The following is a 72,089-nucleotide window of genomic DNA, read 5'->3' as shown; positions in this document are numbered from 1 at the left end:
CTCCCTACAAAAATAGCACTGAATGTTGCAACATCCAAATTGTCAAAATTATTCAATTGTGGTTCAAAAATAAATTGTGGCTACCCAACTCAACAGTCTTAGTCAGTAGCTGAGTACATAGGCAAGGAAGACATCAGGTTTGATCATAACCTCTATCAAGTTAGCTGATAGTGGGCAGGGATAAGGAATGAGGTTCACTGTCCTTGGGTTAGGGAGGAGAGAAAATAAGTAACTATTGCTCCTGATCACTATCCAAATAGATCCATCAGGCAAGGACTGAGTTGAGCTCAGCTATAATACCAATGCATAACTCGCCAACATTCATGGTCTATATTCACAGATTAACAATGGTCACTTAGGTGGAGATCCTAAGGGCAACCATCACCTGTACCCACCATAAAAGTCAATAATTTCAGAAGATGAGGGGAGAAAACTGTCAAGGAAAATAAAGCCAAACGGTGTTCCTGGAAAAGCCTATGTTTTGTCATAAAAATGTGTTGCATCTGTACTCCTGATTTCATTCTATGTATGCCATTTTAGAATATACCCACATTTATAATTACTAGTTAAACATCCTGTAACATTGCTCACAATGAACCAGAAGACAATACTGTGTTAGCCCTGCCTCACTCAATTATCCCCACTATCAGCTGAGTCAGAGATCCTCCTACTCCAGTAGGGCACCTCTAACTTGCTCCCTCCCCTTTCAACAGGCTCTCTTGCTCCATCCCTACAATAGGTTATTCTGACTAATAGCTGCAGTACTTCATCTGCCCCATCCACCACCTTAAACTTTCACTTGCTACACCACTGGTTCACATTGGCAGCAGTGTGTGCCGTCTACAAGATGCAATGCAGCAACTTACAAGGCTCCTCCTGAGGCAGCACCTTCCAAACTCACAACCTCTACCACCTAGAAGGACAAGGACAGCAGACGCATGGGAACACCATCACCTGCAAGCTCCCCAAGTCACACACCATCCTGACTTGGAACTATATTGCCATTCCTTCACTGCCGCTGGGTCAAAATCCTGGAACTTCTTTCCTAACAGCTCTGTAAGTGTACCTACATCAGATGAACGGCAGTGGTTCAAGGAGGAGGCTCACCACCACCTTCTCAAGGGCAATTAGGGATGGGCAGCAAATGCTGGTCTTGCCAGTGACACTCACATCCCATGAACGAGTAAAAAAGTGGCACATACTCCACAAACTTAACTGTTGTGGTTGATAAGGGCTCTCAACAATTCAGCCTTTGCAGTTTCAATCACTTCCACTAGCCTGTGCTACCTCAGATACTGCGCTACCTTTTCCTGTTGCTTCTCTGGAATTAGCTTGTCCCCTCCATTAAAATACTATCAGATTGAACACCAATAATGGTGCTGCACGCAGATCCCATTGCAATATTCTACAGCTCCACTGCCAAAAAGTCCACGACATAATCAAAGCATCCACAATCCTGCCAATAATCAGCAACCCATCTGGATTAACCTTCTCTAGGGAGGCCAGTATGCACACAGACAGCAATGGGAAGTGATAAACTGCAAACTATTTCAAAGGCTGATATGGGGCACAGACTGCTACTGCGTCTAAGCCCAAATGATCCCAACCACCTTAACTTTTTTTCTTCACAAAGGTTGCGCCAAGAGCAAGATAGAAAGTGATTTCTTTAAAAACGGTTTTAAAAAAAGCTCAAAAATGATTCAAGGGTGGATTAATTTTTTTTTTTTAGGGAACACAAGTCAACAACAGCATAACCACACTCTAATCCCTTTCCCCTCTCCATCTCAGGAAGGAGCACTCTATAACCTAGATAAGATCAACAATTCCACCGTATGACGCAGAAGGGATGCAAATCCATATCCCAGTGGAGTTTCAATTTGCAGTGCCTACCCCCCACAAATCAACTTGTTCAACTTTTTTCCTCAGTTCTTAAAACTTCTAATTCACACATTATGACCTCAACTGGTTTTCTTAAATCATTCCCATTTTTCTCCCTCTTCCTCCACCCACAGCTTGCCAGTTCACCAGCTTTTGTAGCCCAACTTAATACAATCCTAAAGATTTCTCTATTTCATATGCTTTCAATTTTCTTACTCATACTTGAAACGGAACACACTAAAAACTCCCCAGCAAACTATTCCGTATATTCATCTATTATTAGCAACACTCCAATCCATGTGAAAGATCATGACTTAATAGAAGGCTTGCTGTAAACTGCCATAGACTCAGACTCATTACAGCACAGGAGGAGGCCATTTGGGCCCATCAGTCCATGCTGGCTCTCTGTAGAGCAATCCAATCAGTCCCATTCCCCCACTCTATCCCGTCGCCTTGAAGGTTTATTTTCCTCAAGTGCCCATCCAATTTCCTTTAGTGCCATTATTTTCTTCATTACTGTTATTTTGCTTACGTGAACTTTGGTGAATCCCCGACCCTAATTCATACTAGTTTCCTCTGGCACACTGACCTCTTAGAACCATAGAAAAATTACAGCATAGGAGGCCATTCAGCCCATCATGTCTGCGCCAGCTGTAAAACCTAACCGCCCAATCTAATCCCACCTTCTAGCATAAAAGCAAAATACTGCGGATGCTGGAAATCTGAAATAAAAACAAGAAATGCTGGAAATACTCAGCAGGTCTGGCAGCATCTGTGGAGAGAGAAGCAAAGTTAACGTTTCAGATCAGTGACCCTTCTTTAGAAGGAAGGTCACTGTCCTGAAACGTTAACTCTGCTTCTCTCTCCACAGATGCTGCTAGACCTGCAGAGTATTTGCAGCATTTATTGCTTTTATCCTACCTTCTAGCACCTGGTCCATAGCCTTGTTGGTTACAGCACTTCAGGCTCATGTCCAGGTACCTTTTAAATGAGTTGAGGGTTTCTGCCTCCACCACCGTTCCTGGCAGTGAATTCCAGACACCCACCACCCTCTGGGTGAAAAGGTTTTTCCTCATGTCCCCTCTAATCCTTCTACCAATCACCTTAAATCAAATAATTGACCTCTCTGCTAGGGGAAACAGGTCTTTCCTGTCTTCTCTATCTAGGCCCCCTCATAATTTTGTATACCTCAATTAAGTCACCCCTCAGCCTTCTCTGTTCCAAGGAAAACAACCCTAGCTGATCCAATCTTTGCTCATAGCTGCAACTTTCAAGCCCTGGGAACATTCTTGTAAATCTCCTCTGTACCCTCTCCAGAGCAATTATGTCCTTCCTGTAATGTGGTGACCAGAACTATATGCTTCCCCCATTGCAAATAGTAATGCAAAGAAATTATTCAACATGTCCAGCATTTCTTTGACATTATCGTCCATCCCCCAGTACCTTCAATTTCCCATCACTGCCCATCCACTCTGTACCATGACTCATTCAACATCAGCCATCACTCCAGTATCAATTCTCTCTTCAGCGCCCATCACTTCAGTGTCAATTCCTCTATCAACACCCATCCACCCACCTCCGCCCCCGAATACCTTCAACTTTCCCAACACTGCCCATCCCTCCAGTACTTTTAAGCTCCCATTGAAACCCACTCTTCTAATACCTGACATTCCCATCAAAACTCATCCCACTATCCTGAAACGCCCACTAAAACACCTAAATCTCTCATTGAAACCATGCCCCTAATGCCCTAACACTACCACCAAAATCGGTCACAAATATACCGTCAGCATTACTTGGATGGGAAAAGGCAGCCTAGAAGGGCGTATGTGATTCCAGTCATCACCCACTTCAAATAAGGCAGAGATGCATATGCCCTCTGTTTAAACCTAGATTTTTTTTGCATGTGTTTCTCTAACTCATGCAATTAATCCTGCAAGGAACTTCAAAGCTAATGTAATGTTGCGCATGTCATGAACTATGTCAATCCCAACTTCCAAGTAATTTTTAGCTGAGCCCTCAAAGTTTACCTTATGTTGGATAAACTCATGAGCTGCACTTCACACTTTCCATTTACTTACATGACCTTTTAATTATACAGCTCTGAAACACTAGGAATCCTGGTCAGTTAATCTTAAAACATTCTTCAAACACCAGACCATGCACTGTACTATATTTAAGGAGAGATTTAAATACTATGACACTGTAATGGGAACAAAGTGAAGTTCTTTACAGTATGTCTCGACAACTTCCTCCAACCTAAGACCACTTTCAGTAAAATCTAAACTGAAAACATAATGAACATGCCCCATGAAGGTTAGCAAAACTTACAATGCAGCACCTATACATCTGCACCATTTTCCCAGTGGACCTTTTGAATGAAAATACTGCTTCACATCCTGATTTTGTTGCACCTTACCATCACAAAACTAAAGCTCATTAGTCATCAGAGGTTGGTTGGGGGATGGTAGAAAGATCTAGCAGACAATGCTCACTACTAACCATGATAATGATGCATTTTTAAATCCCCAAATAATGAAATATGCTTTGGTCTGCTGCATGGACTTAATCTAGGTTTCTACAGATGGCCTGTTGATATAAATCTGTGATTGCCAGATGATCTATTATCGTATTAATTTCCCAAAGCATCCTTGAAGTTTGTTTACAACTACATTCATGACTTGAAATTAGCTGATCATCCCTCCCAGAATTTAGACCAAATTAGCAACTTTCACTGACAAATTAGTCTGTTAGCAGCCACATTAAATGGGGTCAAAGCATCCATCACTGACAGAGAAAATTTACATAGCATGGCACCTGACCTTCAATTTGAGGAGTTCTTATTCAGTCCTGTGTTAAATCCAGTCATGCAACCTTTTCCTTTGACCATACATGCCAGATGCAATTGTTTCCTCAGGTAGTGTCTTTGCTTCCATATTAGAAATGGTAGCGGTTTTCCCCATGGCTGCCAGCGTAACAGTAAATACCTTCATCATTGGTTTTTCTACATAAAATAGAAGCTCCTTTTCCACTCACCATGATGTAGCTAAGTATATACCACAGGGTTTTGTTGGCATTTTCCATTTGATCCCACATGCAATCATATTGTTTATGCGGCATTGTGATGTACTGCTGATTCTGTACAGCCTTTGATTTGCAGTCATCCGAAAAGCACCAGCTGATGGCTGTACAGCATTATATGGCAAAACCATTGGGCCTCAAAAAACAGAACCCCATTCTTGGCTCACCTTGAACACAAATATCTTAATTCTTTAGGTATGCTATGCTTTTGCTAACTGCAAAGCCATTTCCACATTCTGTAGAATTATAGAATGACCAACACAGAAACAGGCCATTCACTCCAACTGGTCTGTGCCAGTGATTATGCTTCACATTAATCTCCTCCTGTCCCATATAATCCCATAAAGATAATGCTCTATTCCTTTCTCCCCACGTGCTTATCTAGCTTCTCCTCAAATGCATCTATATAATTTGGCACAACTACTCTTCGTGGTAGCAAGTTTCACATTCTAAGCATTTTCTCCAGGTAAAGACGTTTCTCCTGAATTCACTACTGGATTTATTAGTGACTATTATTTCTATCCACTAGTCTTGGATTTCCCCTCCCCATCCCACCACCAGAAACATGTTAACTATGCCTACTTAACCAAACACTTTCATAATCTTAAACAGCCTCAATCAGTTTCACGCTCATCTTTTTTCCAGACTACTTGAGCAAACTGTTTAATTTCATTCTCAATTTCTAGGAACACTTCATATTTGTGCATTTGAAATGCTTTCCTTTGCAAAGAGGCATCAACTAGTTTGTTTCCTCCATTTTCTACAAAAATTACAACTTGCACGGTGATACTGTTGCTTTCCTTTTCTTCCCACAATAGTACTTCCAATAATGTTAAACATTCCATGATGCCTGCTTTAATATTCGCAAGTAATTGCCATATTGTTGTGTGGCCTAAAATTTTACTCTTTATTCACATCAGCATCACTACTAAGGTATTCTAGCATGTTAAGTCTTGAGGGGCTTTTGAAGTTATCAAAAGGGAAATCTCTGGTTATAGGTTATACCGCATTTTTAAAAAATTTAAACTTTCAGCTCAAAAGACCTCAAGAGTGTATGTACAAGTGCGTCAAATGCACTGAATGTTTAAATAGCACTGTTCTGCCAGCACAATAGGAATTTTATAGTTATGTTGTATTTATCTTACAGTGCTGTTTAGAGCAATCCAGACTTCTATACAGTGAAAGAAGGCACTGCTACTTATAGAACCTCCAGAAGCATTGTTTCCATTAGCACTTCAAGGGGTGCCCTGCCCATGTAAACATTGCTGCCAGAGGAAAGGTGGCAATGGACTGAACCCATCTGCAAAGGTCAGCAATAAAAGTTGTTTACAAGCCTGTACAGACCTTGCCAACCATTGTGGAAGGCATAGCAAAGGGGAGGAAAGAACTACAAACTAGGATTGAAAAACTTTGGGCAGGTTGCATTATTGCTCATGATTGCAATAATGCTGAAACTGCATGTCAGGACTTCAGAAATAGCTTGCAAACAATCATTACCTAAACTCATACATAAGGTTGCCATCTTTTGCCAGGTCAAAAACTGAACAGCAGGCGAAATAGATAAAAAGCAGCGTGCAGCTACATGGCTTGAGTTCTGGTGTTTGCTTTGCTAATGAAAATTAAATGAAAGCTTTTAACACTTGTACATGACAAAATAAAAACAATGGGAAAAATCTGTTAAAAACATGATTTTTTTTTTTAGTTTTCTTTAGACATTTCTTGGCCCTTTTCTAAAATTGGAAAGACAAGTTTACTCACACATGAACACCACCCCCTGCTGGTTCTTACAGCACAGACTTGTCATTGCGCATGGCAACATAAGCTTGGTACACTACCAGACAATTAGATTAGAGATACAGCACTGAAACAGGCCCTTCGGCCCACCGAGTCTGTGCCGAACATCAACCACCCATTTATACTAATCCTACACTAATCCCATATTCCTACCAAACATCCCCACCTGTCCCTATATTTCCCTACCACCTACCTATACTAGTGACAATTTATAATGGCCAATTTACCTATCAACCTGCAAGTCTTTTGGCTTGTGGGAGGAAACCGGAGCACCCGGAGAAAACCCACGCAGACACAGGGAGAACTTGCAAACTCCACACAGGCAGCACCCGGAATCGTAAAATCTTGCTTCGAAGAAAACTGATTTATCATAGCAAAACCATATTTTGATTCCAATTAGTTAGGTTACAAATTTATTTTCTGAAAATACAATCTGAAGGGAATTTGTTCAGCATGACAAGCACGTTGCTGTGCAAGTTACCATTATATAGATACAAGTCTTCATAACAAATAGAATCAGTGACAATCAACTTAAATACCTTTTATTCATGTACCTTATTAAAAAAATGCTAATTATATTTAGCAGCTAGGAAAAAATAAATGGAAATGTAATAAAATGTTAATATATAAAGATTTGTACTTACTGTAGACTGTGGAGGTCCTTTTCCACTGCTGCGTCCTCTGGAACAACATTATTACATTCACATTAGGATCAAAAGCATTAGTGAGGCAATATAAGAATGATCTAAAATGTCTTTAAACCAGAACTGTGAATGAAGTTCAAACATGACCGATGACAATATCATATCGCATCACTTTCACTACTATAAAAAATATTTTACTCCAGGAAAAGAACTGTGCGCATGCAATTATAATAAATAAATAACGCCACTCTATGCCCAGCTTATGACCAAAATGTTTTCATAAACCTGGAGTCACGAACAAGATGATAGTCACAGCAGCTGATCAATTTCATTCAAGCCAATTTTATTAGTTAACTTGAATAGAGTTGAAGATTGTTTTTGCTCTGCAACATCCAGGTAGGAACTAAACAAGCTTGGTCCAACCATCTTAGAATATACTTGCATTCGGTTACTTTTTTTTAAAATTATTCATTTGCACAATGCCAGTGTTGGTGGCATTGCCAGCATATATTGTCCATCCACAGTCACCCCAAGGATGATGATAGTGGGTTGCTTTTTTGAACCACTGCAGTCCATGCGGTTAAGATATTTGCACAATGCTGTTAGGGAGGGAGTTCCAAGATTTTGACCCAGCGACAATGAAGAAATGGCAATATTTGTCCAGGGCTGGACAGTGAGAGACCTGGAAAGGAAATTGGAGATGATGGTGTTCCTGGGTGTTTGTTGTGATAAAAACTGCAGGTTTGGGACATGCTGAAGAAACTTTCGGGACTTGGGAAGTACAACCTATAGATAACAAATACTGCAGCCATGGTATGTCGTGGTAGAGGCGTCTGGTGGGTAGGATGCCAATCAAGCAGACTACTTTGCCCTTAAGCTTAAAGTACTTTTGTAGCTGTACCCATCCAGACAAGTGGAGTGACTTGTGCTTTGTAGAAGTTGGAGAGACTTTGTGCAGTCAGGAGGTAAGCCACTCACTGCAGAATACCCAGCCTTTGATCTAGCCTACAGTCACATCAATTATGTGATTGACCCAGTTGAGTTTTGGTACTGATGACAATCCCCCAACTCCCGCCCCACCCACAGGATGTTGTTGATGGGAGATTCTACAATGGTAATACATTGAATGTCATGGGGAGATGATTTGGCTCTCTCTTTTTGGAGATGGCCACTTCTTGGCACTTATATTACATGAATGTTGCCCAGGTCTGGCTCATCTGAGTATAGACTGCTTCATTATCTAAGGAATTGCGAATATGGCTGAACACAGTATAACCATCATCAAACAACCCCACCAGTGCCCTGGGAAGGTTATTGATAAAGCAGCTGAAGATAGTTGGGCCCAGGACCATGACGAACTCCTGCAGCAACATCCTACAGCTGAGATGATTTTTTTTTATTCATTCATGGATGTGGGCATTGCTGGCAAGGCCAGCATTTATTGCCCATACCCAATTGTACAAGGTGGTGGTGGGGAGCCGCCTTCTTGAACCACTGCAATTCACGTAGCGGAAGTACACCTACAGGGCTGTTAGGGAGGGGAGTCCCAGGATTTTGATCTAGCGACAGTGAGAGAACAGCGATATAGTTCGAAGTCAGGATGGTGTGTGACCTGGAGGGAAACTTGCAGGTGGTGGTGCTCCCATGCATCTGCTGCCCTTGTCCTTCTAGGTGGTAGAGGTTGCAGGTTTGGAAGATGCCATCAAAAAAGGCATGGCGAGTTGCTGCAGTGCATGAGTGGTGGAGGGAGTGAATGTTTAAGGTGGTGGATGGGGTGCCAATCAAGTGGGTTGCTTTGTCCTGGATGGTGTCAGACTTCTTGAGTGTTGTTGCAGCTGCACTCATCCAGGCATGTGGAGAGTATTCCATCACTTTCCCGACTACTTGCCTTGTAGATGGTGGACAGGCTTTGGGCAGTCAGCAGGTGAGTTACTTGCCGCAGAATTCCTAGCCTCTCACCTGCTCTCGTGGCCACAGTATTTACATGGTTGGTCAATGGGAACCCCAAGGATTTGATGGTGGGGGGATTCAGCAATGGTAATGCTGCGGAACATTAAGGGAAGATAATTACATTCTCTCTTATTGGAGATGGTCATTGCCTGGCACCTGTGTAGCATGAATGTTACTTGCCACTTTTATTAGCCCAAGGCTGAATGTTGTCCAGATATTACTACACGAAGGCACGGACTGCTTCAGTATCCGAGTCGGCGCAAATGGTACTGAACACTGCAATCATAGTGAACATCCCTACTTCTAAACTTATGTTGGAAGGAAGGTCATTGATGAAGCAGCTAAAGATGGTTGGCATAGGACACTACCCTGAGGCACTCCTGCAGCAATGCCCAGGGGCTGAGATAATTGGCCTCTAACAATCACGACCATCTTCCATTGTGCTAGGTATGACGCCAACCAGTGGCAATCTTCCCCTTTTCCCCTCACCAGATGCTTGGACTCCTTGATACCACACAGAGTCAAATGTTGCCTTGATGTCAAGGGCAGTCACTCTCCTCAGGAATTCAGCTCTTTTGTCCATGTTTGGACCAAGGTTGTAATGAGGTCTGGAGTCGCGTGGCCCTGGTGGAGCTCAAACTGAGCATCCGTGAGCAGGTTATTGCTGAGTAAGTGCTGCTTGAAAGCACTGTCAATGACACCTTCCATCAGTTTGCTGATGGTTTAGAGTAGACTGATGGGGCGGTAATTGGCCGGATTGGATTTGTCCTGCTTTTTTGCGAACAGAATATACTTGGGCAATTTTCCACATTATCAGGTAGATGCTCGTGTTGTAGTTGCACTGGAACAGCTCGTTTTAACATTTATAATTGCTCATAATTTCATATATGTGCATTATTTAGGCAATCAAAAATCAGATAAACATTACATTTTGGGATTTTTTTGAGCATTCATCAACAAATGGTAGAAAAAATTTATAGTTAAAAGTTGGGTTTTTAAAGCAAAGTGTATTCACTCAATTTTTTTAAAAGCAGAGGGTGAGGCATGAGCAAGAGGGAGAAGAAAGGAGGGAGGGAGAGGGGGAAGGAAGGAGACTTGGATTCATATAGCACCTTTCACAAGCACAGGATGTCCCAAAGCACTTTATAGCCAATGAAGTACTTTTGAAGTGTAGTCACTATTGTCATGTAGGAAACACAGCCAACCAATTTGCACACAGCAAAACTCCCACAAACAGTAATGTGATAATGACCAGATAATCTGTTTTTGTGTTGACTGAGGGCTAAGTATTGGCCAGGACACCAGGGATAGCTCCCTGCTGTTCTTTGAAATAGTACCATGGAATTTTTTTTTTTTTTTAACATCCACCTGAAGGGGCAGACAGGGCCTCAGTTTAATATCTCAGCTGAATGATAGCATGTCAGACAGTGCGGCACTGAGTGTCAGCCTAGATTTTTGTGCTCTATCCAGTTCAAGTCACAGGAAGTTCTACTATTACACCTGGGTTATGGTACTATAAGACGTAGCCTAAAACACCTATACAGGACAATGAAGCAGCTGAGTGACAAATCCAACAAATGGGAAAACACTGATGGTGGGAGACAGTATATAAGATAGGCTAGCATCCGTGGTACCATCTGTTATCTGAATCTTTATTTGTCACTCAGATTGTGTTACTGGGGTTTTGCTCATTTTAGTCTGTTGGCTTCGAAGTGTTCTAAAACACTTAAATAACAAAGTAGATACACCTGAATCCCCCACCAACATCCTGGGGGTTACCACTGACCAGAAACTGAACTGGACCAGCCACATAAATACTGTGGCTACAAGAGCAGGTCAGAGGCTGGGAATTCTGCAGCTAGTAACCCATTTCCTAACTCCCCAAAGCCTGTCCACCATCTACAAGGCACTAGTCAGGAGCGTAATAAATACTCTCCACTTGCCTGGATGAGTGCAGCTCCAACAACACTCAAGAAGCTCAACGCCATTTAGGACAAAGCAGCCCGCTTGATTGGCAACCATCCATCACCTTCAACATTCACTCCCTCCAGCACCGACAGTGGCATCAGTGTGTACCATCTACAAGATGCACTGCAGCAACTCACTACACCTCCTTCGACAGCACCTTCCAAATCTGTAACTTTTTTCACCTAGAAGGACAAGGGCAGATGTGTGGGAGCACCATATCTGCAAGTTCCCCTCCAAGCCACACACCATCCTGACTTGCAAATAGATCACCGTTCCTTCAGTGTCCCTGGATCAAAATCCTGGAACTCCCTCCCTAACAGCACTGTGGGTGTATCCACACCAGATGGACTGCAGCGGTTCAAGAAGGCAGCTCACCACCACCTTATCAAGGGCAATTAGGGATGGACAACAAATGCTGGCCTTGTCAGCAATGCCCACAAACCATGAAATGAAATAGCAGCTTTATTAAGGGAACAACAGCAATGATATACAAGAAGTTCTTCTCCCTCAAGCTGGGGACTGTAGAAATATGAAGTAATAATTTTCATACCATTGAAATATGATGTATTAACACAAATCACTGTTAGATGGCCTTGACCTCATTAGCTGTTAAACAGCCTTAACTCTGTTAACTATCAACTTGTATAATTGTATGCTTTAACAGTAGATTAGAGGAAGGTTAGGCACACAATGGTCTGTGTTACATAATGGCTGGTTGAAGCTAAACAGGCTGTGTGATAAGCTTCAGTTGGTCTAAGAGTATGCATGCACAACAGTCATAAGGAAAAGGGTATGAATGACAGAACACCACCAGAATAAAACACAGCAGACCTGAACAAGACCTACCACACTGTGCTGCTGTCCAGAGACTTGGATCGGCTAATACCAACCTTGATTCTGTTAATTGTTGCTTTAATACTGTGTGCATGATTGAATCTGCTAATGTTGCAATAAAGCCTCGTTATACCCAATTAGGAATGCCAAGCCAAATCACTGACAGACTGACCTAAGGCCGAGCAGCCCTGACAGTGGGGCCCTGTACAGTGTACAGATATGAGGTAGAACATCAGAAGCAATCCAAAATAAATTTACTATGGAGTTCGTAGAAGATGTTGTTTTAAAGATTTTGATCGTTTTTCTGTCAATATATAGGCAAATGACCAGCTTGTTCCAAGCAACTGATGTGCAATATTAAATCTTTCAGAAGGGAAATCAGCAAACACTTTTCACACAAAGGGCAGTGGATGCTGCATCAATTGTGTCTTAACAAAATCTATCAATCTCAGTCTTAAGTCTGGGTATCTAGGAACATGAGTCTAAAGGCAGTTGGTAAATCGGGTTGAGGTACAGAACAGCTTTGATCTAACCGAAAGGTGTACCCCTGTACAGAGGAACAGCAAGATAGGAAAACATTCAAGACCTACATTGGCTGCCTATTATATACCTACATTCCCTTTGAAGTTAAGGTGGTATAAAAGACAAACAAAAGCAGCATATTCACAATTAATCAAAACTGCGAACGTAGATCTCAAAGACATAGAATGTAGCCAATAAAAAAATGCACAAAATAGACATTAAGCTAGAAAGCAAGAATTTTTGTTCTAAATTTTATTATTCTTTGGTTAGACCTAACTTGGAATATCATTTCCAATCTTGTCATGCTATTATGATATGGAGGTCCTGGGAAAGTCTCTGAGGAGAGTCATTCGACAGATACCTAAGGCTTAGAAAGTTGGGTCTTTTTATTTTGGAAATGACGAGACTTGATTGTGGTCTTGAAAATAATAAATCAGACTCTGCCCATGTAAATTAACTGTTTTGAGTTAGATGGATTAAGGAAGATTGGGTTACTTGCATGCAGTTACAGAAACATAAAATCAGGTTAGACATTAGAATGTTTTCCTTAATGTAGGGGGTCAACCATCTCTGGAACAAGTTGCCAGCTCGTGCAGGCAGCATAGATTCGCTGCAAGTGTTCAAAAAAGGGGAACAAATTACCAGCTATGACAAATATTGCTGTTTACAAAAGGAAGGTAGGGCATTGCAAATGGTATCTCGTGGTCACAGGTATCCTGGAGCATATTTTTAATCACCTTCAGGGGTCAGAGGGGAACTTTCGAGATTGTTATCCTCCCTGAATTGGCCTAGGTTTCTCCCCCTTCTCTCAGATCATGTAGCGACTCATGGGTGAAGGTAATGGGGCACATGATGCTCAGCTGCATTTTGATGGCATGGGACAGGCTCAAATAGACCACTTGTCATTTTCATATGTTCATAACTTCATCTTATTGACAGACAACCCAACTTGCTTTATGGAGATTCTTTTTCCCTGGTATTATCATGTAAAACAACAAAGCAAGAAAAGTTTCAATTCTGCACACATGCATATATCCTCAAATGTAATTAAGACATCTGAGAAGCAAAAAAAAAATCAAATCTAAAGCTACTCAATCCAAGTAGTTGAGGAAGCTAGACAACCAGCTGTGTATCACGTACCTTCCCTTATACAGAGAATTACAAACAACTCTTAGCAAGTCACAGAAGACAATTGCAAAGTTGTTACCCTGCTAGCAATTTATAAACCTCTAATAAAAATATACAAACAGGTCCATTATGGAAACTACAATTGAAAAATAGTAGATAATTTCCATCATTCTAGGGGGTGATGCATTAAATTTCTGCTCTGCTGTATTTATTTATTTATTTATTTATTTAGAGATACAGCACTGAAACAGGCCCTTCGGCCCACCGAGTCTGTGCCAACCATCAACCACTCATTTATACTAATCCTACACTAATCCCATATTCCTACCACATCACCACCTTCCCTATATTCCCCTACCACCACCTACCTATACTAGGGGCAATTTATAATGGCCAATTTACCTATCAACCTGCAAGTCTTTGGCTGTGGGAGGAAACCGGAGCACCCGGCGAAAACCCACACGGTCACAGGGAGAACTTGCAAACTCCGCACAGACAGTACCCAGGATTGAACCCGGGCCGCTGGAGCTGTGAGGCTGCTGTGCTAACCACTGCGCCACCCAACTAGCAACTTATTTTTCTTGCTGTATATATTTAAATACTAATTCAAAAAAAACACTGCTTATGCAGCACTGTTATCGTTTGGATAGCTGACGTTTTCTTTTGGAAGTTAGGACAGCAAGTCCCAAGAGCTTTAACATATGCAAGTGGTCCCCAAATGTAACAACACTGGCAGCATGTCCCCAACACAGAAAAGTTTGAAAGCTACTGCTGTACTCTAGAGCAATACACAACAGTCAAATGCATATAATGATAAAAGCAGCAGTTGGACACCATTAAAAATAAACCCAAAGTACTGTACAATGAAAATATTCAAATCATTATGAACAGTTGCAAAACGTTTACAAATTTGGAAATCACTTCTTGTATAACAACAGCCTGTTAAATACATACCAGAAATTCAAAACCATTCAACAATTTAACAAATATGTAAGCCAAGAGTTCCCGCTTTGGGCATAAATTGTGCTCAAAATTACGCTAGTTTTCAGAAGCGAGTTATTTGGCTCAAGTTTCTGCTCAAACTCATTTACAGGTCACCCAACATAAAATCTTTCATGAATCAGCGGAATCAAGCAGCATTTTAGAATGTAATTCTTCTGCATTAAAAAATATTCCTTGAGATATTTAAGAGTGGTAACCTGGTGCAGTTTTTAATACAGCTGTTTTATGCAGTTTTTCACAGAAAATAAGCATTTTTGATCAGAAAGTCTAGTCCACCACCTGTCAGTAACCTGATTGTAAACTGAAAATGACTTTAAAAACTATACAGAACCACTTACAGTTGCATTGTAGAGTTTTAGTATATGAAATACTTTTTACTTTTTAAAAAGGTGTTTATTAATGTCCCGGTACCTAAAAAAGCCTTGCTTTAAGAGCCCCCCCCACCACCCCACCCGAAGACCTGCAAGCAGAACAATTAGCGGAAACTCACCCTGGCTATTAAGTTAATCTGGGATTGCTGCCAGCTTCCAACTCAATTTTTTTTAAACTGTATTTGCGCTAGACACAATTTGCGTTTGAAATTCCTCTATCTTTTGCACTGCTTTGGCCAATTTCAGGCGATTTGCGCTGAAAAAAAACCCCAGTGCAACCCAGCTGAAACTCCAGGCCACACTCTTTCTCAGATTGCTATTTAAGAAAAAGATCCCTCAGTCTGCCCACAGTAGCACCATCTGAAACAGCTAATAGATTGTGTTATGTTGCACAGGTTGGGTGGAGAGGAGAATTACTTAGATTGATTTGCACTAACTCAAGTAATCTGAAACTAGTGTCACCAAATGGCTCAAATTTTGCAAATATTGGTTAAAAGCGGAGTTCAATCACTGGGAATAAATTCCCTACAAAATCTAAGACATCGTAAATGTAAGGAGGAATTAAGTTTTACTTTAAAACAAATTCAACATTTTCGTCGCTATTCCTTTCACAGTTTGGGGCTGGAGCTGAAGCAGGGAAGAGGAAGAAACGTGGGAACATCTGCAAGCTACTTCTGAAGTCTGTCATTGGTGAGAGTTGATTTTCAAGCTACACTTGTTACAAATGACAAGTTAATTTGAAGTAAACGGTCAAATTACCTTCTATTGTTTTAACTCCGCAAGCCCTGGTGCTATCCCTCAATCTGTTTACAATAGACATCTGTTTGCTGTTGTGTACATTTCAAAGAATTTATAAAACAGTCAATGCCTATCAAAATTCTGTTCCTACTATTAGTTTGTCATTTTATTCACGCTTGCTTTAATAAAAGTGACTGCTTTTTATTGTCCTTGTAGTAACCATCAACAAATTTGGTCATGTCAGTGACTAATGTTGAAGATAGAAAGAATTCATTTAACATCGTTTTTCTCTTTCAACAAACTGTAGGATGGGCAACACAGATAAATCTTAGTGACTAGAAAGAAGTAATCTGAGGTGAAATGCCAGAATACAATTAAATTCATCAGTAATTGCACAGATCTTGTGACCAATGCTGATACTGAAATGCATCATTTACGGGATTCCCTTCTATAGTTACCTAAAACGTTTATCCCCTGGAGCTGCCCACCTACCATTCTGCAATGAATGCTCAGCACGTTACTGCTGGTCATTCGGGGTTGGGGTGGTAAGGAAAGGAAAAATAAATCACAGGCCTCTCGCATATTCCATATTCACTCTCTCCCAAATGTAAAGTTTCACAGAAGAGCAGAATATCCTCAGAACTAGAAAATTGTTTACCAAAAAGGGATTGAAGGGGGCAAAAAAATAGATACTGGAGAGGTTGTAGAGAAGCCAATCAAATTTAATTCCACATTTTCTGAACAAATCTTAAAGAGTACAGTTAGTTTTTCTGGGCTACAATTCTGAGGACCATCAAGTGCATGACTGGTGTGAGGACTATCCCAAGCCCCTACATTATCTGCTGGGAAGTGCAGCTGCAATTCTTTAGGGCCGCAACTGTACTGCTGAACTCCAGATGAATTTGGCATTCAATGTTTACTGATTATGTGGTGTGAAGCCAAGGTAGCAACACATCCACCGTGGGTCCAGATACTCTGGAAGATACTAGTCAAAACTGGCCACTGTCCACAAAGCATAAAGCAAATACAGGGCCCACTATAATATGATTGCCCATTGGGCAGCCTCAGGTAGAACCGGTGTTCAAGATTCAAGCAAAATGCATAGGACAGAGGAACCAGCTTTTCATTTCCTCCAATGTGTTCCCAGACCTTTTTTCACCCACCATTCCCAACAATTCACCCATGCCTAGCCCCAGAAACATCCTCCATTTCTTACCACTGAAGTGAGCAATGTTTACCCCTCTCAGTATAACTGTGATAAACTTTATAACCATCGCTTTACAAGCAGCAAGGTTTTAAAGAAGAAAAACTTGCATTTATGATAGTGCCTTTAATGACCTCAGGACATCTCAAAGTACTTTACAACCAATGAGTTGTAGTCACTTCTGTGATGTAGGAAATTAATTAATTACCTCTACTCAGGAGGTTGCATACTTCACTAACATTATGCTATACAGGCAACCATGCAGGCAATTCATATAAAATAGTCTATGATTGAAAATTTGAAAAGCGAGTAAAATAGAACTGTACATTTTCAAAACTACAGAAGAAATATAACCTGAGCAGAAGCCCTACAATACAAAAATGTTCACTGCCCTCATTGAAAAAATGAATACAGACTGAAACACTTCCACGTCAAGAGATATTTGGCCAGTGGGCATATTAGAGCAGATTTTACTAGCACGCACTTTTGGCAAGGTACCTCGTCTACTAGTCAGAAAGACCAGGACATCCAGTGTGTATTGGCCACAAGTTCCTAATCTGCCTGGCTAGCAGAAAAAGATCCCCAACTTTAGCACACACATTTATAAAGAACACTCTTCTCTATTCATTTACTATCAAATGCTGATCAACTGGTGGAATCAGTTATGCTTGGATCAGGAATTCTATAAAATGAGTGAATTAAACAGTTACCAACCCGAACAAAAAATGTCCAAGGATTGTATGCCAAAGTGGATTACAACACTGTCCTTTTCACAAGTTTCAGTTCAACTCAAACAAACAGGATTAAAATCTTCTCTTTCCCTGCTGTCTGAAAGAACCAACGTGAAATGAGCTTGCACGCTTTCAATTTAACCTCTAATGAGCAGTCATAGTAACAGGGTTACAGCAATCTGGAAAAAAGTTTTTGGGGCCTAAGCAAAAGGGGTCCACATTGGAAATTAACAAGACACTACTTTTCATCTGGTTGGGCTATATGTGACCAAAGAAACCAGAATGGAAAAATCATTGTGACAGCCTTTTCTCAATGGTAAATAAACTCACTTCTCAGTCAGAAAGTCATGAGTTCAAGCCTACTCCAGAGATTTGACCATATTCTAGACTGACCAGTGCGTTGAACCATTGGAGGTGTCGTCTTTCAGATGAGATGTTAAACTGAAACCCATCTGCTCTCTCAGGTGGATGCAAAACATTCCATGGCAGTATATGAAGATGAGCAGGGAAGCTCTTCCCATGTCCTGCCCAATATTTATGCTTCAAGCAACATCACCGACTATTTGGCTGTTTCTTTTTGACTTTGCTATGCACAAACTGGCTGCCGCATTTGCTTACATTACAACAGGGACTACAATTCAAAAGTATCGTACTTCATTGGCTGTCAAGTGCTTTAGACGTCCTGAGATCGTGAAAATATCCTCAGATTGCGAAAAGCACTATATAATTTTTTTATTCATTTGTGGGATGTGGGCGACGCTGGCTAGGCCAGTGTTCATTGCCCATCCCTAATTGCCCACTGCCCTTGAACTGAATGGCTTGCTAGGCCATTTCAAAGAGAATTTTTTTTCAGTCAACCACATTGCTGTGGATCTGGAGTCACATGTAGGCCAGACCAGGTAAGGATGGCAAATTTCCTTCCCTAAAGGACATTAGTGAACCAGATGGGTTTTACAACAATCGACGATGGTTTCATGGTCACCATTAGACTAGCTTTTTTTAATTCCAGATTTATTAATGGAATTCAAATTCCACCATCTGCCCTGGTGGGATTCAAGCCCATGTCCCCAGAGCATTAGCGTGGGCTCTGGGTTACTAATCATGACATTACCACAATGCCACTGCCTCCCCCAATGCAAGTTCGTTCTTAATCCACTTGTTCCTGGCTAAGCACAAAAATTCCAACACATAAAATCATATAAGTACTGATTTACCAAGTGTTTCTCTGGACAGTGTGTCTAACTTGAATAGTTCCAAACGGCTCACTACAGGGGTTAAGGGCTTAGTTTTCAACCTGAGCCATCTAGGTGATCAGAAGGCACATTAGAAGATCCAGCAAACCACACAGGAGACTTGCAGATTGAGCCTGAATCATAAACTGGTGTCAAATTAGGCACCCATTTACATTACCAATTAATCAATGCTAAACTGTGTACATATAGAAGAACTATTGCACAAAGTTCACCTTGGTTAGGGGACCCATGACTTAAATTCAGACCTGACATCTTGTGAAAGCAGTACCAGAATCCTCCAATAAAATTCTTTGAAGCTGAACTATTTATATTACATCTGGAAAAGTCAGAATGTGTTTTTCAACAGCACAGAGGTAAAGATTTTTGATGAAAGTCTTAAGAAGCAACACTTACACTTGCTTTGACACATATGACTGAAAACCCATTCTCCTTGACATGGTCAGCTCATCACAATCACAAAAGCAATGAATGGACACATTATAATGCTATAAAGACTTAAAATAGTTTTTAAAAAGTCACGTACACACACAAACTGATCAGTATGTTAAAAAGCAAGTACAAATCTAACAATACATTTGCAACTATCTGTTTGGAAGTGGGAAGCACGCCATTCCAGACAACATGGGTAGAATACTATCATAGCTGTAATGGAACAAATTACTTGCAACTTGCACAGCGAAACATTTCAAAGCACTTAATAAATATTTTTGAAGTGCATTGACTTATTTAGGCCAACGTGCCATGTAATGGCAGTCAAAACTTTGGCAAAGTTAATATAAAAACAGGCCAAGCACTCATTTACTAAAAATGAAACCAAAACCAATGTAAACATGATTAAACACCAAATCATCAATTCTATTGCAACATAAGGGATGAAGCTTACACATGAAAAGTTACAGTGAGCCACTTTTGAATTCCCAGTGTTATGATCTTGGTTTTAAGTAAAAGCAGTATGATTGATGTTCAAAATTTTAATTTGTATGTCTTATGAATATTTGTTGCTAATAACTTTACATCATTTAAACCTGAGCAAGTGTATTTGTTTTCATTTTACCTCTTTTTGAGATTGAAGAAAATTAAAAGGTCGCAGAAACTTTGAATATTAACTGCCTGCTGTGTAACCTGTAACGGGTTTCTCTAAAGGAATGCCTGTAAACATCCGCTTTCTGTATTTGTAACCTACATCTCTTTAATATTTTATTTTAAAAGTTGCCTGTGCACAACAAATATTTATGTGCCCTTCGGCAATCTGGGCCCAGTCCACGTTCGCACGTAGGCCGCATCCCCATTGGACATCAGCCCCCTGGAAGATTAGGCCCGGGCGCTAGGCCTCAGTTAAGTACTAAAATAAAAGCAAAACACTGTAGATGCTGGAAATCTGAAACACAAACAAGAAATGCTGGAAATACTCAGCTGGTCTGGCAGCATCTGTGGAGAGAGGAGCAGAGTTAACGTTTCGGCTCAGTGACCCTTCATCGGAACTGGTCATCATTAACTCTGTTAAGTATCTGCGTTTCTCAGTAACGCCGGCCCGGCATATTGAAGGGTAAAGCGGGCCTGCCCGGCGATAACACAAGGCCGCTTCAGAGCCATGGGCTAAAGCTGGACTGAGAGAGGGCGTGTTTATTACCTGCCGCCAGACTGTCTCCCTCCTCCTCCTCCTCCTCCAGCCGCTACTCCACTCGCTCCGATGCCACCGCCAGGCTTTCGGCTGTTGGGCTGCTTCATGGACATGGTGGTGATGCCACTTCGAGTCACTTCAGATCCCTTAAAAACAGGGTTCGGCTCGGCATCCACAGTACGAATTAAACTCGGGGATTCGTTTAGAGAAGATGGATGCGGCCAACTGCTGTCTGGCTCAGTGGATCAGTTAGTTGCCGCCACAGCGCCCGTTGCTATCGCAGAGCTTCGGCCGCCACCACAAAACGGCGGGCGAGAAAGAGAGGGGGGGAAGGGGAGGAGGAGGGGGAGGGGGCAGGGAAACAAGGTCCGGGCCCACCTGCGCGCGCACACCCACCACTGGCGTATTAACACCTCGCCCACTGTGTGACTGAGCCCCCCCTCCCCCCAAAACAAAGTAGACCAGGCTTCAATGAAAACCAGCAATCACCACCCCATCTCCCTCTATCTGGAGGAACGGCGAGGCCGCCGTTTAATTGAATCATTTATGACGCTTTTAAAAATTTTTGTCTTTGCTCTCCCTGCCCTATGCTCCTGACCTTTGACCTCGCCGGCAGGGGCGGAGGTTTATTTTACTTGTCCCGAAGGACGTGGATGAGCTTTCCGGACGTCGATGGTGGGCACTGAGGAAATGGCTTATTACCTGCACCAGATTCCACCCCCCCTCCCCCCCTTTACCCCCCTTCCACCCCCCCCACCCCTGCTCCACCCTCTCAGCTCACCCCCTCACAACCCCGTCCCAGCCCGCCCCCCCCTTGCACCATCTTCACCCCGCACCCCCTTCCCCTGCACCCCCCCCCCACCCCCTCCCTCTACCCCTCCCCCTTGCATCCCCTCCTCCCACCGGCACCATCCTACACCTGTGTAGGGGCCCCAACAACCCCACTGCCTTGTGGGCGTCTCGGGAGAGACCAAGGCTAAGGGAGTAAACCCTAACAGAAAATCCGGAGCGGAACCCCGTAGGCGGTCATGTGTCACCTTTGGCATGTTTCCGGCAGTTCCTGCAGCCATACTGGTGCCAAACGTCGTGTCCTGCACTCCTTTGGACCCCACCAGAAAGGCCGAGAGGGGGGTTTTGACGACTGGGCAACTCTCAACCTCCATAAATTTGCCCAGGCATGCGCCATGGAGAGGTCACTCCATAGTTGCCTCACAGTGACTAAAACAACACGGAAGGCAGCAGTTACGGGTTATATGTCCAGATAAATTGGCGTAGAAACTGGGCGCCACGGGTTGCCTTTGTCGGTGGGAGAGGTCATTGCACCTCACTGGACAGCTACCGCCCGCCTCAAACCGGGCAGCCCCCGGTCAATAAGGTTCTGTCCCGCCACAGTCTGCCTGCTTCAATGGGTGCTTGGAGCTCAGGGTCATTGCCCGAAAGGTGGACTGATACACCGCACCAAACAACATGAAAAAAGGAAAGAAGGTACCAGCCCTTCGCTTTGCAAGCTGGAACGTCAGAACTATGTGTCCTGGCCTGTCGGAAGACCTTACACAAATCAACGATTCTCGGAAGACCGCCATCATTAACAACGAGCTCAGTAGATTCAATGTGGACATTGCAGCACTTCAGGAGACTCGCCTCCCCGCGAGTGGCTCTCTAGCAGAGCAAGACTACACCTTCTTCTGGCAGGGCAGGGATCCTGAAGAACCAAGACAGCATGGAGTGGGCTTCGCCATCAGAAACTCCTTGCTCAGCATGATAGAGCCTCCCTCAAATGGCTCGGAACGCATACTGTCCATCCGACTGCTCACCACCTCTGGTCCAGTACACCTACTCAGCATCTATGCTCCAACACTCTGCTCCGCACCTGAAGCTAAAGACCAGTTCTATGAACAACTCCATAACATCATTAGCAGCATCCCCAACACCGAACACCTATTCCTGCTGGGGGACTTTAATGCCAGGGTTGGGGCCGACCATGACTCATGGCCCTCCTGCCTTGGGCGCTATGGCGTTGGAAGGATGAATGAGAACGGGCAGAGACTGCTTGAGTTGTGTACCTATCATAACCTCTGCATCACCAACTCGTTCTTTCACACTAAACCCTGTCACCAGGTTTCATGGAGGCACCCAAGATCACGTCGTTGGCACCAGCTAGACCTCATTGTCACAAGGCGAGCCGCCTTAAACAGTGTTCAAATCACACGCAGCTTCCACAGTGCGGACTGCGACACCGACCACTCCCTGGTGTGCAGCAAGGTTAGACTCAGACCAAAGAAGTTGCATCATTCCAAGCAGAAGGGCCACCCGCGCATCAACACGAGCAGAATTTCTCACCCACAGCTGTTACAAAAATTTCTAAATTCACTTGTAACAGCCCTTCAAAACACTCCCACAGGGGATGCTGAGACCAAGTGGGCCCACATCAGAGACGCCATCTATGAGTCAGCTTTGACCACCTACGGCAAAAGTGCGAAGAGAAATGCAGACTGGTTTCAATCTCATAATGAAGAGCTGGAACCTGTCATAGCCGCTAAGCGCATTGCACTTTTGAACTACAAGAAAGCCCCCAGCGATTTAACATCCGCAGCACTTAAAGCAGCCAGAAGTACTGCACAAAGAACAGCTAGGCGTTGCGCAAACGACTACTGGCAACACCTATGCAGTCATATTCAGCTGGCCTCAGACACTGGAAACATCAGAGGAATGTATGATGGCATGAAGAGAGCTCTTGGGCCAACCATCAAGAAGATCACCCCCCTCAAATCTAAATCGGGGGACATAATCACTGACCAACGCAAACAGATGGACCGCTGGGTTGAGCACTACCTAGAACTGTACTCCAGGGAGAATGCTGTCACTGAGACTGCCCTCAATGCAGCCCAGCCTCTACCAGTCATGGATGAGCTGGACATACAGCCAACCAAATCGGAACTCAGTGATGCCATTGATTCCCTAGCCAGCGGAAAAGCCCCTGGGAAGGACAGCATTACCCCTGAAATAATCAAGAGTGCCAAGCCTGCTATACTCTCAGCACTACATGAACTGCTATGCCTGTGCTGGGACGAGGGAGCAGTACCCCAGGACATGCGCGATGCCAACATCATCACCCTCTATAAAAACAAAGGTGACCGCGGTGACTGCAACAACTACCGTGGAATCTCCCTGCTCAGCATAGTGGGGAAAGTCTTTGCTCGAGTCGCTCTGAACAGGCTCCAGAAGCTGGCCGAGCGCGTCTACCCTGAGGCACAGTGGGGCTTTCGTGCAGAGAGATCGACTATTGACATGCTGTTCTCCCTTCGTCAGATACAGGAGAAATGCCGTGAACAACAGATGCCCCTCTACATTGCTTTCATTGATCTCACCAAAGCCTTTGACCTCGTCAGCAGACGTGGTCTCTTCAGACTACTAGAAAAGATCGGATGTCCACCAAAGCTACTAAGTATCATCACCTCATTCCATGACAATATGAAAGGCACAATTCAACATGGTGGCTCCTCATCAGAGCCCTTTCCTATCCTGAGTGGTGTGAAACAGGGCTGTGTTCTCGCACCCACACTTTTTGGGATTTTCTTCTCCCTGCTGCTTTCACATGCGTTCAAATCCTCTGAAGAAGGAATTTTCCTCCACACAAGATCAGGGGGCAGGTTGTTCAACCTTGCCCGTCTAAGAGCGAAGTCCAAAGTACGGAAAGTCCTCATCAGAGAACTCCTCTTTGCTGACGATGCTGCTTTAACATCTCACACTGAAGAATGCCTGCAGAGTCTCATCGACAGGTTTGCGTCTGCCTGCAATGAATTTGGCCTAACCATCAGCCTCAAGAAAACGAACATCATGGGGCAGGACGTCAGAAATGCTCCATCCATCAATATTGGCGACCACGCTCTGGAAGTGGTTCAAGAGTTCACCTACCTAGGCTCAACTATCACCAGTAACCTGTCTCTAGATGCAGAAATCAACAAGCGCATGGGTAAGGCTTCCACTGCTATGTCCAGACTGGCCAAGAGAGTGTGGGAAAATGGCGCACTGACACGGAACACAAAAGTCCGAGTGTATCAGGCCTGTGTCCTCAGTACCTTGCTCTACGGCAGCGAGGCCTGGACAACGTATGCCAGCCAAGAGCGACGTCTCAATTCATTCCATCTTCGCTGCCTTCGGAGAATACTTGGCATCAGGTGGCAGGACTATATCTCCAACACAGAAGTCCTTGAAGCGGCCAACACCCCCAGCTTATACACACTACTGAGTCAGCGGCGCTTGAGATGGCTTGGCCATGTGAGCCGCATGGAAGATGGCAGGATCCCCAAAGACACATTGTACAGCGAGCTCGCCACTGGTATCAGACCCACCGGCCGTCCATGTCTCCGTTATAAAGACGTCTGCAAACGTGACATGAAATCGTGTGACATTGATCACAAGTCGTGGGAGTCAGTTGCCAGCATTCGCCAGAGCTGGCGGGCAGCCATAAAGACAGGGCTAAATTGTGGCGAGTCGAAGAGACTTAGTAGTTGGCAGGAAAAAAGACAGAGGCGCAAGGGGAGAGCCAACTGTGCAACAGCCCCAACAAACAAATTTCTCTGCAGCACCTGTGGAAGAGCCTGTCACTCCAGAATTGGCCTTTATAGCCACTCCAGGCGCTGCTTCACAAACCACTGACCACCTCCAGGCGCGTATCCATTGTCTCTCGAGATAAGGAGGCCCAAAAGAAGTGAGTGCGGTAGTGACGCGTGAGGGAATGTGTTTTATTCCGGTTGCTGTGCAGAGCAGTTTGAGGTTTATCGGGGCAAAACAGCAGTATACAAAAACACCTCTGCCTGGTTTATTAATAAAGTTCATTTTTAGCAGGCTGTGGAATTCTCACCACTTTCATTATTGTAAACAACATAACTTCCCAGCCCATTTCTTTCTTAAGAGGTGCAGCTGTTTTCCCCGCTCTCTGAGTGACTTCTAGCTTGTGATTAGACTTTGCGCATAAAAAGACTTGCATTTATTTAGCGCCTTTCACGACCGCAAGGTGAGCCAAAGTACTTTTGAAGTGTAATCACTGCCGTAATATAGGATACACAGCAACGATTTGCACACAGCAAGCTCCACAAACAGCAATGTGATAATCTTTTTGTGGTGCTGATTGAGGGATAAATATTGGCCAGGACACCGGGGATAACTCCCCTCCTCTTCAAAATAGTGCCATGAGATTTTTTACATCTTCTGGAGAAGACAGAAGGAGCCTCGGTTTAACGTCTCATTGAAAGACAGCACCTCCAACAGTGCACCCTAACCCTTAGTACTGCACTGGACTGTCAGCTTTTTGATCTTTGTGCTAAAATCCTACAGTGGGACTTGAACCCACAACCTTCTGAATCAGAGACAACAATGCTACCAACTGCTGAAGTCAAATAGGCAAACTCTGATTTTAATCCCTTTTGCATGTAAACAGACATGGGTGAATTGATAGAAGGAAAAGTATTGAAACAAAAACAGAAAGTCCTGGAAATACTCAGCAGATCAGGTAGCATCTGTGCAGAGAGAAGCACAGTTCACGTTTCAGGTCTGTGACCTTTCATCAGAACTGGCAAAGGTCATAAAAGTATTCGGCTGTAAGCAAATGAAGGGTGGAGGGGAAGAGAACAAAAGGGAAGGTGTGTGATAGGACAGAGGGCAGGAGAAATTAAATAACAAAGATGTCACGGGAGCCAGTTAATGGTTGTGGTGATAGACAAAGCATTAGTCCATAGGGAGTGTTAATGGGAGAATAATGAACAGCTCTGTCCTAAAGCACAACATGAAAAACAGGCACACGGTTAAAAAATAAAATAAAATAATAAAAAACTATTTTTAAAAGGCCAGTCATGCTCTGAAATTGTTGAACTCAATGTTGAGTCCGCAAGGCTGTAGAGTGCCCTACAGTAGGAAGCAGACAAATTTACTTTTGCCGTGGGGAATTCATAATCCCATAACAATTTAAACATAACTAATTTGATTTGAAGGAATTGATAAGCAACTGCTTATATGATTCTAGTGGAAGTATTTTTTTCATAATGTGTATTTCTTATTGCTCAACTGCCTCAAAGAATTACATCACAGAATTGTTACAGTGCAGAAGGAGGCCATTCAGTCCATCGTGTCTGTACGGGCTCTCCGGAAGAGCAATTCACTCAGTTCCATTCCCCTGCCTTCTCCCCGTAACCCTGCACACACTTCCTTCTCAAATTACAGTCTAATTCTCTTTCGAATGCTTCAATTGAATCTGCCTCTATCACACTTTCAGGCAGTACATTCCAGACCTTAACCACTCGCTGCGTGAAAAAGTTTTTCCTCATGTCACTTTTGCTTCTCTTACCAAATATTTTAAATCTGTGCTCTCTCATTCTCAATCCTTTCACGAGTGGGAACAGATTCTCTCTATCTACTCTGTCCAGACCACTCATGATTTTGAATACCTCTATCAAATCACCTCTCAGCCTTCTCTTCTCCAAGGAAAACAGTCCCAACTTCTTCAATCTACCTTCATAACTGAAATTCCTCATCCCTGGAGCCATTCTCGTGAATCTTTTCTGTACTCTCTCCAATGCCCTCACGTCTTTCCTAAAGTGCCGCACGCAGAACTGGACGCAATACTCCAGCTGAGTCCGAACTAGTGTCCTATACAAGTTCAACATAACTTCCTTGCTCTTTACTCTATGTCCCTGTTAATAAAGCCCAAGATACTGTATGCTTTATTAACTGCTCTCTCAACCTGTCCTGCCACCTTCAATGACTCATGCACATATACACCCAGGTCCCTCTGCTCCTGCAACCTCTTTAGAATTGTACCCTTTACTTTATATTGGTCTCTCCTTGTTCTTCCTACCAAAATGAATCATTTCACATTTCTCTGCATTGAACTTCATCTGCCATCTGTCTGCCATTCCACCAAATTATCTATGTCTTTTAGTTTAGAGATACAGCACTGAAACAGGCCCTTCGGCCCACCGAGTCTGTGCCGACCATCAACCACCCATTTATACTAATCCTACACTAATCCCATATTCCTACCACATCCCCACCTGTCCCTATATATTTCCCTACCACCTACCTATACTAGGGGCAATTTATAATGGCCAATTAACCTATCAACCTGCAAGTCTTTGGCATGTGGGAGGAAACCGGAGCACCTTTTGGAGTTCGACACTATCCTCCTCTCAGTTCACAATGCTTCCAAGTTTCGTATCATCCGCAAACTTTAGGAACATAGGAACAGGAGTAGGCCATTCAGCCCATCGAGCCTGTTCTGCCATTCAGTCCAATCATGGCTGATCATCCATTTCAATGTCTTTTTCCCCACACTATCCCCATATCCCTTCATGTCCTTGGTATGTAGAAATCTGTCAATCTCTGCTTTAAACATACTCAATGACTGAGCTTCCATAGCCCTCTGGGGCAGAGAATTCCAAAGATTCAGAACCCTTTGAGTAAAGAAATTTCTCCTCATCATAGTCCTAAGTGGCTTCCCCCCTATTTTGAAATTGTGTCCCCTGGTTCCAGACTCCCCAACCAGGGGAAATATCTTACCTGTATCTACTCTATCACTTTAAGTATTTTGTAGGTTTCAATGAGATCACCTCTCATTTGTCAAAACTCTAGAGAATACAGGCCCAGTTTCCCATTCATAAATCCATGTTGACTATGCCCAGTCAAATTATTATCCAAGTGTCCATTTATCAGATCCTTTCGAATTGATTCTAGCATTTTACCTACTATTGATGTAAGGCTAACAGGTCTGTAGTTCCCTGTTTTCCCTCTCCCGCCCTTCTTAAATAGTGGGGTGACATTTGCTACCTTCCAATCTGCAGGAAACATTCCAGAATCTACAGAATTTTGGAAGATAATTACCAATGCATCCACTATCTCCATAGCTACCTCTTTCAACACTCTGAGATGTGAAATATCAGGTCCCAGGGACTTATCAACCTTCAGTCCCATTAATTTCTCCAATACTAATACTTCTTACTAATACTAATTTCCTTCAATTACTCATTCTCCCTAGTCCCTTGGATCTCTAATTCTGGAAGATTTCTTGTATCTTCCTCAGTGAAAATTAATCATTTAGCTTCTCTGCCATTTCTCTATTGCCCATTATAAATTCTCCTGACTCTGCCTGTAATGAACCCACATTTGTCTTAGCCAAATGTTTCCTTCTTACGTACTTTGAAATTGTGCTCTGTACACCAAGGTCTAGGTCATTAATATATATCAGGAAAAGCAAGGGTCCCAACACTGACCCCTGAGGAACTCCATTACAAACCTTCCTCCAGACCGAAAAACATCCATTAACCACTACTCTTTGTTTCCTGTCACTCAGCCAATTCTGTATCCATGTTGCTACAGTCCTTTTTATTTCATGCGCTATAACCTTACTCAAGTCTGTTGAGTGGCACTGTATTGAATGCCTTTTGAAAGTCCATGTACACCACATCAACTACATTGCCCTCATCAACCCATCTGTTACCTCCTCAAAAAACTCTAGCAAGTTAGTTAAATATGATTTTCCCTTCAGAAATCCATGCTGGCTTTCTTTAATTAATTTGCATTTGTCCATGTGACTATTAATTTTGTCCCAAATTATTCATTCTAGAAGTTTCCCCACCATCGAAGTTAAACTGACTCACCTGTAGTTGCTGGGCTCATCTTTACACCCTTTATTGAACAAGGATGTAACATTTGCAATTCTCCAGCCCTCTGGCACCATCCCGAGTCTAAGGAAGACTGAAAAATTATGGCCAGTGCCTCCGCAATTTCCACCTCACTTCCCTCAGTATTCCTGGATGCAACTGATCCGGTCCTGGTGCTTTATCCACTTTAAGTACGGATAGCCTATCTAATACATCCTTATCAATTTTAAATCCTGCTAGTGTCTGAATTACCTCCTCTTTCACCATTGCCTGGTTGCATCTTCTTCCTTGGTAAAGACAGATGCAAAGTGTTCATTTAATAACTCAGCTATGCCCTCTGCCTCCATCCGTAAATCCCCTTTATGGTCCCTGATTGGCTCCACTCCTCCTTTTACCAACCTTTTACTATTGAAATGTCTATAGAAAACTTTGGGATTCCCTTTAATGTTAGCTGACAGTCTCTTTTCATGCTCTCTATTTGCTTTTCTTTGCTTTTTCACTTCCCCTCTGGATCTTCTATATTCAGCCTGGTTCTCAATAGTATTTTCTACCTGGCATCTGTCATAAGCACACTTTTTCTTCCTTATCTTAATCTCTACCTGTTTTATCATCCAGGAAGCTCGGGATTTGTTTACCCTACCTTTCCCCTTCAAGGAACGTACCTTGACTGTGCCCAAACGATCACTTCTTTTTCCTGCCAACCTTTGACTCCAATTTATTCACCCCAGCTCCATTCTTACCCCATTGAAGTTGGCTTTCCCCAGTCAATTATTCTTACTCTGGATTGTTCTTTGTCTTTTTCCATAGTCAGCCTGAACCTTATGTTACAATTATCACAATACCCGAAATGATCTCCTACTGATACTTGATCCACTTGGCCCACCACATTCCCAAGAACCAGGTCTATCAGTGCCTCCTTTCCCATTGGACTAGAAACATACTGCTGTAGAAAATTTTTCTGAACATACTCTAGGAACTCTTGCCCCTCACTGTCCTTTACACTACTACTACTATCCCAGTCTATGTTTAAATAATTAAAGTCCTTCATTATAACTACCCTCTAGTTTTTTCACCTCTCTATAATTTCCTTGTTCCTCCATGTCCTTCCCACTATTTGGTGGCCGATAGACAGCACCAAGCAATGTAACTGCATCTTTTTTGTTCCTTAGCTCTAGCCAGATTGATTCTATCCTCGACCCCTCTGGAACATCCTTTTTCTCCAGCACTGCAATGTTCTCCTTAATCAGTACCGCCACCCCTCCCCCCATTTTTCCTTTCCTATTTTTCCTGAACACCTTCTTTCCAGGAATATTTAACACCGGTCCTGCGCTTCTTTGAGCCAGGTTTCTGTTATAGCTGCAACAGCATATTTCCACGTGGCAATCTGTGCCTGCACCTCATCAATCTTATTAACCACACTCCATGCATTCACAAACATGCACATTAACCCTGATTTAGACTTTATTACTTTCTCCCTTATTCTGACCCTACCTAATAACTTACTATTCCCTTCTCTAGTACTATCTATCTCTCTCAGTATTCTGTGCACCTTGGTATTCCTCTCTGATATTTCCTCCTGGTTCCCACACCACTGACAAGTTACCAGCTTTGCTTCCCATCCCCCTGCCAATCTAGTTTAAACCCTCCCCAACAACACTAGCAAATCTCCCTGTGAAGATATTAGTCCCAGTCTAAGATGCAACCCATCCAGCTTGTACAGGTCCCATCTGCCCCAGAACCTGACACAATGCCTCAGGAATCTGATGCCTTCCCTCCTACACCAGTTCTCCAGCCACGTGTTCAATTGCTCAATTCTCCTATTTCTATGCTAACTCGCACGTGGGACTGGGAGTAATCCTGAGTTTACTGCTTTTTAATCTCCTTCCTAGTTCCTTAAAATCTGCTTTCAGGACCTCAACCCCTTCCTACCTAGGTCATTGGTGCCAATGTGGACCATGGCCTCTGGCTGTTCACCCTCTCCCAGAAGAATGTCATGTAGCTGCTGTGATATCTTTGACCCTGGCACCAGGGTGGCAATATACCACCCTGGAGTCACGTCTACGGCCGCAGAAACACCTGTCTGTTCCCCTAACAAATCCCTATCATTCCTGTTATTCCACTCTCCTCCCTCCCTTCCTGTGCATCTGAGCCACCTGTGGTGCCACAAACTTGGCTCTGACTGCACTCATCTGAAGAACCATCACCCTCACTAGTATCCAAATGGAAAACCGATTAGAGAGCGAGATCGTCTCAAGGAACTCCTGCACTACCTGCCTGGTTCTCTTAGACTGCCTGGCAGTCATCCATTCCCTATCTGCCTGTAAGCTCCTAACCTGTGGTGTGACCACTTCCCTAAATGTGCTATCCACATAGATCTCTGCCTCATGGATGCACCACAGTGACTCCAGCTGTCACTCGATTTCTGAAACCCAAAGCTCAAGCTTGTGCAGCCGATGACACTTGCTGCAGATGTGTTTGTCTAGGACACAAGGTGTGTCCATGACTTCCCACATGCCACAAGCTGTACATTCCACTCGGCCAAGCTGCTCTGCCATAGCTTAACTTTACAGACTGATAAGTAGCAGAAGTATGTCAATGCATTCGTGTTATGGAACTTTTTTTTCTCCTCTGTTTAAGAACAGTGTGCCTTTAAAACCAAGGGGCACAGTGCGCCAGCAGCCGCACCGGTTTCCTAGGCAACAGCAGGGGAGCGAGAGAGAGAGAGGGTCACATGGTGTATTGTAACTTTTGACTGTGTAAAAAAAACTGGCTAAAACCAGTTTGATCTGGAAACCAGCAAAGCATGCCTACTGATGGAAGGTTCTCAAATAAAAAATGGAAAATGCTGGAAATGCTCAGGATCTCTCTCAGAAGAAAATTTACATTCTTACAGGCTGTGTAAAAGCCCTTGAAAAGAACGTTTGTATTGTCAGAGGTAGCAAATTCTTTTTTTCACTTCCAAACACTAAGAGGTCTTTGCCTCAGAAGTGACTTTGTTCTCGGTTTGTGTTTTCTAGAATTCTCAGTAAAGTTTCTACTGAAAGAGTACCAATTTTAAAATCCAAATAGACCTGTTGCTATACTCCTTATTAAAAGAACTGTGTGACGCTTGCTGCAACCGAAGTGCTTTTAACGCATATCCCTTGGGGTCTGTTCGTCGAATTCGCCTGGAGAATTTGAGTGGCATCTGATTATTCTACTCTGGGACACCTCACCAACTGAGAAAGTAACCCTCAAAGACTTACAACCCAGCTACTTATTTATTCCTAAGAAACATCATTTTTAAATCGGTTAACTGTTGGTTTTTGAATGTATGTGTGTGCATTAGGGTTAAGAAAAATAATAAGTTATGAAGTCTTTAGACATAGGTTTATCTCAATATTGTTTAAGATTTAGTTCATTAGTAAATAGTTAGTTTGTTGTAGTTTAAAGATACCTGGTTTGGTCTGTTTTATTCTGGGGATCACTAAAGTGTTTAATTTGGCTAATTTCCAGTAGGTGGGAAAACTTTAAAATGCTGCAACCTGTGGAGTATTAGGACTGAACTGACAGTGCATTACTCCTGACTCGATCGTAACATTAGGAATTTCTTTGAGGATCCTTCCTTTTAAATTGAAACAAGTCATTTATTTCTATCTACAATGATAACTACTTTAAAAAAAAGTTGACACGAGGAAGTTGAACAACTTCATGAAATGGAGAAAATGTTGTTACACTTGAAATTGATATGCAAGCATATTCAACAGCAACAACTTGAAGACCTTTAGCATAGTAAAATGTCTAAGGCAGTTCACAGGAGTGTTACCAAACAATATTTGACACCGAGCCACATAAAGACATATCAGGACAGATGACCAAAAGCTTGGGCAAAGAGGTAGGTTTTAAAGAGTGTCTTCGAGGAGATGGGGAGACCGAGAGATTTAGGGAGGGAATTCCAGAGCTGAGGGCTTAAACAGTTGAAGGCATGCCGCCAATTCTGGAGCAATTAAAATCAGTAATGCAAAAAAAACCTCAGATTTTGAGGAGCATAGAGATCTGAGGGTTGTAGGGATGGAGGAGCTTACAGAGATAGGGTGGAGCAAGACCCTGGATGGATTTGAACACAAAATGAGAACTTTAAGAACAAAGCCTTGCCAGAATTGGGAGCCAATGTAGGTCAATAAGCAGAGAAGTGATGGGTCAAAGGAACTTGGTACGAGTTAGGATACAGACAGCAGAGTTTTGGATAAGTTCTAGTTTATGAAAGTTGGAACATGAGAGGCCTTCCAGGGGATGATTGGAACAGTCAAGACTAAAGGTAACAGGCACAGATCAGGGTTTCATCAGATCAGCTGAGGGAGGGACAGAGATTGGCAACATTACATTTCCATTCAGCTTTTCGTGATTATAAATTTACTGGCTGAATCCCACTGGAAGGCAAGGCTCCAATCCACTTAATATAACTACTCAATTACATGCCTCAGCCTGGTGAGAATCCGACAGTCTGCCTAATTGTGAACGTGCTTAATACACTTCTTGCCATCCACCAAGTAGCTACATTATGAGGGATGGAACAAAATGAAGATGGGAAATTAAAAGATATGAAAATCTTGAAGGACCTGTGCTTGTTTACTCTCTAGAAATACTGACATATTCTAAACAATTTCCAGATATTCCCTTCCTTATCAAGTTAGCTCATTGTAAAATTTTCCCAGTTATTCTCATGGAACTTGCAAGGGGAAGACTGTTTTAAAGTGGAATGAAGTATGCCCTTCATGGCTAAATGCAATGCTCAGTTAGGGAAGTAAGGCATGCAGACAAGGAGGTCTGTACTGAGTAGCCAGACTATAACTGGTCGTCCTGGACTAAAGATGAAAAAAAAACACAGCCATGGCTTCACTTCTGATTATATCCGCACAGATGCACTTCCAGCAAAAATGTCACTGGATAGCAAAGTGACAGGATTGATGCCATGATGCTTCCACTCAGTTGACTCACCATCGAAAGACTACCTCAAGAAATGGCCAGAGGGAATTTAGTGTTTGTGGAACTGTACTTCAGCAAGTGTTAGGTCCTTTAGGAAGGTGAAAAAAGGAGTTAAGGTGAATGGAGTGGGATGAGAGCAGCAGGGAAGACAACAGAAACAAAAGGTAAATATTTACTGTGGGACAATTTTTATTGTTAAAGCAATCCTATGATAGTTTTTCACAACTAGGGCTGCAACAAAGTCTTCAAACACAGCTCTGGTATGTTCCATTCCAAATAGACAGAAGTTATGTTGTACTGTCTGATTCACACTTATGACAGTATTATTGCTCAGTTTATTGAAATTAGACAGAATGGATCAAATTAGACACACTATGTAAAATTAAGATACAGTGATCCAGCTTGAAGTTTTACCCGAAATGCATCAGTTTGCACTTCAAGATTCAACAGCCCTCAATTTAAAAAGATTGAGTGCGTAAAATGTTATTTACAAAATGGTTATATTAATACCATCAAGAAGTAACATGGCTTGGCTGTAGATAATTTACACCTGTATGTTTTTCTTCAGAGACATTTGTCGCAAAACACCTAGAAAAAAAAACTATTTTAATAAACTGCCTTTTTGTACAGTGTGGCTGTCATGCTAGGCCCCCACCTGCCAAGAATGAGGCACATCAGTTTTGTCATGAACATTGATTTTAAACTGTTTTGAGAGCATGGAAATGACTTGAACAGATTAGCCATGGCTGGAAAAGACATTTGCATATTAACAGACAGTGTTTGGAAGGACAAAGCAGCCATTCCCTGACATTCAACCCACAATGAACTTTTGATCACCAGACGTTAAAGGTGGGGGAGTTCGTATTCCAGGTTGACTGCTAAGATGACCGAATACACAAACGGACATGGTCAAACCAGCTAGTCACATGACTAACCTGCTGGGCAACCTGAGTTTTTTGAATTTGTACAGAGTTTGGGCAGAAAGCTGTTTGCTCCTGGACTGAGATCTCTCTCCTGTCTGCTCCCATCTCTTTCTCACAAGCCTCTGAATCCATTGAAAAGACACATGAACCCCAAGAGAGAAATGTCTCCTACAGCGAACAATGTTTAAGAAGAATACTGGGCCCCAACGAAAAGCAAGATCTACCTGCAATCAAGGACTCTACAGTGACCTCGAAGAACCGTAACAACTCTTCAGATATTCCCTCAAACCTTTCCACTTTATTTTTCTTCTCTTTTCTGTCTCTATTTGCATGTGTCTATGGCATATGCATGCTAACGTGAGGCGCAACGTGTATCCGTAGGCGTTGACCAAATTAGAGTTCAAGTTTAATAAATTTCAACGTTTCTTTTTTAAATCTAAGAAAGCCCGTTTGTGCCGGTTTCCTTGCCTTATAATTGGAAAGCAATGAACAAGGATTCACCAAAGGGAAGCTAAAAACATGGTGTGGTTCAAATTAAACCCTGTTATAGTAAGACCAGGTGAAGGCTGAAAGGGAACCCTGGACCTCTTTCTCACCTAGTCATAACAGTGGTTAAAAATGGTGAATACTTGTGGTCCCCAAGAACAGATAACAGACATTTCTTGCAGGACAAAAATTATCCTTCGATATACCTGCTTGACAATTTACTCAACACCCATCAATCTACAACTGTCCAACATTAGCTATGATTCCGAGTGGCCTACTTCTGCTCCTAATTCATATGTATGTATTCATAATAACAAGATCTACTCAGGAAACAGTAAAAATAAACTTGCATAGTTTTGCAAGATGCTAGTAACTATTAATTAAGGTGTGTTCAAAAATGAATTACATGAATTCAAAAAGGTTCCTGTCTCTTTAAATTAAATTTCATAATATATTAATATCACACCATATTTTCCGTGCCCCAAATTAGAGCCACCATACAATCACATCTGACTCTGGTATTACAAGTGTTCTAAGCTTCTTGCTAAGTACTGCAACTGTTGGATAATATATTTACTGCTGACTCGACCACAAATGAAAGAATGGAAGGACTTTAAGTAGCTTAGGTAGTTTGGTAATCTACCATGTTATTTTTCCATTCTTAGTTATTTAGATGCAGCAATTGTTGCCATTATGTATTTGCACAGGATTCTGCTCAGAAAATCTGTGCACTGCCAAAAAACTCCCTAAAAACAAAAAGTTACATGAAAAAGAACAGATGTTAGCTGTAAGTCAGGTCAGAAAGATCAAAAACATGTGAATTAGAAATAAAATCTCTTACAAATCAAGGGTAATATACTGCAGGATATTTTTTCCTCACAATATGGAAGAACTGAGTGTTAGTGCAAATAAGTTGTAATGGTCGTTGATACAAGTGAAGCAACATCTATTAAGTGAGATATTCAGTTTATTCTTTGGGCATGTGATTTATGGTGAACCAGAGACCATCTTTATTTCTAGGATATTCATGTTGCTTATCATTCTTTTATTTTACAAGTGAATTACAAGTGATCCTGTTAAATTTACCAGTTTAATTTATTAGTGGGAAAAAAATGTGGTTTTACGGTCACAAAACCTGGCTGTAAAAGTCAATGCGTGTACAGAAATGGTTTTGTCAGCTTTCAAGAATACCTTAATTTTTATATTCTAAAGTTAAAAGCTTATAAGTTAGTTAATTTGATGGCCCCTCATCCTTTCAATTAATCACAAACCATCGATTCAGTAAACGTAATGCACTTTTAAAAAAAATAGATATCTACTTTTTTTTGTTCTTTTCACATGTGGTTCTATCGCTGAGCAATCTTTACTCTTTGACCTAATTTCAACGTTCATCACTTGTAGCTTAGGTACATCACTTTAAATGCAGGCTACATTACCTCTAACATTTCCATTATCCACATTACCGACCGGACGAATGAAATTCACAATTAATGTTGAATTATGCATAATTTTCTCCTGCGGACTTGAATTTAAACTATCCAAATTTATTTCAGTTAGGGATCTAACAGCTGTGAGAGATTAGCTTGTCATTAGTTTGGCTATAGTTACACTGAAATTCCAGATGAATGCAGTGCTGTGAACCACATCATCTGAAAATTCTTTCGACAATAAACATGTGCAGAAACACGATTTAAATTTTCTTTTAAATTCACACTGTCCTACAATGTTCCAGTTATGCATCGTGTGCAGATGTGAATGACTGTAGTGTCAACTATATTGCTACTTCCACTTAATACAGCCTCTAATCCAAATAGTGTAAGTGCAGGATTTGCAGGTCTAATGAGTAAGCTTGTGAACTTCAAGCAAATTGAATATTAAGACAACAGATAATTTTAATGTTAATGTGCATGAGAAGTAAATTACTGTGAATTATTTACTGTGCTAAAATAGTTTGAGATGTCCTGCACATTTGACAAATGTACTGCAAACCTTTTTCAAATGCATGGCTTCATGTACTTAAGCTATAATACCAGGAAATACAAATCAATAATGTTGTATTAAATAATTTTTCTGCACAATGCAGAATATAGCCCAACTGCCAAAAAAACTGGCAATTCTTGAATATAGAATCATAGATAACACAAGCATGGTAGTAGTCAGCACTGAAAATAAGCAAATATACACACACCTCCCAGGAGGTTTTTTTGTTTTGTTTTTTTTTTCCTTCCTCTTTCAAAAATGAGAAAGCTCAACTATTTGCTTCTTTTGCCTCTTCCTCTCCTGGAAGTCTGTTTGGTTATGGCTCCAGGTGATGTTGCAGCAGATGCCACCGCAATATTTATCTGTCCCTCTTGAATCTCCTGCCGAGTGTCTGCTGGCATTTGATTGATTTTCTGCTGAGTCTCCAGATAGAACATGACATCTCGCAGCTGCTCCTGCACCTCTGTAATCTGCCTGTCTTTCTCATCGCATGTGTCCTTCAGCTTCTTTTCCTCTTCCTTCAGTTTGGTTTGCAGCTGGATCTGATTAGCTCGCAGGCATTTGTTCATTTCTTGCTCCTCTTTCAGTTCAGTGCCCAGTTTCAAAACTCTGTTGTTCAACTGAGAACACCTAGAGAATGGCATAAGAAACTTCTTTAAAAACAATACTGAAACATCCCAATTTGAATTTTATAACAGCTCAAGGTTAATTTATTTACTTTGGTTCTCAACTGTGCAATACATCTCAATCCCCAGTCCCATCTGCAACTGGCAAAGGAAAATGCATTAAGAATTGACAGGGATTTAGTCATGGTGGCAATTTCTTTCTACCTTATACATGAGTAGTTTCCTATCGTAAATACTTCCTGTACTGGTACCAAGTAACCAAAACGCAAGCAAATATCTTTTGAACAAGAAGTTCCTGCCCACAAAGCTTGTAACAAATATTTCTGGTTAAATTATGTGCAACATGGATGCACAATAAATTTAGACCTACCATGTCTAGCAACAGTAGCATCTATGACTGGATACAAATTCGAACACCCCTAAACAATACAACTGTTTCAGCGGGGTAGGCGGTGGCATAGTGGTATCACTGGACTAGTAACCCAGAGACCCAGGGTATTTCTCTGGGGACATGGGTTCGAATCCCACCACAGCAGAAGGTGGAATTTGAATTTAATTAATAAATCTGGAATTAAAAGCTAGTCTAATGATGGCCATGAAACCATTGTCGATTGTTGTAAAAACCTACCTGGTTCACTAATGTCCTTTAGGGAAGGAAATCTGCTGTCCTTACCTGGTCTGGCCTACATGTGACTCCAGACCCACTGCAATGTGGTTAACTCTTACATGCCCTCTGAAATGGCCTAGCAAGCCACTCAGTTGTAACTAACCGCGACAAAGTCTAGAAAAAGGAATGAAACCAGACGGACCACCCGGCACGACCTAGGCACCGGAAACGACAACGGCAAACCCAGCCCTGTCGACCCTGCAAAGTCCTCCTTACAAACATCTGGGGGCTTGTGCCAAAGTTGGGAGAGCTGTCCCACAGACTAGTCAAGCAACAGCCTGACATAGTCATACTCACAGAATCATACCTTACAGACAATGTCCCAGACAATGCCATCACCATCCCCGGGTATGTCCTGTCCCACCGGCAGGTCAGACCCACCAGAGGTGGTGGCACAGTGGTTACAGTAGGGAGGAAGCTGCCCTGGGAGTCCTCAACATCGATTCCGGACTCCATGAAGTCTCATGGCATCAGGTCAAACATGGGCAAGGTAACCTCCTACTGATTACCACCTACCGCCCTCCCTCAGCTGATGACTGAGTACTCCTCCATGTTGAACACCACTTGGAGGAAGCACTGAGGGTGGCAAGGGCACAAAATGTACTCTGGGTGGGGGACTTCAATGTCCATCACCAAGAGTGGCTCTGTAGCACCACTACTGACCGAGCTGGCCGAGTCCTAAAGGACATAGCTGCTAGACTGGGTCTGCGGCAGGTGGTGGCGGAACCAACACGAGGGAAAAACATACTTGACCTCGTCCTCACCAATCTGCCTGCCGCAGATGCTTCTGTCCATGACAGTATTGGTAGGAGTGACCATTGCACAGTACTTGTGGAGACGAAGTCCCGCCTTCACATTGAGGATACCATCCATCGTGTTGTGTGGCACTATCACCATGCTAAATGGGATAGCTTTCGAACAGATCTAGCAATGCAAAACTGGGCATCCATGAGGCACTGTGGGCCATCAGCAGCAGCAGAATTGTAGTCATCCACAATCTGTAACCTCATGGCCCGGCATATCCCCCACTCTACCATTACCATCAAGCCAGGAGACCAACCCTGGTTCAATCAAGAGTACAGGAGGGCATGCCAGGAGCAGCACCAGGCATACCTCAAAATGAGGTGCCAACCTGGTGAAGTTACAACCCGGGACTACTTGCATGCCAAACTGCGTAAGCAGCATGCGATAGACAGAGCTAAGCGATCCCATGACCAACTGATCAGATCTAAGCTCTGCAGTCCTGCCACATCCAGCCGTGAATGGTGGTGGACAATTAAACAACTAACTGGAGGAGGTGGCTCCACAAATATCCCCATCCTCAATGATGGGGGAGCCCAGCACATCAGAGCAAAAGATAAGGCTGAAGCATTTGCAACAATCTTCAGCCAGAAGTGCCGAGTTGATGATCCATCTGGGCCTCCTCCTGAAGTCCCCAGCATCACAGATGCCAGACTTCAGCCAATTTGATTCAATCCGCGTGATATCAAGAAACGACTGAAGACACTGGATACTGCAAAAGCTATGGGCCCTGACAATATTCCGGCAATAGTACTGAAGACCTGTGCTCCAGAACTTGCTGCGCCCCTAGCCAAGCTCTTCCAGTACAGCTACAACACTGGCATCTACCCTGCAATGTGGAAAATTGCCCAGGTATGTCCTGTACACAAAATGCAGGACAAGTCAAACCCGGCCAATTACGGCCCCATCAGCCTACTCTCAATCATCAGTAAAGCGATGGAAGATGTCATCAACAGTGCCATCAAGCGGCACTTGCTTAGCAATAACCTGCTCAGTGACACTCAGTTTGGGTTCCGCCAGGGCCACTCAGCTCCTGACCTCATTACAGCCTTGGTTCAAACATGGACAAAAGAGCTGAACTCAAGAGGTGAGGTGAGTGACTGCCCTTGACATCAAGGCAGCATTTGGCCGGTTATGGCATCAAGGAGTCCTAGCAAAACTGAGGTCAATGGGAATCAGGAGGAAATCCCTCCGCTGGCTGGAGTCATACCTAGTGCAAAGGAAGATGGTTGTGGTTGTTGGAGGTCAATCATCTCAGCTCCAGGACATCACTGCAGGAGTTCCTCAGGGTAGTGTCCTAGACCCAACCATCTTCAGCTGCTTCATCAATGACCTTCCTTCAATCATAAGGTCAGAAGTGGGGATGTTCGCTGATGATTGCACAACGTTCAGCACCATTCGTGACTCCTCAGATACTGAAGCAGTCCGTGTAGAAATGCAGCAAGACCTGGACAATATCCAGGCTTGGGCTGATAAGCAGCAAGTAACATTCGCACCACACAAGTGCCAGGCAATGACCATCTCCAACAAGAGAGAATCTAACCATCTTTCCTTGACATTCAACGGCATTACCATCGCTGAATCCCCCACTATCAACATCCTAGGGGCTACCATTGACCAGAAACTGAACTGGAGTAGCCATATAAATACCGTGGCTGCAAGAGCAGGTCAGAGGCTAGGAATCCTGAGGCGAGTAACTCACCTCCTGACTCCCCAAAGCCTGTCCACCATCTACAAGGCACAAGTCAGGAGCGTGATGGAATACACTCCACTTGCCTGGATGGGTGCAGCTCCAACAACACTCAAGAAGCTCGACACCATCCAGGACAAAGCAGCCCGCTTGATTGGCACCCCATCTACGAACATTCACTCCCTCCACCACTGACGCACAGTAGCAGCAGTGTGTAGCATCTACAAGATGCACTGCAGCAATGCACCAAGACTCCTTAAACAGCACCTTCCAAACCCGTGACCTCTACCAACTAGAAGGACAAGGGCAGCAAATACATGGGAACACCATCACCTGCAAGTTCCCTTCCAAGTCACACACCATCCTGACTTGGAAGTATATCGCCGTTCCTTCACTGTCGCTGGGTCAAAATCCTGGAACTCCCTTCCTAACAGCACTGTGGGTCTACCTACCCCAAATGGACTGCAGCGGTTCAAGAAGGCAGCTCACCACCACCTTCTCAAGGGCAATTAGGGATGGGCAATAAATGCTGGCATAGCCAGTGATGCCCACATCCCATGAATGAATTAAAAAAGAACTGTTTCAGCCAAGGATTGCATTTGAGACTTAATCCTCTAAAGTCACTACTATATTGTATTAATGCTACATTACAGTTACAAATACATAACTTTGTGCCACTTTATAAAGCTCAAATAGCTTTATGGTAAAATTTAAAAGGCTAAATACCATTTTAAATTTCTTTAACAGTTTGTGACCATCACTATATTTCTATAAAATAAACAATGTTGGAAGTACTGCTATAATAGAACTTTGACTTGGATGATCAGTCGGTTGACAGGCTCATTTTACACCAGTTGCAACATTTACAAAAGTTGCTCAATATACTTTTGACTTCCACGATAACGACTGTATATTCAAAGCTAAACCACCAGTTTAAAGAAAAAAGTTCAGTTTTTATAGAATCATAATGCTAGCAAAGTTATTATAAAATCTGAGGAAAAGTGTAGAAAGTTCTGGCAAACATCACTCAAACAGATAAGTACTCAAAAGGCTGAAAAACATCACTCACTGGAAACCAAATGGACACAATCTTTAAAAAGCATAGGGCAGTTTCGTACAAATACTTCAGTCTAACATAATCTTTCATATTTTAGGACTTGGAGCACTTTAAAAGTTGTCGTTTGTACAAACATTTGATATTTTTGCTACGGTGCAAATTCTTGTGAGAATCTGCTAATCATGCAGAGAAAGTATCATCTGATACAAATCTATTAGAAAATTCAGATTCAAGTCAAAATAGCCCTTCAACTTTACAAACACAAGTTGCAGTTAAAAGAAATTTAAAGAGTTTACAAATCATACCTATAGAAAAAGTCAAAAGGAGAGATGGCTCCCCACCACAACATACAGGCTAGCACAGCTCTTGTTACTAGCTGTAAGAAGGTGCATATTCCCAAAGAATAACAATATGCGGCACATATTTCCACTGAAATTAGCGTGATCAAATTCCACTTGGAACTTCAATATGAAGAAATTCCTGAAAATCACATCCCATTAAGTAACTGAAGACTGGCAAGAGGTCTACCCACAGACCAGCAAGGACAATCTCACTAAATTGGCAGGATCACATGGCAGAACTGCAACATTGATCATCTACAATCCTGTAACAGGAGAGATTATTCTCAATTAAACTATTACAATGAGTCATATTTTAAGAATACATTGAATTGATGGAGCATGTGATGCCACGTGTCAGCACTGCTAATTTCTTTACCCTCCCAGCTGGGGAAAATCACAAAGAACTTAGCTGTGATGAAGTGAAAAGTAAATGTGAAGGCATTTCTTTTTTCAAAAAAAGAAATGAAAGACTTAAATTTATATCGCACTTTTCACAACCACCGGACATCTCAAAAAGTGTTTTACAGCCAATGAAGTACTTTTTTGAAGTGTAGTCACTGCTGTAGTGAACGCAGCAGCAAGCTCCCACAAACAGCAATGTGATAATGACCAGATAATTTGTTATTGTGATGTTGATTGAAGGATAATTATTGGCCAGGACACCAGAGTAACCCCCCCGACTCTTCTTCAAAATAGTGCCATGGGATCTTTTACATTCACCGGAGGGGGCAGGCGGGACATCGATTTAATGTCTCATCCGAAAGATGGCATCTGCAACACTCCCTCTGTAATGCACTGGATTGTGAGCCTTGATTTTTGTGCTCAAATCCTTCAGTGGGTCTTCAACCTAGAGCCTTGTGACCTAGTGGTGAGAGTGCTACCAACTGAGCCATAGCTGACACACGAAAGATAGGGTGAAACCCTATAATTGGCCTCAGTATCAATAACTTGGGAATGTGAGAAGGGAAAGACATTAATGAAGACTTCTTCTCTTGATTGATGCTTTCCTGCACAGGTTGCTGGATAGCAATGTGTGGACATCAGATAAGGACAAGATCAATTGTAATATCCCTGTCAAATGAACACTCACCAACTCAGTTCATAAATGAACAATAGCCACTTGGGTGTCTGAATTCTTCGTTGAGACACCAACTTTAGGAGAGCAAAGCAAAGAAGGGAAGAAACATGAGAAACTGGAAGTAGAAGCTACCACATCACCTTTAGAATACACTGCTGCCCCACTTAAACTGATGTTTACTTTTCTGTAATTTATGGGGTTGGCGAAACGTTTGTTGCAAACTGACTTACTTTCTCTCGAGAGCTTGTTTGTCTTTCATCAGTTCATTCAGCTTCTGCTCCAGACTGTCGCACTTTTCAATGGTTTCTTTGAATTTTATTTTCATATTGTTGATCTGGAAAGATGAAATAGGATAGGATCAAGTTTAGAAAACATTACCGAAGATAGTTTACCAATGTTGTAATTTAGATCAACCGTCATTCAGCTACATTCAAATTAGTCTGAGTTTACCACATTTTTAGCAGAAACTACTTTATTGGTTCTAATCATTTTGTACTTTACTGAATTTTTAGTTGCACTGCATTTGATAGGTGTTTTTAATACTGATCTGGAGGCTGTAAAAATAGAATGACTGGAAATAAACTGCAGCTTAATCAGCATTTTAAAAGACAAGTTGACAAAAAAATTTGCACTTCCAACATTTTCCATTTCTTATTCAGATTTCCAGAATTCACAGTATTGATCCCTACTGTTGATGTACAGCAGGTTTTTAGTGCCAGACTATGAAAAGTTCTTGCCTGCATATAACAATATAAATATATAGCACAAAAGCAACATACTGCAGATGATGAAAGGTCATTGATCTGAAACATTAACTCTGTTTCTTTCCCCAAAGATGCTGCCTGACCTGCTGAGCATTTACAGCATTTTCTGTTTATTATTAATTTATATACACGCACTATTATTAGATTGAACGAAGATGAAAGATCCAAACTGGACAGCATGTTAATATGACAAAGTAATATTCTTCATCTAAATATTAAAATGAATTATATGATTTTCACCAAATTGTTTGCTAGGCTCACTCGACTGTAGTTCTGTGGGTTCCTTTTTAAAAGCTGGTAATATGCTTGATATTTTCTGATAATTGAGAGCCAATCCTGTTTCTAATGATTCCCTAAAGATAGTGGCAATGACATAGCTGATCTTCGGCAAACACCAAGTGCTCTTGTAGGAAGTTCATTGACACCTGATTCCTCTTCCTTTAACTTCCGCAATTTATTAGTAACTGCCTTATCTGAAATTTCAATTTATTTTAGTATTACCTCCACTCCTCTAAGAAATTCAATTTCCATGCTGGGAGTATTGTCCTCCCACATCTCCTGGTATATTTGTTGTAACTTGGTCACTTCATATCATGCCCTGCTATGCAATCTTTCAATTTACACCCCTTTTTTAAAACAAAATTATTTGCTACAAATATATATATATAAAAACGCTTACATCTTATTTGAATATTCCATGCTATCCTAGCCTCATTTTGAACTCTCCTGACCTGTTTTCATATTTGTTAAAAGTCTACGATATGTAGTTGATCATTTAGGAATAATCTTTTTGTTAATACCCACCCCACATTGCCTCCTTTTGTTACCTTCCTTCACTAGTGGTATGTCTCTGTTCTGTACTCCGTGCATAGTATTTCTCCGCCCGTCTACTTTTCTTTCTGCTTTTCCTTCTTAGAGTGCTATTCAGTCTAGTTTCCTTAACTGATCCTTCATCCCTTCAAAAGCTATCTTCCTAACATTGTCTGTTTCTATTGTTTACCTCTTTTTCATCCTTCCCCATATTGTGGGTACTGTTGTCAAGGTGTTCTGACGCTTACCTGTTCTATTATCTCCCAGTTGTTCTTAATATCATGTCCAACGATGACCCTCTTGTGTGGGTTCCTTGACCAATTGTTCTATGTAACAATCCAGTAGTGTTGGATCAAGTCTCAACTCTTATTTTATAGATTTCAACATTTACCCCAAACAACTGCATCTGTTCCTGCCACACTTCCCTTGCTGACTAAAAAAAGGTCTCGATCCAAAATCCTCTCCTGGACCAGTGATCTACATTAAATGTCCAATTAGTATCACAATTCTCATCCCAATTCACAGGATTTCCACCTATTTGCACCTGGACCCAATAGGTCCATGGATTATAATCAAGTTCTTTTTAACATAAAAATCTATACCACCTCCTTTCCAGTTTTCTTTTCTACTGCTATGAAAAGAATCCATATCCCTATATGTTTACCTGACCAGTGTCATTGTTGAACAAGGTCTTTGCGATGCCTATGACATCCAGCAAGGATGTCCAGATATCCCAGTGATAAGTTTGTCATTATTTTTCTTTTCATATCACTGTACTCTGTATATGTACCTGCTTTTGCATCATTGTACATGAATTGTAATCTTTTATACCTTCAGCACTATTTTTTCCCTCTATGTCTGCTATAATTGCCCTCCTGTAATTATTAGTACAAGTCACTCCTATTGCTTTATCTGCTTTTATAGCAATGATATGGATGAGAATCTGATTAAGGAGAAGTCTGTATCATCTGTACAACTTCCTTCACTTCCATCTTTCTCTCTTGCTCGCTCCCCTTCTACTTCTGTTGCCCCATGTCACTATGTTTTCACATATCCCTCATTTATTCCTTTCTTGCTCTTCTAATTCACCTGTTGCTTCCTTCCTTCATTTAAGAACCCAAGTAGAAGCAGGAGTAGGCCATTCAACCCCTCGAGCCTGCTCTGCCATCTAATATCATGGCTGATCTGACTGTGGTCTTAACTCCACTTTCCTGCCTGCCCCCCATAACCCTTTACTCCCTTGTCAATCAAAATTCCTCACTCCCTTTAAACTCTATATCTTCACCTTTTACATTTAGATTTAGAGATACAGCACTGAAACAAGCCCTTCGGCCAGAGTCTGTGCTGACCATTAACCACCCATTTATACTAATCCTACACTAATCCTATATTCCTACCACATCCTCACCCGTCCCTATATTCCCCTACCACCTACCTATACTAGGGGCAATTTATAATGGCCAATTTACCTATCAACCTGCAAGTCTTTTGGCTGTGGGAGGAAACCGGAGCACCCGGAGGAAACCCACGCAGACACAGGGAGAACTTGCAAACTCCACACAGGCAGTACCCAGAATTGAACCTGGGTCTCTAGAGCTGGGAGGTTGCGGTGCTAACCACTGCGCCACTAACCACTGCGCTGCCCTCATCAGATTAGGAAGCACTCTGGTTTGGCAGGTTAGCAAGGACTTAAACTGTGTAGGTGAGTGAGCAGACAGGCTGGGAATCACTTAGACTGTGCATGTAGGTAGGCCAAGTCACATTTAGGGTGAGCAGGAATCATTTGGGGTGGTGGAACCATGAAGCACTCAGGCTGAGCAGCTGAGCAAACTGGTGGATCAAGAAGCAGTCGAGATAGCAGAAGAGGTGTGATGTGGGCAAGTATCTGGGCTGAGAACCACTGGGGCAGGTGGTCACAAACCACAGAGTGGATGGGCAAGCAACCATTAGCTGGTAAAAGGTCATTGGCCCGAAACTCTTGTTTCTCTCTCCAAAGATGCTGCTTGATCTGCTCAGTGTCCCCATACTTTGATGAAACATTTAACCACATCTTGTTCAGGTTGATGTTAAAAAATTCCATAGTATTATTCATTAGAGCAGGGAGTTCTTCCGATATCCTCATTCCTACCTCCCAAATCCAAAGAGATTACATCAGCAACTGGTGACCTTTTTGGAACTCTGACACAAGTAAACGGGCCACTTCATTCGCCTATAACAGTCACTGCATTTCAAAAGTTAAATAATTCTATGCAAAGTGCTTCGAAACATTTCTGAAGTTTGTACTAAAATGAAAACTTCTCACATGGTTTCCTATCGCGCACTATATGCCCCTTAGCTCTTCCTTCCTCCTATAATTTGCAAGCTTTTAAAGCCGAAACTCTTGATTGACTTCATTTTCTCAGCTATCAAACTTGGAATCTTGCATGATGGACCTTCAACAAATTTCCCCAGAGTTTTTTAAATAAAAAAATCCATTCCAATGTTCAAATCCCAGGAAGTGAAAGAAAGTTCACCAGTTTAATTGGGTGGGATGGGGGCAGGGAAGAGACAGGTGAGGTCTAACTAAGAAGTGGTCTAGATTATTCAAACACATCACCTGGAGTGGTCAATTATGCAGAAGCATTTGGAAAGAACAGGTTATATTCTCTCACTTTCTTGCAATGGAGAAAAATAAAGAATCACTAACAAAAGCAACTTACCTCTTCTGCTGCATCCTTCTCCAAGTGCACTATCTTGTTTTCCCAGTAGATGCGTTGAGATTCTAGCTGACTGGTCAGGAGGTACGAATACTGTTAAGAAAAAGTTTACAAAATCTATTAAATCATTTTAATAAAATGGTTTACACAGAACATGAAATGTACTTAAGCAAAATGCATTGCTGGATAAATTTGAACAAAGAGTTTCACATAAAAGAAATTTCCACATGAAATAAAGTTCCATCACTGTAAATCAAAATAACATTTAAGCTTAAGTTTTTACTTCAGTATATTTTCCATTGCTGAGTGAAGTTGGCAGGTAGCCATTATTGCTCTCGATCCAACCATTGCACAGTGTACAGAGGCTGGAATCTGTCTAGCTTCCACAAGGCACCTCTTACTGAAAAAAAGACTTGCATTTATATAGCACCTTCAATACCACTGGACATCTCAAAAGCACTTTACAGCCAATGAAGTACTTTTAAAGTGTAGTCACTGTTATAATGTAGAAAACATGGCAGCCAATTTGTGCACAGTAAACTCCCACAAACAGCAATGTGATAACGATCAGATAATTTTTTTTAAATGATGATTGTGGAATAAATATGGCATGTCTGACAGTGCAGCATTCCCTCAGTACTGTACTGGAGTGTCCGCCTTGATTTTTATGTTCAAATCCTGGAGTGGGACTTCAACCCAAAACCTTCTGACTCAGAGACAATTTACTCAAAATCCAATTTACTGCCCTTCCTTTGCATACTGCAACACATATAGGACATACATGGCTGCAAATTCACTACTAGATACAATATTTAAAGTCAGTTCTCATGATGAATCAGGTGTGTGTGACACTAAACAGTACAAACTGACAAGTTCCAAGATTTAATTGATGGCCTGCACAGAGGGAGCCAATATCAAAAGTAGTACTTTGAGTCCTGTAATTGGCCTCAGTGACAGAGAGGGGCTGGGAAAAGGCAAGATTCCTGCCCTGCTCACTATCCAGTAACCTTTGTATGCGTAGATGAATAAAGGCCGAAAATAGGATTAGGTTCAACTGTGATGCCCCTCCCTCCCTCCAATACTAATTCATCAACATTCACTAATTCAGGTTCATACATGAAGACTAAAGCAAGGTTGCAAACTGCTACTGTTTGTTCTGGAACCACACTGGAGCAAGAGTTGTCTGTCTCAAGAAGAAAATGGGGTTAAAGGGAGGAGACAAAACAAAAGCATAAAGTTAATTCCAATTGGCCAAAATGTTTTTTTTTAACATGTTCCAATGTGCAGATAGTACTTAGACAAGCGGTTTAGCCACACAGAATGAATGCACAACCTAAACTGTCAATTAAACTGTTATAATTGCACTATATTTAATTTTTTACAATTTTCCTTCTTCCTCACTTCAAGGCAAACTGGGTGCCAGGAACCTTTCCCAGGTTACAATTCTTCATCTGAATCTCGACTATTAGCATCAGCAGACTACTAAATCATGAGCAACACTGCATCATTATAGCTGAGCTGAGTGCACACATGGGCACTTTTCCAGGTGTTAGACAGTGATTGGAATGTGAACTTTGGCTAATTTTAACCATTGTTTAAATAGGGACAAATTAGGGATTGAATCTGGAATATTCCTAAAAGCTCAATGCAACTCTACATGGTGCATTTATCCACTTGGCCATTGAGGGACCCCTGATAACAGAAAATGAATACGCTGCCACAAAACAAAAAACCTTGTATTGATACAAGTGCCATCATGTGCATACTTTCTGGCATTGCATGCTCGTGCAACGGCTGCATCACAGAAATTGAAGTAAATTATTAACAGTGAGTTCAAGGCTGTAATTCAATCCTCGGGTTGAGAAAATATGCCCCCCAAGTTGAGGACAGTATCGAAGACATCTTCGCCCCTACCCCCACCCCACCCTCCAAATGCATCAGAGTCTTGTTATTCAGTCCCCGGTATCCTCTGTTCCAGCTGCATTCACTCAGTTATGGCACATCTGAAGCAGGAAAAAAGGTCCTCTGCAACATCTTTATTTTAAGTACATCAGTACATCATAAAACCAATAGAATTAGCTAAGATCAAATTACTTTCATGACTACATTGCTTGGAGAAATAAGTTTTGACATTTGAACAGCTCCAATATGTTGAGCAGTTTACGACAGAAACAAAAGGTTTGGGTTTTGGACAGGTGTCTCGATTAATTTAAATAAGGTAATTAAAATTAAACTTTTTCCAAAAGTTTTTTTTTTTTAAAGCAGCTATAATGATTTCCAGTGTCCACAAAATAGGCACCAATGAATTTTAGACTTCAAAACGGTCATCCAGTCATAAGCAACCCTTGGCATTATTATGAATAGGCATAGATAACTCTATTTCAGCTGGGATGTTCATTCCCAGGCAACAGCATGCTAGCTTGAGACACAAACCTCAACAGTCCAACTTGCAGTTTAACAAACATTTTTCTTTTTGGCCTGAAGCTTCTACCAGCATCAAAGAAGCCAGTTAATGTGAGAGAAATTACTGCACTACCAGTATGGGAGAGGAGGATCTCAGCTGGATTGGCTGTTGGCAGCCATTATATCTTTGTTCACCCTGCCTTTACTTTCAAAGCTACCATTATGTACAATAACAGGGAAGGAAGGAAAGTCCACTAGCACTGACTTTTTCAAACCGGTCAAAATGTGAATTTCCAAAAACACTCAATAGCAGCAAAATTGCATTGTTTATAATGACAAATAAGATCAGAGTTATGAACTACAGCTTCTATAAAAGGGCTTTAAAATAAACATTTACAGGAAACTGCTCCCATTTCTTGCTTTTCACCAACTTTCCTTCAGCTGGAGAGGTGGATGGAGTGAACCAATGCCTACTTAATGCAAAGCACCATTGCCACATCGGCTTGCTAACAATGCCTGCGTCAAAAGTATTCACAAGCTGGTCCAGTGATTCAAATACTAATAGCCAATGCTCACTGAGTGGTAAACAAGCCCCAGCAACAAATCTACAGACATCAGGTTATCAGCATGTGTCGTTTAAATAAATACTTTGTTTTACCCATTTTCACATCTAAACATATTTGCGTTACACTGCAGTGCAACCAAAATAATTTCACCATATCACATTTTACTTTCTTACAGAGGAAGACAAGAACAGCAAGAGCTAAAAGTGAAACATTACAGACATACTTTCCACAGGACCAAACAATGCCTGTGGAAGTCCGTAGCCAGGATGTTCCACTACCACAGTTAGAGCAAACAACACAATAGTGGAAGGCAATGGTGGCCAAGTGTGTTGGGGGTTTAATGAGGTTTTGAGAAAAGAACAGGAAACAAAACAATTATGAGCAAGCATTTGCAAGTTCCACTAACCTCTAACTGAAGGGCATCAATTTTTTCATCCTGACAAGTGTCACCCTCACACTCGTACTGAACAATCTTTCCATCCGTTTTACTTGCCACCAAGCGATGAACATAGTTATCTAGAGAAATGAAAACACAACTTCAAAATAGCGAGGAGGTTGAAGACTCTGGCGAATGCATTGAATCATGTTCAGCAAATATAAAACGCATTTCCAATTGTTAGCCCTTGATATTTTGAACTTACATTCCTTCACAACTAGTTTCGGAAAATGGACAAGGTCTTAAATGAATACTTCTCGTCTGTATTTATCATGGAGAAGGTCATGGAAGCTAGTGAGTTCAAGGGAGGGAACAGCGATATCCTGGAGCATATCAACATTACAAAGGAGGTGGTGTTGGAGGTTTTGAAGCGCATTAAGGTGGATCAATCCCCAGAGCCTGACCAGGTGTATCCTAGGATGCTATGGGAAGCAAGGTAGGAGATTGCTGTGGCCCTGGCAGAGATTTTTGTATCATCGTTAGCCACAGGTGAGGTACCGGAAGACTGGAGGATAGCTAATGTTGTGCCCTTACTTAAGAAGGGCAGCAGGGATAAACCAGGGAACTACAGGCCGGTATGCCTTACATCAGTGGTGGGAAAGTTATCGGAAGGGATTCTGAGAGACAGGATTTATATGCATTTGGAAAGGCATGGTCTGATTAGGGATAGTAAGCATGGCTTTGTGCGTGGGAAATCATGTCTCACGAATTTGATTGAGTTTTTCGAGGAGGTGACCAAGAGGATTAACGAGGGCAGGGCGATGGACGTTGTCTACATGGACTTTAGCAAGGCCTTTGACAAGGTCCCACATGGTAGGCTGGTCCAGAAGGTTCGAACACATGGGATCCAGAGTGAGCTAGCCAATTGGATACAAAATTGTCTTGGTGATAGGAAGTAGAGGGTGATAGTGGAGGGTTGTTTTTCAGATTGGAGGCCGGTGACCAGTGGTGTGCCGCAGGGATCGGTGCTGGGCCCTCTGTTGTTTGTCATATATATCAATGACTTGGATGTGAATGTAGGGGGCATCATTAGCAAGTTTGCAGATGACACCAAAATTGGTGGTATAGTGGACAGTGAAGAAGGTTGTCTAAGGTTACAACAGGATATAGATAAACTGGGAAAGTGGGCAAGGGATTGGCAAATGGAATTTAATGCCGACAAGTGTGAAGTGATGCATTTTGGGAAGTTAAACCAGGGCAGGACATTTACAGTGAATGGCAGGGCCCTGGGGAGTGTTGTTGAGCAGAGTGACCTCGGGATGCAAATACATAGTTCCTTGAAAGTGGCAACACAGGTAGACAGGGTGGTGAAGGCGGCATATGGCATGCTTGCCTTCGTCGGCCAAGGCATTGAGTGCAAAAGTTGGGACGTAATGTTACAGTTGTACATAACGTTGGTTAGGCCACATTTGGAGTACTATGTGCAGCACTACAGGAAAGATGTGATTAAGCTACAGAGGGTGCAGAAAAGATTCACAAGGATGTAGCCTGGTTTGGAGGGCTTGAGTTATAAAGAGAGATTGGATAGGCTGGATCTGTTTTCCCTGGAGCGAAGGAGGCTGAGAGGGGACATGATAGAGGTATATAAAATTATGAGAGGCATAGATAGGGTAGATAGCCAGAGTCTGTTTCCCATGGTAGGGGTGACTAAAACTAGAGGGCATAGATTAAAGGTGGGAGGGAGGAGGTTTAAAGGGGATCAAAGGGGCACATTTTTCACACAAAGAATAGTGGATATCTGGAATGAGCTGCCAGAGGCGGTGGTGGAGGCAGGAACAGTAGCAACATTTAAGAGGCATCTGGACAGATACTTGAATTAGCAAGGCATAGAGGGATATGGAATTAATGCAGGCAGGTGGGATTAGTATAGATAGGCATTATGGTCAGCATGGACGCGGTGGGCCGAAGGGCCTGTTTCTGTGCTGTACGACTCTATGACTCTATATTGTACACTCAAAAATTTATTGCATCTGCCATCATCCTAATTTAGAACCAACTTTTAAAAAATAATAGAAAATTTCCTGGATTAAAAAAAAGTATTTAGTCTCAGGCCCCCGTCCCCCCAAGAACTTTTCTACATTAAGAAGAAACCTAGCATAGGAAATGTTTTAGAAATATTTAACTTTTTTTAAAAAACAAAATTGGCTTTCCATCTGCTAATTTAATCAGCAATTTGAGAGGCAAAGGAGTATTGGCCTTCACAGAATAAAACTGGTCTTGATACAGACTAGACAGATGTATAAAGTCTGTCAACAATTGCAAGTCCTCATGCAGCCTCTCCGTAGAAATCTCAAAGTACTGCCAAAGCAGAACCAAAGTATCAGGGATGAAGTCACTGGCTCCATTTGAGCACTCCCTTAAGACTTCTGCTTTGGGATGCTGCTTCGTACTTCCTTTGAGAATTGGAAGTGTTAGCAACTCAGCACACATGGGGGCAGTAACAGCGTCACTATCTCCTCAATAATACTTCAAAAGTATCACCCTTAGCCTATGCTCATTTTGTACTTTTAATTATTATCGCCAAATGTTTCTTAAAAAGGATTTGAAATTCAATCAATTTCAAATTGAGCCAGTTGCCTTGCATAACAAAATATTAGCAATTGTCAAAAAGCAAGCAACAGAATCCAGTATTACACCAAATAGCAAATGCTAACTCCACCATTCTGTCCACAAGATAGGAAAACATTCAGAGGTTTTAACAACACTGCTGTCCTGATCAAAGTGTGAGATACCCTATAGCTAATTGCTTAGTTGGGAGTTAATTACATTTAACACAATGATTCCAGCTGCCTGATTTGAATCCCCAGCCAGAAACATGTAATAATAGGGTACCAAACATTAGTTGTTGCAGCTGCATCATAAGATTATAGCTCATTAACAGTAAAAGTACTCAAGTTATCTTGATTTTAAAAATACATAGGTCAATGACCAGTGATATGGTCCAAGACTACGCTTGTGAAAGATGAACCATTATTAGCAGTTACCTCCCGCGTAATCCCACACTCTGTGATTAGTGAGCTGCATGGCATACGTGTGTTGTGTTTCTTCAAAGTGCTTATAAGCGTGACGACTGACGTATCGACCACATCCTATGTGTCCACATATCAAACAAATCCACAGGTTCTGTGCGAGAGGAAGGGGGAAGAATTTTATTTTTTTTAAAGTTACACCAAGCAAGAATACATTTTCTGCAATGTTAGCAGTAACACAGTTACTGTCTTGGAAGAGCAAGAGAATCTTTGATCCAGTCAGTAGTCATATGTTTGATTATTGTCACCTTTTTAAAGACATCGTTATGTATTGAGTACAAGACATCATCCATGTTTTCTGGTTGATCTTCCATACCACTGTGCACAAAAAAAATTTGTTAAACCCTGAAGTATATCTTTGCTCATCTCCCAATCAAATTTTTCCTGAATTTATTTATTTCCCCTTTCTCCATTGCTCCATGTGCCTCATTTACTCTCTCATTTTGTGTCTGCTGGTTTCAATTTGCTATTTTCCCTTATTTATTTGTCTCTTGTGCACTGTTTCTGCTCTTCTACATGTATCCCGTTATTTCTCCATATCTCTCACACACAAAAATGCTTATATATAAACTGTCAGGTAAAACTAAATTGGGAGTCTAAGATGTCTTGGAATACACCACCTGCACAAGGAGATTTGAATTAAATAAGATGCTCTATATCTCCAATGATCAGTTGCAGACCAAAAGTACAACAGCCAAAGTGAACAGCAATCATTGCAATGAAAAGCTCTGCTATGCACCTTTGAATAATTGACACTGAACAGATTCAATCATTGGTGAATCCCGATGAGCAAAGGCAAATAACAATGCAAGAGCAGTCTCCAAAAATCTTTTGTCTCTAAGAAATTTAAATAGCGGAATGAAAATAATGACCCAGAAGATGGTAGCCTATTGAAAATAAATGGAACATGGTCCCTTTAGTGAACAAATGCAGCTTTACAAGCCTGGATATCTGAATAAATTCAGAGCTCTTGGCACAGCTCCTCTAACAGGTACATTCTAAATGGATTATTTCTTAAACCTGCTTTATATAACACGTGCGGTCTTAAAAACAAAGTAATCTTGTTATTCCATGTACATAAGAGGACAGCATAATTTGAACCACAAAGCCATTTTCTTTTGGTGGTAAGAGGTAATCTTTGTTTGGTAGTGTGTCTGCTTCTCTCCTTATCCAATGAGAGTACTCCAATAGTCAGGAGCAAAGTGAGGATCAGTAGGTTATCCCCACTCTGAATGCCATGTGTGGCATTTGAAAAGTTTTGGTCAAAGGCTCAATAATAAAAAATGAAACAATCAACTGAAAGTTGGAAAACACGACAATGATTTACATGCACAAGCAATACAGAACTTGTACATGACAAGGATAGAGTGAGGCATATAGTCCTTTGAGCTCTTGAAGCGTGGCTTAAATTCACTCCAAACTAGCAGAGAAGACAAAATAAAATAGCCCTCAGGATGAAATTTGTTCTCCCTGTTGTGCCCTGTGAAAGGAGTTTGTGCAGTCTTAACCTTGTGCCTTATGGTATGTGCCCACCACACATAGCTGGCCATAATTTAGCTCAAATGAGTAATCACACTCAGAAGGTCACAGAACAATTGGTGTGAAGAATGGATTCAGTAGGGGGTGCTCTGCTCAGATTGCGTCTTAGGCACATTCAGAGTCAGAACAAAGTTTTCTCTGCATCTTGCTATAAGTGACCCGCTAAAGATTGATGAGGTACTGGTGCCAGAAGTGGAAATATATTCCAGTCCATAGTACAGACAACACTCACTGTGAAAAGCATTCCTTTTTAAAAAGAAATGTAAAGAATTAGTACCTGAGGTGTCTTAATCCCATTACAATAGTATTATTTATTGTTCTTACTTACTTACCTCCTGGACTCCACACTCAAAACATTTGTTTTCTTCTACTGGCTCTGGGGTTTGACAGTATCTGCAAACTGGGCACCTAAGAAAAAGCAAAGTAATTCTTTGTTTAACTGATAGGTTATAGATCCAAACTGCTCACTTTTTTTTTACATGCAAGTTGAAGGAATGTTAAATTCCTTTACATTTCTGCAACTTTCACACACACTAAAGACCAAATGGAGGGGTAAACTAATACATTTTCCTGATTTTTAAAATGCTTATATAATGACACATAACCTAGCCTCAATAGTAAAACCTAATGCCAATAGAAGAGTTTCAAATCAAGATACCAAGTCATGAGGTGAAATTTGTTTATCTTGAACAAATTTAAAAAGACATAATAGAGAACGGAGTGGTACGGTAAGCTAAAACACTTAAGTTTCCCAAATTAGTCCAGTTTGGAGCCACTCCAATGTACAGTCATCTGATTTAATCTGGTGTATTCTCTATACATTTGCTTTTCCATGTAACATTTTTTATAGCTGCAGTGTTACCACAGACAGCCAACTATTGTACTAAATCTATCAACATAAATATGCCAACTGAATCTGGAATAAGGCACCAGGATTCAGTAAGCTATGAAGATGCTCAAAGTAAGCAGCATTGTGCACTTTGCAGTGGCAAGATAAACTAAACGTGAGCTTGTCTAGCAATCTCTAGAAATAAAATCATTACTTTTTATTAACATAATGTATTACTAGCTTATTCCCCCATTCTTTTATAACTGGTGTCATACATAGCACAATTCAGTTTCTCACCCGCTGTAATACTTCTGGACTGCACATGTATATTTTTGAAAGCACCCATATCTGAAGTTCGTGTTAGCACTTAAAGCTGAAATGGAAGGTCTTGCTTCAGAATAGGAGAACTTTTCCTTCCACAGATAAACATCAGTAAACAGATTTTAAATGCTGTTACTATCAAGATATTTTAAGGAGAGATTTTTTTTTGATATGTAGGATTTTTGCAGTGTGCAGAGTAAAATCTGAATATATTTAACATAGCATCTTTAACAACATCTTCCCCCTGCCTGCCACTCCCCGTACATCAAATACATCACACAACTATGCAGACAGTGGGAGTTGCTACATTGAAATCTCATTTTCTAACAACTGTCCTGCATTTCTACAGTTTAAATTTTGTGCAACTTACGTTGTGTCCTCCCAGTGTTGCAAGCAATGACTATGAAAACTGTGATTACAGAGTATTGTTAGAACTCCATTTACAGATTCGTCCATTCTTTCAAGGCATACAATGCACGGTGGTAACTCAGTTACACCCATTACAGGAAGACTGGCACCCTAAAAAAGAGAAAATATAAAAATCAACATATCTAAGGAAAATACAAAGTCAGACTCTTACAATCACAATGAGAGAAAAAGATTTCTCAAACAGCTACAGCCCTTTTAAGATCATAACTACAATTCAGCTAATGAGCTGCTGTCAAGTAGGTTCCACTGCAGCTAAGAAAAATCTATTTTGCCCAGTACAAATATTATTCTTCCTTTAACTCTATTACTAGGAATTCCAAGTGTCATGCTTCCTCCTTCAGCCAGTGTAGGGGAGAAGGGGATAGTCAAAGTCACAGACATTTCCATAGTTGCTCCATCAGCTCACTTCAATGGGGAGGGGGTGCTGATCACGACAATGTTCCGTTCCTTCTTTAATTCCCCTTCCTTAAAGAGAGGCAGGGCGGAGCGTTGCTGCATGCTACTCATCCAGTTACCAGCTGACAACCAACAAAACTCATCCACTGAACTTCATTGTCCAAGCAGACCAAATGACAGAATAAACTTGTTATTCCGGTTAGGCATTCACAGCTGCCATTTAGCCACAGTATTTGACTGTATTACAATGCTGTCATGTTAATAAATATGACAGAATACCTACATCCTCAGATTTGATGACCTCGGCCCTTTCTACATATACCAGCTGGCAAACATCATCCTCAATAGAATTAAATTGCCGACCATTACAGGCAGTATAAAAGCTGTCTGCTTCCGCCTAAAAAATGGGGAAAGAGAATAAAAAGATTGCACTGGTAAAAGCAGTATTATATTTAATACTTCTACAATATCAAATTCAGAATTCTGACCAGAATGGAAAAAAAACTATTTCTTACCTGTGAACAGAATTTGACGAGAACCATATATTGGTTTGGAGTGGAATCTCTTATTATTTTCATGTGCTCAATTGAATCATCAAATGGAGCAACAAACCTCATAAGATCATGACTGGTCATGGTGGCTGGGACAGTAAGGATGCACAACATGGCACTGCGCCTCACATCTTCTTTTAAGGACGTCATCTTGCTATGGAAACAAAAACAACACTTAACTCTCTGAGAAATTACAAGACAATAGTGATGAATAGTTATGAGTGATAACAACAGATCCGCACTTAGTATTAACAGTTACAGAAAAAAGGATGCCAGTATATTCAGGATTTGAGGTCAGTGAAAGAATTAATGCTTTTGATGCAATCAAGTTACAACATATCCATTACATGGATGACATAAGCAAGTTTTGAATAGTCTCCAGTGGTACATTCATTTTAAGTGAAAATATTACGAACGTTCTAGTTTCCTTTAAAAACTCAAACTAAAACTGCTTGGAGGTGTACTTCCCCCTTGGCAAAACTATACCTCTTAATATCCCCATCCTCAATGATGGTAGAGCCCAGCACAAGTGCAAAAGACGAGGATGACGCATTTGCAACCAGCTTCAGCCAAAAATGCCAACTGGATGATCCATGTCGGCCTCTTCCTGAGCTCCCCAGCATCACAGATGCCAGTCTTCAGCCAATTCAATTCACTCCATATTGTATAAAGAAACAACCGAGCAATTGGATATAGCAAAGGCCATGGACCCTGACAACATCATGACTGTAATTTTGAAGACTTGTGCTCCAGAACCAGCTGCAGCTCTAGCCAAGTTGTTCCAGGATAGCTACAAGACAGGCATCTATCTGACAAAATTGAAAATTGCCCAAGAAATGTCCTGTCCACAAAGCGGAGGACAAATCCAGTCCAGCCAATTACCACCATCGGTCTCCTCTCAATTATTAGCAAAACAATGGAAGGTGTTGCAATAGTGCTATCAAGCAGCACTTACCCACCAATAACCTGCTCACTGATGCTCAGTTTGGGATCCGCCAGGGCGACTTAGCTCCAAACCTCATTATAGCTTTGGTCCAATCATGGACAAAAGAGCTGAATTCCATAGGCGAGAGGAGAGTGATTGCCCTTGACTTCAAGGCAGCATTTGACCAAGTGTAGCATTAAGGAGTCCTAGTCAAACTGAAATTAATGGGCATCGGGAGACTGGCTGGAGTATTAACTAGCACAAAGCAAAATGGTTGTGGCTGTTGAAGATTGATTAAGACGGGTAAATAGAGTATGAGAGTAAGCTTGCAGAGAACATAAAAACTGACTGTAAAAGCTTCTATAAATAAGTGAAGAGAAAAAGATCAGTGAAGACAAATGTGGGTCCCTTACAGTCCGAAACGGGGGAATTTATAATGGGAAACAAAGAACCGGCAGACCAACTGAATACATACTTTGGTTCTGTCTTCACAAAGGAGGAAACAAATTACCTCCCAGAAATGTTGGGGAACATAGGGTCTAGTGAGAAGGAGGAACTGTATGAAATCAGTATTAGTAGGGAAATGGTGTTAGGGAAATTGATGCGATTGAAGACCGATAAATCCCCAGGGCCTGATAATCTACATCCTGGAGTACTTAAGGAAGTGGCCCTAGAAATAGATGGATTGCTGGTCATTTTTCAAAATTCTATAGACTCTGGAACAATTCCAACAGATTAGAGGGTAGCTATTGTAACCCCACTATTTAAAAAAGGAGGCAGAGAGAAAACAGGGAATTATAGAACTGTTAGCCTGACAACAGTAGTGGGGAAAATGCTAGAGTCCATTATAAAAGATGTAATAGCAGAGCACTTGGAAAACAATGACATGACCGGACAAAGTCAACATGGATTTACGAAAGGGAAATCATGCTTGACAAATCTACTAGAATTATTTAAGGATGTAACTAGTAGAATAGATAAGGGACAACCAGTGGATGTGCTGTATTTGGACTTTCAGAAGGTTTTCGATAAGAGATTAGCTTGCAAAATTAAAGCACATGGGATTGGGGGTAAGGTACTGAAATGGATAGAGAACTGTTTAGCAGACAGGAAACAAAGAGTAGGAATAAACAGGTCTTTTTCCGAGTGGCAAACAGTGACTAGTAGGGTAACGCAGGGATCGGTGCTAGGACCCCAGCTATTCACAATATATATTAATGATATAGATGAGGTAATTAAATGTAATATATCCAAGTTTGCAGATGACACAAAGCTGGGTGGGAGTGGGAGCTGTGAGGAGGATGCAGAGAAGCTCCAGTGTGATTTGGACAGGTTGAGTGAGTGGGCAAGTACATAGCAGATGCAGTATAATGTGGATAAATGTGAGGTTATCCACTTTGGTGGCAAAAACAGAAAGGCAGATTATCTAAACGGCACTAGATTGGGAAAGGGGGAGGGACAGCGAGACCTGGGTGTGCTTGTGCTCCAGTTGCTGAAAGTAAGAATGCAGGTGCAGCAGGCAGTTAAGAAGGCAAATGGTATGTTGGCCTTCATAGAGAGGATTCGAGTACAGGAGCAAGGATGTCTTGCTGTAATTATACAAGGCCTTGGTGAGACTACATCTGGAGTATTGAGTGCAGTTTTGGTCTCCTTATCTGAGGAAGGATGTTCTTGCTATGGAGTGAGTGCAGCAGAGGTTCACCAGACTGATTCCTGGGATGGTAGGACTGACGTATGAAGAGAGATTGGGTCAATTAGGCGTATTTGCTAGAGTTTAGAAGAATGAGAGGGGATCTCACAGAAACCTACAAAATTCTAACAGGACTGGACAGACTAGATGCAGGAAGGATGTGCCCGATGGCAGAGAAGTCCAGGATCAGGGGTCACAATCTAAGGATAAGGGGTAAGCCATTTAGGACTGAGATGAGGAGGGATTTCTTCACCCAGAGAGTGATGAACCTGTGGAATGCTCTACCACAGAAAGCAGTTGAGGCCAAATCATTAAATATATTCAAGGAAGAGTTAGATATAGTTCTTAGGGCTAAAGGAATCAAGGGATACGGGGAGAAAGCGGGAACAGGGTACTGAGTTTGGACAATCAGCCATGATCATATTGAATGGTGGTGCAGGTTCGAAGGGACGAATGGCCTACTCCTGCTCCTATTTTCTATGTCCCAGTATATCGCTGCAGGTGTTCCTCAGGGTAGTGTCCTAGACCCAACCATCGTCAGCTGCTTTATCAATGACCTCCCCTCCAACATAAGGTCAGAAGTGGGGATGTTTGCTGATGATTGTACAGTGTTCAGTTCCTTTTGCAAATCCGCAAAGAAGCAGTCTGTGCCCCAACGTAGTAAGACCTAGACAACATTCAGGACTGGGCTGATATGTGTTGCAAATGCTACTTGTCACTTAAGTGCCAGGCAATGACAATTTCCACAAAGAGAGCATCGAACCACCTCCTCTTGACATTCAACGGCATTATAATTGAATGCCCCAACATCAACATCCTGGGGGTCACCACTGACCAGAAACTTAACTCGATCAGCCACATAAATACTGTGGCTACAAGAGCAGGTCAGAGGCTGACTATTCCATGGCATGACTCACCTCCCAATTCCACCAAAGCCCTTCCACCACCTACAAGGCACAAGTCAGGTGTGTAATGGAATACTCCAAATGCCTGGATAAATGCAGCTCCAATAACTCTCAAGAGGCTTGACACTATCCAAGACAAATCAGCCCACTTGATTGGCACCCCATCCATCACTTCAAATGTTCACTCCGTCCCACCAGTGATGCATCAGATCTGCAGTGTATACCATCTACAAAATACACTGCAGCAACTTGCCAAGATTTCTTCAAAAGTATCTCCCAAGACCGCAACCTCTACCATCTAGAAGAACAGGGGCAGCAGGCTCATGGGAACACTACCACCTTCAAGTTCCCCTCCAAGTCACATATCTTCCTGACTTGGAAATATATCACTGTTCCTTCAACATCGCTGGGTCAAAATTCTGGAACTCCCTACCTAAGCAATATGAAAGTACCTTCAGCACAGGGACTGCAGCGGTTCAAGAAGACGGCTCACCACCACCTTGTCAAGGGCAATTAGGGATGGGCAATAAATATTGGCCTTGCCAGAAATGCCCAAATGAACAAAAGAAAACCACCAAATATTTATTAGTTTTCTGGTACTGAAGTACTATTTTGCACCTGCACAGTACTTTTTAATTTAAAGGGTTTTGGACCTTTAAGTTAATACAAAAAGTGAACAATGTGACTACTGTTTAAACAAATGCATGACTTGGTACTCGATTACATTTCACTGGTATGAAAATTATAAATTCACATTTCCATAGAATTGCTACAGCATAACATACTATGTATAAAATTCTTTTTACAATTAAAAACATGCAGAATTCTGAACTGAAACAATGCATAAAGCAACCAAAGCAAAAATATAAATAAGGCAACAAATAATGCTCTGAAAACCTTCATTATTTTTCAAAATAACCTAAGGTTGGTCACCTAATGGATATCAACAGCCAGCAAGTACTTGTTTTGCTTTCTTTTTACTATTTTTGTTCCATTTCTCTTTCCATTTTCTTGTTTAATACCCTTCTAAAATAACAAAAAATGCTACAAACACTAAACAAGAACTGTAAAGGGAAATAAGAGGGTCATATGCTCACTTATTCGGACATCTCCACTCAAAATATTAGGTATCTTTATCTCTTTACAGATGCCAATGGACATTCTGTGTATTACAAGCTTTTTCTATTTTATTTCAGATTTCCAGTCTTTTTATTTTAATCCGTTACATTCCTTTTACTTTATTACTTGCTTTATTTCCCCAATTTGTACAGAAGTTGAAAGTCAGTTCCATGTTTGTAGAGAAGCTGTCTAGCCATAGCAAGTGGGAACAATCAAACTGTTCTACAAACCTACAGTATATGATCATTGCAAGTTATAGAGTAGATTTTCAAAATGGGGTTAGCACACTCCAGGGATTCACAAGGGAATTCCGAGGGGCTACGAGATCAGATTTTTGTTCACCTAGGATGGGTAGACTGCGTATGGTGAGCAGATTTCTTGAAAATTTTCCATTCCAATTTTTTTTCTTTGTTGACTTACTAGCACAATATTTCTGTGGCTGCAAACTATATTTTCTGTAATATTATAGTTTTCCATTCGGTAGTGGTCACCTAGTTTCAGAAAATAGAACAGAAGGTGCTAGGTAATATTTATGGGGGACATAACACTACAATGCAGGACACTCAATTGGAAGACCAGTGTTCAAATGAGAGCAGATCCAAGGCTGCATTTGCTAGATCCCTGTAGAGGACAAGTTTCATCAGTCTCAGCAATTTTACCAAGGGTCTCTTCCCATATTCAAGTGAGCCACCTGGCAAATAGATCAACAAGCAATATTGATGGTCTCAACAGAAACATGCACGAACTAGACTCACTCCAAGTTCCTAATGAAGGATATGAGGAGTGATTCAAAGAGAAGTTGTATAAAACTACACCACATCTCTAACATTAGGCAACGTAAATGAAAATCCAATAATTAGAAACACATCTGCCTTCAACAAGACAAACCCTCTAATCGAAATTCAAGACAAAAAGGATTACTTATAATGCAGGCAGATTAATTTTCTCTTGTAAGCACTTCCTGTACCAAGAACAGTCATGCATTCAATTCAACTGTGAGTCCACAGGATGTGCTTTCAATCAGATACAGTTGCATTAGAGTCTGGGAAATAAATTAACTTAAACCAATGCACATACAATTTCTGCTTAAAGTAGCAATTCAAAGTTAGGCAAAAATCAAATGGCAATTGACCTCTCCAAGTACAGTGGAACCAATTAGAGAAAAATATACCATACAGTAACACCCTTATTATAATGAAAAGATTTGCCTACTTAGGAAAAGCAGTGCATTTATTCTCATCCTTCAGTCCACGAGGACTGAAACTTACTTCACAATAATGCAAATTGGTGCCTCCAGTTATAAAATGCTTATTCCTGGGGTTCATTCCATTTTCAGCTTCAGGTAGCAATCACGCTCAGGATCACAAGGCTTTCATGAAATATGCAGTTAGAGTCAGTTAAAGATTTGGTCCTGAAACTGACTATCCAATCCATCAGAACACTGGCATCCTGAGACTATCAGTAAAATGCACGAAGTTCCCAATAGCGAAGTGGGTAAAGTCAATACCAAATGTAGCACCAGGCTGTAAAGATCAGAAGGTCCCATGTTTGTTCTGGTTTATATTGAATTAACTGATCTCCACTGGGGCAGTAGTTGAGGGGTAACAATAAACCTCAGTAGCCCTAGCCAAGCAAGGGTTTAAAAGAAAAAAGTTCTTATTTCTGATCATCATCCAGTAATATATGCTGGAATTGGGAGAGTGTGGATATCAGTTGGGAGCTATGAGTGGTGCTAATACTGAACTTTCATAACTATGCAGCACAGATCAAAAAGGGGCTAAGTTGGGAACAGTAAAAGTAAGGGACTTTTAAATAATGCATAAAAGGTGAAGGGGAACTACATCCAGGATAAAGCTATAGGTGTGAATTGAGTAAACATTTTCCAATTGCAAGGTAGCATTACCAAATCATAAATATTATCCCTATAGATACTCTACACAAAAAAAGTTAACATTGATTTTTTTGAAGAAGTCATTCCTGGGATGTCGTTGGCAAGACTGACATTCATTGCCAATCCCTAGCTGCCCTTGAGGTGATGGCGAGCAGGCTCCTTGAATTGTTTCAGTCTGGGTGGTGAAGATGCTCCCACATGCTGTTAGGCAGGGAGTTCCAGGAGTTTGACCCAGCGATGAAGAAACTGTGATATATGCTCAAGTATTTCTAAAGTATGGTAATAATGTTACAAAGACAAATGTTCCATTCCCAAAGGAATCCAAAGTCTTAAGGCAATAACATCACCCAAGATGAATAAAAATCTGATAATAGTGTTTCAATTATAATGGGGACAAATGAATATCCACTGGCCTCCTGCTGGATGGGTTATGGATGTGTTGCTTTTCATGTATGCAGTATCAGGGATCGGGTGGTACCAGGAGGAGATAGATTTATATTCTACAAATCCTAAAGAAAATTTTAAAGATTGAATGATTCTTCAAACACTAAGATTCAACATGTTTAAAAACTTTCTCACTCAGTTTTGTAGAGATGCATGATTCCATGTACTACTTCAACTGATGAATTCCCACTAAAGAAAGAAATTTGGTCAGGCAGCTGTTTAGATGGCGAGTCTGGTGCATTTCCACTCTGATCCTTGCACACTTTACTATTGTCATTTGGATCAGCAGTACTTGCTTTCTCCACAGAGTCGGTGCCACATGTTGTCTTTTGCTCAGATTTCAGTACACATTCCACAGTATCTTTGTCTGTAAAGACATGCATTTCATATCAGGGTGGTGGCAGAAAAATCTTTGACTCAAAAAACACATTAGCAATTAATGGGACAACCTCACAATGATTTGATGGACATGACTTTCAGATGCTTAATGGACAATGAGGAGCAAATCAGCAGCCATGTCAAGGTCAGCTAAGCTTATGAATTATTTAAGTTCTGGATGATTCAGCTTTCAAAGCAAACAGATTTTCCATTGCATCAGCAATTTTGAGGGATTTTTCTTCCATTCTTGTCTTTTTAATCAATTATATCAGCAATAAGTATGAACAACCAAGAGAATGTAAAACTACCTTTCATTGTCCACAGCAATTTGATTCAGACACTCCATCTGGATCAAACTGTACATCTCTCAGTAATAGTGTCCTGTGAATTTAACCCTCTAAAATCTAAGTTTAGCTCAACAGTAGCATTTTTATCATATATGTTCCATCAAGGTCCCTTTTAAACATATATTAAACCAAGGTCCCCTCATGATGGCACGGTCATAAATTCCAAAAATTGGCATCATTCATTGTGAAACATTGAGAAGTTTGAGAGACGGGATTTGCAACATACAAATGCAAGACAATCTTTCAATGCTTGGCAAGAGAAAACAATTGCCTTAAAGTGCACACATTGAAAACGAAAATTTAGTCAGTCGTTGAATTGTAATTCCGAAATCACAACTGGGTTGTTATGGGTTCTGAGGAAGTTCTGGATTTACGTCAGAGCTTTTGGAATTTTACATTATTATTCTGCAGAATAAAAAGTCAATACACAGTAGTAGTGAATTTTATTTTAAATTTCTTCCTCTGCTCCCAAAGGCACTGAATTGTAGCTGAGCTTTCCTTTCCTAATGTAGGGGCACCAAAGCCAAGTGAAGCACCCTGAATGCCATTCTAGCTGAGATCAGCTACCTCAGCATAGATCAGGGATAAAACTCAAGAGCTTCCTGGTCTGCAGAACTCAGCTACATATTAGATATACCAGTATGAGCCACTGAAAATGATAGGTGCAGTGAATTTTAGTTCTCCCTTCTTGTTAAATGTTTAAACACAAGCCATTTACAAATAATCAATTTCTGCAGCATTATATCCTTCTTTTATTTCCAGAGTACTTGTAACCAACTGATCTGTTCCCAGATCTCTCCAATTCTTCAATCACTGCAGGAGGGCAACAATACCAGCCTTTTCACTTTTATGGAAGGTATCTGGTCTCTAGTTAGCAAAACAGCTGAAGGTAGAAATCAAACTTGCATTCCCAGACTTCTGTGGAACCATGCATGGTACCTTAACACTGCAGCTATGCTAGTTATTTTTAATAATAGGCAGTCATAAAAGAGTTTAAATTTCTATAAGGTGAATAAGCTTGACAGTTACATTTTGCTCCAAATATTAGCAATATGCTTAGCATGACTCCCCTGTATTCAAAAGGAGTACCCTGTTACTGTACCTTTGCTGGAGGTTATAGTTTCAATGACCATGTCTCTCATCTCTCTACGACCAATGTGTTGATGCAAGATAGTGGATTTTTCTCCAGTTGTTTTACCCTCCAGCAAGAGCTTTGCTGAACTGAGTGATTTCTTCTCTTTACTCTCATCGTCTGCCATACTGACAGCTATACAGGCAAAAGACAAAGTAAAAAGGCTATTAAAGCAGGTGTGATCTTTGTGCCCGCCCAATTGATATTCTCTATTAAAACAATGCATTCAATAGTTGAAACAAAACACAAAGCAAAGTGCGTAGTATTATTCTGAAGCTCATGATGTGAATTTTCATATAACACTGCCTGCAACCGCCCCCACCATACAATATGTCAGCAAACATGACTAGGTAAATGTTTTCAGTCAGTACATTAAACAGATGGAATACGTAAACCTCAACAATCACATGGTCCAGATCTCCAGCAGTTCAAGAGCTGTTCTGCCAAGATCAAACTATCTCCTAATTTGTACTTACACTTGCTTATTATGTGATGTTCTTAATTCACCTCTCCTAGCAACCCCAAATTTTATTTTTCAAACTATTATTTTCCATGAGATATTTTGTTACTTTGTTCCTCATCTCACTATTTTCTTTAATCATTCAATTTAAATTAAGACTTTGCAAACAGCCTTGACACCAGGCACATTTAGCATATCAGCATTAAATACCCCACAGGAAAAATCATACTTAAGTAATATGCTTTACTCTTATTATGTGATGTTCTTAATTCGTCACCTGAAACTACTTCCATTATCAGTATCACCCAAATGTTATACAAGTCAAAGTGCTCCCTCCAGACACAATTCATGTTTGTAAAAATAAAATCTTTAGCTTAGCTACTGGATGATTTTCATAACCAAGTAGACATAGTATGAAAATTTCACACATCCATTATGCTTTCATGAAACCACAGAGGCAACATTGGTAAGGTAACATAAAAGCAAAATACTGCAGATGCTGTAAATCTGAAATAAAAACAAGAAATGCTGGAAATACTCAGCAGGTCTGGCAGCATCTGTGGAGACAGAAGCAGAGTTAACGCTTCAGGTCAGTGACCCTTCTTCAGAACTAGCAAATACTAGAAATGTAAACGGTTATAAGCAAGTAAAGCGGGGGTGGGGCAAGAGATAACAAAATAGGTGTAAATAGGACAAAGTCACAGAATAGCTGACCAGAAGGTCATGGAGCAAAGGCAAACAATATGTTAATGGTGTGTTGAAAGACAGATAGGGTATTAATGGACTGAAAATTGAACAGCCTCAAGTGGAAAAAATGTGGGTAAGCAAACTGAACAAACGAAGATGAAATAAAATAAAATACAAAAAAAATTAAAAAGGAAGAAAAAAAATAACTAAAAATAAAAGTAAAATGGGGGGGGGGGGGGGGGGGCCCCGTCATGCTCTGAAATTATTGAACTCAATGTTCAGTCCGGCAGGCTGCAGTGTGCCTAATTGGTAAATGAGATGCTGTTCCTTGAGCTTGCGTTGATGTTCACTGGAACACTGCAGCAATCCCAGGACAGAGATGTGAGCATGAGTGAGTGGGGGGGAGGGGGGGGAGAGGAGTGTTGAAATGGCGAGCAACCGGAAGCTCGGAGTCCTGCTTGCGGACTGAGCGGAGGTGTTCAGCAAAGTGGTCACCCAGTCTGCGTTTGGTCTCCCCAATGTAGAAGAGACCACATTGTGAGCAGCGAATACAGTATACTACATTGAAAGAAGTACAAGTAAATCACTGCTTCACCTGAAAGGAGTGTTTGGGGCCTGGGATAGTGAGGAGAGAGGAAGTAAATGGGCAGGTATTACACCTCCTGTGATTGCAGGGGAAGGTGACGAGGTGGTGGAGGAGTGGACCAGGGTGTCACGGAGAGAACGATCCCTTCGGAATGCTGACAGGGGAAGGGAGGGGACGATGCGTTTAGTAGTGGCATCACGCTGGAGGTGGCGGAAATGGCGGAGGATGATCCTTTGGATATGGAGGCTGATGGGGTGGAAAGTGAGGACAAGGGGAACCCTGTTGCGGTTCTGGGAGGGAGGGGAAGGGGTGAGGGTAGAGGTGCAGGAAATGGGCCTGACACGGTTGAGGGCCCTGTCAACAACAGTGGGGGTGGAATCCTCGGTTGAGGAAAAAGGAAGACATATCAGAAGCACTGACATGGAAGGTAGCATCATCAGAGCAGATGCGTCGGAGACGGAGAAAGTGGGAGAATGGAATGGAGCCCTTACAGGAGGCAAGGTGTGAAGAAGTGTAGTCGAGGTAGCTGTGGGAGTCAGTGGACTTATAATGGATATTGGTAGACAGCCTATCACCAGAGATGGAGATAGAGAAGTCGAGGAAGGGAAGGGAAGTGTCGGAGATGGACCATGTAAAGGTGAGAGAAGAGTGGAAATTAGATGTATTTGTTGTTAAGTTGTCACATATCTTAATGCATTGTCAACATTACACACCAATAAAAAGATGTAAATTGATTTTTTAGCATCCACAGACAACAGTTCTGGCACAAAAACTCCAAAATCTTTCCTTCAATTTCACATTATCTTTTGAAAGAAAGCAAACCAGCAATTTACCTGGGAATGATTTCAAAGCTGCAAACTTATCTCAGAGCTCAGATTATATTTTATTTTAGGGTTATGCTTTCATTTTGAGGCTTTCCATTGCACTGCCTGTAGCAGTCATAGCAACAAGTGACACCCAAGACTTCATCAATGCAACTTTGGCACCAGCAGTGGCACAAGCACTGTCTGCAGTAATGGAACTGGCATCTACTCAGCAGATAAAGGGGCACTACTAGAACACTGTGAACAAAATCACAAATATAAATCTGCACTCCTCACTCTGTGGTACAGGATGGTGCTGCTCCAATGTGCTTTGCCATTATGCCATTCTCCAGAGCCTATAAAAGCATAATTTACCATCCATTCAGTTAAAAAGGATGGAAATGATAGCTAACATTGAGCAATTTATGGGCTATCAGTACTTAACTCTTCAGAATTTCTGATTTAAATTAATGTTTGTATTTGTTCACAATAAACATTGTTATAATCAGGGCCCCTAGCACTGCATAACTCCACAATTAAGAGTTTACCACGGAAATGGCAGAATTGTGTGCAGGAGACACAAGAGATGATCAACTTTGCCAGTAAGTTTCTTAGTTTTATCTAAATCTTCACATTTACTTGTTGCCTTTTGTATTAGTTGACCATGAACAAAATGCATCCCTCACATCTCTTCTGATAATCCAACTGCTCTCATATTCCAGGTGACCTGACCAACCCTGTTGGTGCCATCTGGCTGGCAATGAATAGCCAGCTGCTGCTCCAGCCTCCTCCCTCCGCCATCTTAATCTCCTCATTCTCTCCTTGTCAGATCCTGTACGTTTTAAACCCCCAAATCAAAATTCTCCCTTAACTTGTGCTTTTTTTTAAAAAAGTCTTTAAATTGCTATCGTACTTTTAAGATACACAAATATGCATTGGTCACTTTATAATATACTGCAGAAACTAGATATATTACGTCAGAATCTGGTCTTCAAGTGCTGCATACCTGTAAGGACCCTAAATAATGGCTTTTAACAAAGGGAGAAAAAGCTCGAACATAAGCTTTTAAAAGGTGATAAAATTGCTGCATAGCTTCTATGCAGTGCTCCAAGATTAGGACAATTTAATCGCTTTATCCTCCCAAACATAACCCTTTGGCTCCCATGAACCTAACTGAACCTACATCTAGGCGATGTTTATTTTCTTTTTTTAAAAAAAAAACAGAAATGACTTAGTGTTACAAACTGAAGAAACCTTTATTTGACAGAAACTCCAGCACAATGTTCCCGAGCCGATTCTTTTAATATATGAACGTTGCTTAACTTCACAGAGACAAAAAGATTGGAGCAACACCTGAGCAGCGAGGCCTGTGTTTTAAAACCCAATAATACCAGGCCGTGGGAACCGGGCATTTCTCAATCAGTTCAGCCGGCTGCAGGACAGAGAGACACAGTGGAGCGGGGGAGACTTGAGGCCCAGAGCCCCCGCTCCCGCCCCGGGACTCACCACAATACTCGAAACCCTCCGGATGATGCGAATGGTTCGCCAGCTCCAGACGTACGGCCACCAGTGATACGCTCATATGTTAAACCCCACAGATCTGCTGACTGGGTTAAAAATAAATTTCAAAAATACAAAGAAACGGGAAATCTTCCAGCCGCCTGAAAACCCAGGGCTGGGAATTGAATCGCCAAGGAACTCAAACCTTTCACACAAAACAAACGGAGCCTCCGAGACAACTCCACCGCCCAAACCCACTTCCGCCAAACTGACCCCCTCCCTCACCTCTAACCCCCTGACTCCAGGTGACGCAGGTCCGGTTCCTCTGCAATGGAATTCAGTGGAGGCAACCAGTAGTACTCAGTCTCTTTCACCTTGTTCACTTTCATTGCATCGACCTGAAACGTTAACTCTGCTTCTCTCTCCACAGATGCTGCCAGACCTGCTGAGTATTTCCAGCACTTTC

General features: G+C 41.6%; 3 protein-coding genes across 10 annotated transcripts in view; 1 reads left to right on the top strand and 2 right to left on the bottom strand.

Moving 5' to 3' along the window:
* The window catches only part of sh2b3 (SH2B adaptor protein 3), a 286,946-nt gene extending 271,115 nt beyond the window's left edge, over window positions 1-15,831 (top strand). The window contains exon 8 of the mRNA XM_068054957.1: window positions 15,787-15,831. Within this exon, the coding sequence (XP_067911058.1) occupies window positions 15,787-15,803 (17 nt within the window). The 3' untranslated portion in view covers window positions 15,804-15,831. The remainder of the gene's footprint in view (window positions 1-15,786) is intronic.
* Window positions 1-21,059, bottom strand: part of atxn2 (ataxin 2) — a 103,909-nt gene extending 82,850 nt beyond the window's left edge. For 6 of the 8 annotated variants that reach the window (XM_068054942.1, XM_068054943.1, XM_068054944.1 and 3 more), the window contains exons 1-2: window positions 20,729-21,059; window positions 7,398-7,434 (exon numbers count right to left, since the gene is read on the bottom strand). In XM_068054942.1, coding sequence (XP_067911043.1) covers window positions 7,398-7,434; window positions 20,729-20,832 — 141 coding nt within the window. In that variant the 5' untranslated portion in view covers window positions 20,833-21,059. Of the gene's footprint in view, window positions 1-7,397; window positions 7,435-20,512; window positions 20,688-20,728 lie in introns of those variants that run through there. The other 2 variants (XM_068054946.1, XM_068054949.1) reach the window with 2 other exon arrangements.
* Window positions 21,060-34,503: 13,444 nt separating this feature from the next.
* On the bottom strand, window positions 34,504-71,881 carry brap (BRCA1 associated protein). Its single transcript, XM_068054941.1, has 12 exons — window positions 71,630-71,881; window positions 67,558-67,722; window positions 65,866-66,097; window positions 58,721-58,910; window positions 58,489-58,602; window positions 57,751-57,899; window positions 56,563-56,638; window positions 54,647-54,785; window positions 51,633-51,742; window positions 48,261-48,350; window positions 44,218-44,321; window positions 34,504-38,357 (listed from the first exon to the last, which is right to left on the bottom strand). Exons 1-12 carry the CDS (start codon window positions 71,703-71,705, stop codon window positions 38,000-38,002), a joined length of 1,803 nt encoding a protein of 600 aa, XP_067911042.1. The 5' UTR covers window positions 71,706-71,881; the 3' UTR covers window positions 34,504-37,999.
* Between the last annotated feature and the right edge of the window lie 208 nt (window positions 71,882-72,089).

Source organism: Heterodontus francisci, chromosome 23, assembly GCF_036365525.1.
Source record: "Heterodontus francisci isolate sHetFra1 chromosome 23, sHetFra1.hap1, whole genome shotgun sequence".
NCBI classification, from domain to species: Eukaryota; Metazoa; Chordata; class Chondrichthyes; order Heterodontiformes; family Heterodontidae; genus Heterodontus; species Heterodontus francisci.
Note: the sequence above shows the minus strand (reverse complement) of the source record. Positions and strands in the feature narration are given on the sequence as shown.

Bases quoted from the DNA above. Each gene is read 5' to 3' on its own strand.
- brap (XM_068054941.1), bottom strand. From the start codon at position 71,705: ATGAGCGTATCACTGGTGGCCGTACGTCTGGAGCTGGCGAACCATTCG. The intron at 67,723-71,629 runs GTGAGTCCCGGG...TTGCCTGTATAG, and splicing joins GGAGGGTTTCGAGTATTGTG to CTGTCAGTATGGCAGACGAT. The intron at 51,743-54,646 runs GTAACTGCTAAT...TCATTTCTCTAG, and splicing joins AGTGTGGGATTACGCGGGAG to ATAACTATGTTCATCGCTTG.